This window comes from Nicotiana sylvestris, chromosome 8 (genome assembly GCF_000393655.2).
Source record: "Nicotiana sylvestris chromosome 8, ASM39365v2, whole genome shotgun sequence".
In the NCBI taxonomy this organism is placed as follows: Eukaryota; Viridiplantae; Streptophyta; class Magnoliopsida; order Solanales; family Solanaceae; genus Nicotiana; species Nicotiana sylvestris.
In genome coordinates, this window is record NC_091064.1 from 6,119,249 (window position 1) to 6,181,197 (window position 61,949).

The 61,949-nt window shown below is 36.7% G+C and overlaps 4 protein-coding genes across 9 annotated transcripts; 1 reads left to right on the top strand and 3 right to left on the bottom strand.

Annotated features, from left to right (window-relative positions):
* Positions 1–1,569: 1,569 nt before the first annotated feature.
* LOC104245935 (FHA domain-containing protein DDL) lies at positions 1,570–9,573 on the top strand. Of its 3 annotated transcripts, none has more exons than XR_011401401.1 (11): positions 1,570–1,715; positions 2,393–3,457; positions 4,308–4,336; positions 5,569–5,635; positions 5,885–5,942; positions 6,831–6,923; positions 8,178–8,292; positions 8,377–8,438; positions 8,517–8,562; positions 8,660–8,730; positions 9,192–9,210. XR_011401401.1 is itself a non-coding variant. In XM_009801646.2 (11 exons), the coding sequence occupies exons 2-11, from the start codon at positions 2,435–2,437 to the stop codon at positions 9,226–9,228; spliced, it is 1,587 nt and encodes a 528-aa protein (XP_009799948.1). In that variant the 5' UTR covers positions 1,570–1,715; positions 2,393–2,434; the 3' UTR covers positions 9,229–9,573. The 3 variants fall into 3 exon arrangements, 2 of the variants coding, with proteins under 2 accessions (XP_009799948.1, XP_009799949.1); XM_009801646.2 differs by having other exon boundaries at positions 8,377–8,424; positions 9,192–9,573; XM_009801647.2 differs by lacking the exon at positions 1,570–1,715 and adding an exon at positions 1,798–1,950 and having other exon boundaries at positions 8,377–8,424; positions 9,192–9,573.
* LOC104245934 (septum-promoting GTP-binding protein 1-like) lies at positions 4,861–17,904 on the bottom strand. Of its 4 annotated transcripts, none has more exons than XM_009801645.2 (7): positions 17,214–17,902; positions 16,376–16,496; positions 16,162–16,258; positions 15,985–16,024; positions 14,334–14,417; positions 10,935–11,076; positions 4,861–5,061 (listed from the first exon to the last, which is right to left on the bottom strand). In XM_009801645.2, exons 1-7 carry the CDS (start codon positions 17,508–17,510, stop codon positions 5,054–5,056), a joined length of 789 nt encoding a protein of 262 aa, XP_009799947.1. In that variant the 5' UTR covers positions 17,511–17,902; the 3' UTR covers positions 4,861–5,053. The 4 variants fall into 4 exon arrangements, with proteins under 4 accessions (XP_009799947.1, XP_009799945.1, XP_009799946.1 ...); XM_009801643.2 differs by lacking the exon at positions 4,861–5,061 and adding an exon at positions 10,309–10,446 and having other exon boundaries at positions 17,214–17,904; XM_009801644.2 differs by lacking the exon at positions 4,861–5,061 and having other exon boundaries at positions 10,602–11,076; positions 17,214–17,901.
* A 4,597-nt stretch (positions 17,905–22,501) lies between these two features.
* Positions 22,502–25,717, bottom strand: LOC104245936 (protein LHCP TRANSLOCATION DEFECT). The gene is made up of 2 exons (XM_009801649.2): positions 25,377–25,717; positions 22,502–23,000 (listed from the first exon to the last, which is right to left on the bottom strand). The coding sequence occupies exons 1-2, from the start codon at positions 25,653–25,655 to the stop codon at positions 22,743–22,745; spliced, it is 537 nt and encodes a 178-aa protein (XP_009799951.1). The 5' UTR covers positions 25,656–25,717; the 3' UTR covers positions 22,502–22,742.
* Positions 25,718–28,276: 2,559 nt separating this feature from the next.
* LOC104245937 (uncharacterized) lies at positions 28,277–31,633 on the bottom strand. Its single transcript, XM_009801650.2, has 2 exons — positions 31,482–31,633; positions 28,277–29,351 (listed from the first exon to the last, which is right to left on the bottom strand). Exon 2 carries the CDS (start codon positions 29,307–29,309, stop codon positions 28,809–28,811), a length of 501 nt encoding a protein of 166 aa, XP_009799952.1. The 5' UTR covers positions 29,310–29,351; positions 31,482–31,633; the 3' UTR covers positions 28,277–28,808.
* Positions 31,634–61,949: the final 30,316 nt, after the last annotated feature.

A 61,949-nucleotide genomic window follows, 5' to 3' on the forward strand; every position in this document is an offset into this window, starting at 1 on the left:
AATATACTGACGTATTTTTCGAATTTTGAACAGTGTTTCCGCTCAGATTTATTTTTACATGAAAAGTGGCTAAATTTTGATTACTTTTGAAATTGGACTATTTTTGAATGACCAGTTGTAAATGAGCTACTTTCATTAATATCACACTATTAAAAATATAATACAAAAGATTAGCATTAATTAATGATTAACAAATATGGCAGTAAAATATTTATACATATAGCAGATTTAATTCAATTCAAATCAGCAAGAATCAAGCTGTTTAAAAAGGCAGTCCTAGTATTTAATATATTTCCCTATTTTTTCTCTCCATTCTATACCATGTTTTATATTTTTTTTAGAAACCAATCCATAACAGATTTTTCCTTTCCATACATGGACTTTTTTATATAATGTAATGTAGCAAATTATACATCTTTATATTCTAACAAAATAAAATACATATATTTACAAAAAAATTATAGTGTATATTTGTGGTGTATATACATTATAAATCATATATTTTTTTAGGAAAATTCATATATATATATATATGCATATGTTGTTTATATATATATATTTATATTTAATTATATATCATCGATCCATTCCATAGTAATTTTTTTCCTTTTTATGCATGGACCTTTTTATTCAACTTAATCCTAGCAAAATTATATATTTGTATATTCCAATGGAATAAAATACATATATTTCGTGAAAAAAAATATAATGTATGTTTATGGTATATTATAAATTATGTGTTTTTTAGGAAAAATTATGTATATATGCATATGTTATTTATACACTTATTTATATTTAAAGAGATATTATAAATATGCATTTATATTTTGCACTAATATAACAAGCATATTTGTACAAATTATCCGTATATAAATAGTATATGTGACATATTTTTTTTCTTCTATATACATATTAGTGGCATACTAATATTTAAGATTAAATTTTATATAAGGTATATGCTAGTAATATACTTTGAATAATATCAATATAATAATGTAGTATGATATATATATATAAGTTATATATGTGGTATATATATATATATATATATATATATATATATATATATATATATATATATATATATATATATATATATGACATATTGATGGAATATTTACATTATAAATTATCACAATATAATATACTTTTAATATATTAAATGTATATTTTTAGTTAAAATAAAATTGTACAGAAAAAAGTTTAAAACTCAAAAAATAAAGAAATACTAAAATTCTCATTGTGTAGAGAGAATTATTTTTGAGATATTCTTCTTTTAGAATCTTTGATATATTTGGGTAAGTGTTATTTATGGAAGAGAAAAAAGAAGTTATAGAAGAGAGAGAGAAAAAAAAATGTAGTAAAAAGTGTATTAATGTAGAGTGATCCCCTAGTTAATGGAGTTATCAAAATAAAAGTGCTAAAAAAATAAAAAAAAGTGTTGTTTTTAAAATAAACAAAGTCTACTATCATTTATGATAATAATTTTTAAAAAAGGACCAAGCATGTAAAAATCTCGTTGTAGAGCTGGCTATTTTTGGATTTCTCCCGTGCACTTCTCCCTAACCAACTGTAAAAAGCCCAATATTTTTCTGAATAAACTAGCCCAGAAGCCCAAAAACCCGAAGATCCGACTCTCATCACTATCGTTTGCTCCTCTGTTTTCTCCGGTTTCCAACTTCCAATGGGCGGCAAACCCTAATCCTCAGCTTTGGGTAAAACTCCATTTCTAAGTTTCTTTTTTGCTGACTTCGAATTGCTGTAATGTTTCTTATATTCGATGCAAATTGCGTATTTCTTGAACTATATACTTATGGTTCGTTCTGTCGAAGCTCAAATTGGAACTTTTTTTTCGTTCGGATCAGTAAATGCTGCGCTGTAACAGCGTATGTTTGCCATTTGATCATTTTTCAGGCCCTGAAGTTGCAATTTTTCAACTAGCAGAACAAGGTTAATGTGTGAAATTACCTCTAAATTACTGTTTAACTGGATATGAAGCTTAAAATGTTAATTTGGCTTGTCTGTTTTATCAGTGATAGAACATTTTTTTAAGAAAATGTAGCTTCTAATGGAAATATCGAAACAAAGTATAAAGTTTGAAGCTTGAAACTAGTGAAAGTTACCTTCAATAATATAACTAGTGGAGTTGGAAACGAAGAGTATTGACACAGAAGGATGTGAAAGCATATTGTGCAGAATATATTTGTGTATGTGTTAGTTCTTTCAAAATCTTTAATATTGTTAAAGAAGTGGTGATTTTGTCATTTATTTGCTTGAAATGGACAAGATGTCTAAAAGAGTGATGAATTTCATACCTTTTGTCGAATAATTTTGATTTGGTTTTGCTTATGGTGTTTCTGGGGGGATTAATCCTATATTTTTTTTCTTGTAGTTTTTTGCCTTAGAAGATTTATCCGTCAACTTGACCTCCATAATGGGGCGCAGTGACTCTAGATCACCTGCTAGGGGTCGTGGATCTCCTCGTAAGAGGAGCCCTTCACGCAGGGATAGCTCACCTGCTCGGAAAAGGAGTTCGCATGCTGCAAAATCAGCTGGAGCAGAGAAGCCTTCTAGCCGTAATAGGTCCCCGAGATGTCCAAGGTCAAGATCTCCTGTTCCTCTTTCACCTGAAAGGGAGAGGCCTTCTAGTCGCAATAGATCCCCAAAACGCAGAAAATCAATCTCCCCTGCATCTCACTCCCCAATCAGAGAGAAACCCTCAAGTCGCACAAAGTCTCCCAAACGAGCTAAGTCAAGGTCTCCTGATTCGAGGTTATTACAGGTTGAGAAGTCTTCAGGCCGAGCCAGGTCTCCTAGACGTGCCAAGTTGCAGTCTCCTGAATCTCGCTCACGCTCACCCTCACCGCGAACAAAAAGGCTAAGGAGAGCAGAACGAGGGACTGAAGAAAAATCGAGGGAGCGGGAGCCTGAGAAAAATCATGGTAGAGCTAGCGATAAAGCTGCACATAATGAAAAGGGTTCCGACAGAATGGTGCCTGAATCTCGCGCGCCCTCACCACGAACAAAAAGACTAAGGAGAGTAGAACGAGAGACTGAAGAAAAGTCGAGGGAGCGGGATGAGAAAAATCATGGTAGACCTAGTGATAGGGCTACACATAGGGAGAAGGATTCTGAAAGAATAGTCCCTGAATCCCGCTCACCCTCACCACGAACAAAAAGGCTAAGGAGAGCAGAACGAGAAACTGAAGAAAAGTCAAGGGAGCGGGAGCCTGAGAAAAATCATGGTAGAGCTAGTGATAGGGCTACACACAGGGAAAGGGACTCTGACAGAATGGTGCAAAATGAAAGGAGAGAGAAAAGATCAGGAAAGGATGCACTGGAGAATGGATCTTCTAAGTCAAGAAATGATCGGTCAGCTTCACCTTCAGAACGTCAGCATAGGAGTCGACACAGATCGAGATCACCTGCAGCAGCAGATAGTAGAGCACACGATGAGGTGTCTGGTGATATTCGATCACATTAAGTGACCTTTAGCATTATTTGAAACAAATGATGTCTGCATTTCACCTGCCTATGACAAACCTTAAAACTTATAATGCTCCTTGACAAATTCACCACCGAGTTTTCCTTTCCTTTTATTTATTTTCCGTTGTATACTGGGGAAGCAGGGTAATAATGAAAGATGTTTCTTTAAGAATGGTAACATTAATAATGAAAGATGTAAATCAAGAAAATATGGTTGATATCCATTAATCTTCTTTCCGTACTTAATCTTTTCAAGGTTCTAGCAGAATGTTTACTCCAGAACAACGATTTTTAGCGCCCCCCCCCTCCACCCCCCCTCTTCCTTTTTTTCCCCCTCGAGTACGTAAAAAACAGTCATTTTCCCTATTTTTGTGGTTGATTCTTAGGGAAATCCTTGCATAAGATGCTCTTCTTACAATTTGCAGAACAACGATAGTAGTAGAGTTTTGACCTATTAATTTTATGGTCAGGCAAGTTCATTCAACTCGGATGAGATCTGTTAAAACCTGTAATTGCATCCCTGAACAAAATAGCAAAGAAAGTTTGTAGATTTAAATTGCAATAACGCATCTCTAATTTCTTACAACTTTATCGAGGCCTACACAGTAAAGATCTCCTATACAACTTCAGGAGAGATTTATCATATAATTGCTGCATCGATAGTTGAATAATTTACACTTTGCTTTAGTTTTAAAGTTGTAGTTTTTTGTTTACTTCTGTCGGGACTTTTGCATTTCCATGCAGTTTTCTATGCTAATATCAATTGCTTGTTAACTGAATGCTATAATACAAAGCTCTTATTGGGTGCGGATGTTTTACAGGTGACAAACTCAAGGAGAGGTGAACACAGGTGAGTTGCTGAATTTGCCGGAGTAAATTGCCATCATTCTCATGCTTATTTGAGCAATATGATTTAGACTTGCTCCCTCCTGTCTCTTTTGTGAGTAGATTAAATTGTGCTTGAACATCAAGGAGTTAGCTTGGCTACAATTACATCTGTTCTAATAGAAAAAAGGTTAATTTAATTGTTTGTGTGTCTGCAAGGTCAGTCTGGAGGAGAAAGCATCACAATTACATCTTAGATAAATTTGCATTCTCTAATGAATTTAACTTTTGAGTCCTGGTGAATCGTGCATATATTAGCATCATCATTACAGATATTCCAAACATACTGGAATATTACATTTTTTTGATAAGGTAAATATTTTATTAACAATTGGGAGAAACCCCGTATACAAGCCATATACCAAAAGAAGAGAACCTACACCAAATATGGTTCTCAACAAAAGAGATTCAATCCTCTATACAAATAGGGAACTCATGAGTACACCAAAAAGAAACAAACAGTAGGCTATTTTGTAATTTTACAAAATCTTGTTCCACCCCTTCAAATGCCCTCCTATTTCTCTCATTCTAAATAACCCACATGATTGCTAATGGGGCAACACACCATGCCCTTGGACTTCTCTTCTGCCTCCTGTGAACCCAGCTATGCAACACGTCCTTCACTGTGCCCGGCATCACCCATTGCATCCCAAGCAAATTAAGGACCACCCTCGACAGCCGGTTAACCACCTGACAATGCAATGAGGAATGTTACATTGTAGAAAGCTTAACATGAGTCCTAATGAAAAGGAGTTTAAATATATGTACTAGGCTGTTAAACAATGGAAATTTGGGCAGTAAATCTCAGGGTCCTGTGTTTTCCTGTTGTACTGCTGATACACAGTGGTATCTGGTTATTATGTAAACATATATTAGGCACTAAGCTCTAAGCTCAGTACTCATAACTTTTTCTTTGAAACTGATTCTCATTACTTTTTGATTTATTAATTTACTCCATGGGCGTATATGGATATTGATACTAACATTTGCTTAAAATACTGTGTTTAGCGGAACAACATGTGTTGTATGGATGCTGCTGCTTATTGCTAAATTTTGAATCTCTCTTTTAGTTGGTGCAAAGCTTGCTAATGCGTAAATATCTGATTTTTCTCTCCTGATGTGCTTGCATATAGACTTGAATTTTTATGAAAAGTATATAGGCTTGAATTGCTGATAAGTATTCCTTTGCTTGGGCAGGAATGGTGATGATGACTCCTTATCTAAAATGCAGGCGGCCGAGGAGGCTTTGGAGTCTAAAAATAAAGTATTATTTATTTTCCACATTACCTTGAGTTGCATTTCATTTATTTAGACCCGAGGTTTCCTTTGTTTTTGTTTTAAATTACAAAAGAAAAAGGCTTTGTCCTACTTGGTGTTGGTGTGAGGATGATCTGTGTTTATTCCCACTGTATCTGATTGTTATTATGCAGATGTGTGGATCTTCAGTACCTTCTAATTTGTAGCTTTATTATTTGATAGTACTAACATAATTGTTTGGTGCTATGATATCCAGGACAAGCCTTCGTTTGAGCTCTCTGGAAAGCTTGCAGCAGAAACTAATCGAGTAAGAGGTCAGTGACTCAAGTTGCGTAAAGATTACACTTGATGAAAAAGTTTACATTCTTAATTGCAGTCGCTTCTTTGTAAGTTATATTGTCTGTCTCTCCCGAGAGTTAGTACACTTCAAACTTTCAGTGGATTTTGGGTAATCAGCCCGTCAAGCTTATTCTGTAATTTTATAAAAAACTTCCAGTTCATCATTCTATTATTACTACTGCTAAAACCACTCCACCTTAATTGGCTTCGTTGCTTTGGCAGAACATGTTCTGGACTGAACGGTAATTATTTTGATCTGCTCATTTTTCATAAGCAAAGTTCTTTTATGTTCCACAAAGTCATTATTTGCTGCCTGGCGAGGCGGGTTGTGTTCAGAACATGATTTTTTGGGCATACTCAACCATACAAATTGTTTTTGAGAGAAAATCCGTCCAGAATCTCAAGTATCTTATCTTAAGTTTGAGCAATGATGGAATTTGGAACTAAACTGTATAACCTTGATGTATACCTTGCTGCCAACAAATTGCTGAAACCCAAAGTTAGATTTTGAGGCGTAGATGAAACTGGATCAAGTGAGTCCGTGAGGCTCTCGAGCTTGTGTTGCTCTAGGCCTTCTCAGCTTCTAACATTCCGAGCTTGATCGCCTCACAAACTAATACAGTTTAATGATTGTCCATATTTCTGGTAACAAGATGTGAACTGTTAATGTATGCTGTGGATATCTTTAAAAAGAAATGGTTGAGAAGAAAATGAAGAACTTGTCGACGATAGGAGACTTTGCCCTATGTTCTAGCATGAGGGGACAGAGAGAGCATATCTTGGTCTTGTGTTTGTCATATAACAAAGAGAATAAGCCTCTGTATTATATCCGCCTTACCTCATTGTGTGCTGTTTCATGCCAGGTATAACGCTTCTCTTTAATGAGCCACCAGATGCTAGAAAACCGGACATAAGATGGCGCTTGTATGTTTTTAAGGGTGGTGAAGTCCTCAATGGTACATTTGCTGGATCCTTCTATTTATTCATTCTTTCATCCTAGTGTATGTTTCTTTTGAATTGCTCCATATGTGGCTTCATTTATTTTCTCGTTATTTTATTCTAGTATGACTTGTAGTTCTCAAAATTTAATGAACGTATTCTATGTGCCTTCTTAAATTGTAGTGTCGATCTGCCAGTAATTAGCACATTGTATTCCTTTTTATTTATTTAATCATAGTGTTGGGACAACCTGCTTCTTGAGATGCATTATATGTATCATTTGCACCTACCAAGTACGCGTGCATCCTTTTATTTTGGGGGACGCTGTACGTATCAGTCACATCTGCCTACTGATATGTCTTTGTTTGTTGTAATGTGGTTAGTAGAAATCATAATCCGCGGATGGCATCCATTACACCTGATACTGCCTGTAATTCAAGTGGTAAACTTAGTTCAAGTTTAATGTCCTATCTGTTGCTTGCCTTTAAAAATGAAATATGGCAGAACTCCCTAAGATTCCCAGCAGTTTAAAAAAACAAAATGGTCCTCCTCTTAGCTTGTAAAATTCCAGAAACCTGTATTTGCTACGAGTCGCATAGGATGGTATTCATTTTGAGAATAATTTGACTCAATTACTCTGATGTCTTATTTTGTAGGGTTTTTTGCATTTTTCAGCTGATTCATGCATTTTATCTAATTCTGTAATATGTCTAAGGTCGTGACTTCCTGCGATCCTACAATTTTCCATTCCTTTAGAAACAAGGGTAGAGAAAAAAACTCAGAAAATGCCAATGCCTTAGTCATTATGACTCCATAAAAAGCTTTGCTAAACTCGAGCCACATGTTAAAGTAGAGGGGTAGTTTCTCATTTCTTAAACTAGATGAGAGTGTGACGAAGTCACTTGGTAACTGCAGGAGAGGTATGTCTAATTGACCCTATAAATGTTGGCTGTACATGTTTCATTGAGCCGGAAAAACACACGGCTTTTGCTATATGGATGTTAGAGGGAGGGTGGGTGTCTTTGAACTTTTAATTTAAATTGTTAAAGTGGATTTTGGCACGATCAAGATGGAATCCATGACATTTCAAATGGAGGGAGTATCTCTTATATTATTTTTTGGGTGCAATTCTCGGTTATTCGTGATATCTTATGTTCCTTTAATCTGTCTGAATATCCCTCCATTGGGTTACCGTCCTTCACTCCCATCTCATTTTCATCTTTAATGGTAATGGAAAATGATCTATCTAATGTGTTTTCCATATGTTATAGAGCCTCTGTATGTTCATCGCCAAAGTTGTTATCTTTTTGGGAGAGAACGGAGGGTTGCAGACATTCCTACGGATCACCCATCTTGCAGCAAGCAACATGCTGTCCTCCAGTACAGGTACAATATAATCTCAAGTACTAGTTCAGCTTCAAGATTTGACAGTTTATTTGATTTTAATTTTTTTGGTTATTTGCTTTATAGGCAAGTTGAGAAGGACAATCCTGATGGTACTTCATCGAAGCAAGTAAGGTGCGACTATAGCGGTCAGTTGTTTGGTACAAGTTTGTGACATGTATCTTTATATATACCTTACTTACAATCGCTGTTTAATTGGTCTGTAGGCCGTACGTAATGGATCTTGGAAGCACTAATGGCACTTTCATTAATGTGAGTCATGATCTGCATTTCTGGTCTCTTCGTGTCTAGGTTGTGTAGAGGCTATGATTGGTTTCCCTATGTTTTGATGACATTAACTTGTGTGCAGGAAAATCGGATTGAGCCCCAGAGATACTATGAGCTATTAGAAAAGGATACACTTAAGTTTGGTAATAGTAGGTAAGTTGCTTTCATTAACTGTACCAATTCGCTTGAATTTACAGTATCTTTTTTATCTTATGAAAATTATGATAGTTTGAAAAGACTATTCCATGAGCTATACTTTTAGTTTTTTTTTCCCCTTCTTTTTCCCCCCCTTATTTTTGTGGTTTTAATGTAGAATCCCTGTTTTTGCTTGCTTCATTTCATATCTACAATTCCTATCAAGATCATCTACTCCAATTGCTAATTTTATCGTACATGCAATTTCTCGCACAACATAACATGATCTTTGAGTTGATTATAGTAGTTTGAATTAGCTTTTGTTTTCTGTTATTATTTCATTTACATTCGCTTTGCCTTTAGGAGCTTGCACTTGTTTGTTCTGAATTATGCTGCATCTAAAAGGTGATTTTAAGTGGATTTTTTTAGATACTCCCTTGGGACATTTTGCATTAATACTTTGACTGGAAAATTTGCAGCCGAGAATATGTGCTGCTTCACGAGAATTCAGCATGATGAGAGTCTAAAATGGTCGACAGAGGTGTCATTTGCATTGATTGGCTTTGACGTCGGAAGCTTTATCAGAAGATCAAATATTTGCTGTACCAAGTTACTAGCAGGATAGCCGTTGTAAGTGCTTAGCCGAAATCGTGTAATGTGGTCTAGAGATTTGGGCATTGCTTGCAAAGTTTTTCACTGCTAATGAAAATTTTGGTTTATGCATCAGTGATTTATCCTCCAGTTTGTTTATAAGCTCTTTGTCCCCTATATATGGGATATGTATTGTTCATTAGGTCTTAACTTGTGAATGTGCACACACATTTGTTCTAATTATTGAATGTTTCTCTTTGTCTTCTTCCATTTCTTTGTTATAGCAATTGAATCTAATGAATTTGGGTAGTCGATTAACTTTGATCTATCGTGAAAATAGCATATTTTAGTCTTTTTTTCTGATATCTTACTAAAAACAGCTAAAGCAACCAGTATTGCCAAATTTGAGAAGGAAAAGGAAAATTGGGAGGACACTAGTCGAGAAATGGTTAAGAAAATGCTAAATGGTGTGTGTGAGAGAGAGAGAGTGAGAGAAAGAGAGGGAGGAAGAGGCAGAAATACGTGAAAATAGTACGGGCAAGCTAGTTTTCGGATTGGTAATTGAAAAATAGCAAGCGTTTGTAAAGTAACTGAAAAATAGCTATTATTTTGCTGCAATACGGAAAGTTTCAGCATAATATACTAGAGATTGGTGCACCTGTGTATGAACTTCTAACATATTATGCTGGAACTCCAACACATGGAAAGTTATGAACTTCCAGCATATTATGCAAGAACTCCAGAATATTATGCTGGAAGTTCACATGTAAAAAATTTAAACTCCATTATATTATGCTGGAATATTTTCCGAATTTTAAACAGTATTTTCATTAAAATTTATCTTTACATGAAAAGTAACTAAATTTTTATTACTTTTGAAACTGTAATTATTTTTCAATCACCACTTGTAAATCTGGCTATTTTTGAATTTTGCCCCAGAAATACTATCTTTTGGACTAAACGACTTGTATTCGATGTTTTCTGTTCTCATTGGTATTTGCTTTGGGGTTTGACTAATTCTGATTTATGGTGAGAAGTCCCACGTTGGAGGTAAAACGCTTTCTACCAAAGAGGCGGTCCCATTGCTCGGGCTCGAATAAGAATGTAGGTGCAGGTTCTTGATGGGTAGAAACCTCAATGTTGCTGAAAGTGATCCAGAACAATTTAGTTGACTGGTTTAAAATAATCATTTTGCCTTGTTACTGTTTAAATTTGAATTTCATTAAACTTTTCTTTGTGTTTTTCTAAGATATTACCTTCTACCTTTCAACCCAACAAATATGTATCCACAACTAGTATGAAAAAAAGGGAAGAATTTCCCTAAGTAAAAATTAGAAATGACATATAAAAGGCTAAAAAGTATTCACTATTTCTTTCCATTTTTCCCTCTTGTTTTTTCTCCCTTGATTTTTTCTAGGCAAAGAAAGGGATTTTGGTTGAGGATGACATCACTATTTACATATAACCTAATGGTATTTGGAAAGGTAGAGGTGAAAGATAAGTCCTATAAAATAACTATAAAACCGGCAATGTTATATGATACCGAAAGATATTAAGGACGATCGAGGTGAAAGGTAAATTCTATAGAACTAGTGTCTGTCTGAATTTCTAGAAGTCAATAATGGGCTCACCAATGGTAAGATTTCTTTGGACAGTCCAAGGCAAGTTAAAGAGCTTGGCCATAATGAATTTGAAGATCTTATTCACATTGATATTATGAGTTGCACTTGAGAAGAAGAGACTTGCTTTCATTGCTTTTGCATATGCCCTTGCCTGCAAATTAACACCATTTAAGTTTCTTAATAAACATTCCAAAATTTAGATTACCATAAACTTTATTCATAAGTAGTTATTACATGCTAAACTACACCTTGTAATCAAGGGCGAAGCCAAAAATAATTTTAGGTTATAGGTTAAATTGTTAGAAGGGGAACCTTGGAGCAACGGTAAAATTGTAAATTTGTCTCTGTATGATTTATAGGTCACGAGTTCGATCTATAAAAGCAGCCACTGTTAAGTCACTTATTATGAACCTAAAGAAGTACTAATAATTTTTTTTGGGTTTTCCATCCGTTGTCCGATATTCTTATTGAGGCACGATTAAATCCAGATTCGCGCCGGAAAATCTCACATTGGGGGTTTTGGGGGGGGGATAAAACACTCTCTAACAAAAGCAACTCTATAAGGATTCGAATTCGAGACCTTTAGTTAAAAATGAAAGAGTACTTATCACTCTGCTACAACCCTAGTTGGTAAAGTACTAATAAGTGAATGTAACTTAAATCCTATACAGATTGAGAGGTTTTTAATTCTCATCTTGGTGTTGAATAGTAAAGTGATATAATAATTGCTTTGTTAATAAATGCAAGTGTTATCCTAATCTTTTTCAGTTTGTGCTTATCTATCACGCCAACGTGGAAAGGAAGGAAAGAAAAATATTTGACGTTTGTCTTTTCATTTCTAGACTTTACTCACTTGTTTTGGTTTGGTCATTCTTTACTTTTCTACGTTGACGTTTAAAGAGAAAGAGACAGAAAGATAGAGAGGGACAGAAAGAGTAAAGAAGATATTATTACACCCTCCGTCTCGTATTAACATTCGTAGTTACTAAAAATAATTGTCTCGAAGTAACTGATAAAGTTATTGACATATGATCAGAAGATCACGGGTTCAAGCCGTAAAAACAGCCTCTTGCAAAAATGTAGGATAAGGCTGCATACAATAGACCCTTGTGGTCCGATCCTTCCCCGGAGCATAACAGAAGCTTAGTGAACCAGGCTGCCTTTTTTTAAGAAGTTCAAGATAAAGCGGATATTTTTTACCCTTAGTAATAATTGTTCTTGAAGATAGAGATAACACATAAATAGAATAAATTTCAATAAAGAGAGATTATATCTTATGACATAAATAAGTAAAAATAAAACGGTATAACCAGTTTTCGGACTGGTCATTCAAAAATAGCCAACGTTTACCAAGTCAATAAAAAATAGCCACTATTTTGCTGCAACAGAGACCGGTCCAGCATAATATACTGGAGTTCGGTGCACCTGTGTATGAACTCCAGCATATTATGCTGGACCAATATACTTTGCTGGTTCCAGTATAATATACTGGAGACTGGAGCACCAGTGCTCCAAACTCTAGTATATTATGCTGGACCGATATACTTGCTGGAACTCCAGTAGATTATAATGGAGTTCTAGTGTACTTATGCTGGAACTCCATCATATTATGCTGGAGTTCCAACATACTTATCCTGGAACTCCAGTATAATATGCTGGAGTTCAAATATACTTATGCTGGAACTCCAGCATAATATACTGGCGTATTTTCGGGGTTTTGAACAGTGATTTCGCTCAGATTTATCTTTACATGAAAAGTGGCTAAATTTCGATTACTTTTGAAACTGGGCTATTTTTGAACGACCAGTTGTAAATCTGGCTATTTTTGAATTTCTCCCCATAAATAAGGGTAGAATAGTTCAATCCCTTTCCTAATTAATATTCCTTAAGGGATGTGTAAAAGAGAAACACGACACATAATATGAGACAAAAGGAGTATCTTTTTAATTTTTCATTCGGTATTTGGTAGCTGTATTAGGACATCGATTTATTCAAATTCGCATCACGTAAAGCTTATTAAAGAAGAAAATACTCTCTTCCAAAAAAAAAAAATTACGGACTCATAACTCAAACCCGAGAGCTTTAATTAGAGTAAAGAGATCACATCTTTCCCACCACAATTCTTAATAAAAAGGTAGCCCGATACACAAAGTATCCGGCGTTCACGAAGGATCTGGGAACATAGGTGATTTCTAGTATTGAACCCATCATATTTCTAAAATTATAGGTTCAAATCTACTCGTTATAGCAATTTTAGTAAATTTTTACACATAAATTTATATTCTACGTCAAAAGGTATGGTTCAATTGAATATATCGGTGTTATGCTACATCCACCTTTCGGAAGGGCTGCACCCCAAATGAGAGTAATGCAGACAGCCTACCTTGATACAAACATTAGTGGCTGATTTCATGACTCGAACCCCTGACTTATAGGTCATACGGAGACAACTTAACTGTTTGTTCTAAGGTTCCTTTCCCCACCACAATTCTTAATAATTTCCTTTTTTTTTTTAATTTGGTATAGTGAAGAAAAGAACATTAAATGAACTTGTTCTTTGATAGTTTCACACGTCAAAAGAACTTTTTCTTTCTGCCTTTATCTTTTTTTCTTTGTTTTGATTGATCACAAGATGAGTACGACACTTTCACCCCCAAATAATGCATGATTTTCTGGAAATAAAGTTTAAAGTGGTAAAAGAGTTGCCCATTTAAAACTATTTTCTTAATTTAGAGAAAGGTTTTTATCGCAACGAACCAATAAATATATGACACATATCTTCATATATATTTTTATCACTAAATTATAATTATTTACGATTTAATCATAATAAATTATTATAATCTGGTGTAAACATCGAATGCAAATAAATTTTTACCAAAAGCTATAGCTACTACCTGCACCTTTTATCTTACTTTGGTAAAAAAAAAGAAAAAGAAAAGGAAGTCCAATATATTAGTCATTTTAAAGAACCAAAAATCATTAATTCTTTTTCTTTCAATTCCACTCTTACAAATCATTTATGGATCATTTGATTTAGAATAAGTTATACTGAAATTATAAACTAGAATTTAATTATAAGATTAGAATTATTACAAGTGAATATCTCATAATGTCATTAAATGATGATCTTAATGAGTGCGTCAAAAACTTAAAACGGCATAAAAAGGACTGAGGTTCAATATATTAGTCATTTTAAAGAACAAAAAATCATTAATTTTTTTTTGTATGAACTCTCAAAAGTTTTTGCAACAGCCGTGTCAGATCCTCCAAGAATAAATTATTTTTGAAGGATCCGACACACCCCATGACATTTTTAGAGAATTCAAACAACATACCGTCAGCCCAAAAATTAAAAAGTAATATGAGGAATGACTTTGTCAAGTGCAACATTTATGGAAGTGGTACCTGCGTGACAACAGACCATTGAATATCTAGTGGAAGCTGGACAAAATCATCAAACTTGGTCCCAATTAGTATTGGAATAGCAGTCTGCATTTTCCCCATCACAAACAAAACAAATAAAAAAGGATTAGATATTTAACAAATTAAACCTCAACTATTTAAAAATCCTGAGGGGAGCTTTGGCGTTACGGTAAAGTTATCTTCGGATTCGAGCCATAAAAGTAGCCACTAATACTTGTATTAAGCTAGGCTGTCTATGAAGGGGAGCCTTGGTGCATCTGGTAAAGTTGCTGCCATGTGACCAGAAGGTCACGAGTTCAAATCGTGGAAACAATCTCTTACAGAAATGCAAGGTAAGACTGCATACAATAAACTCTTATGGTCCGGCCCTTCCCCAGACCCCACACATAGCAAGAGCTTAGTGTACCGAGCTGACTTTTTAATTTTATTTTTAAAGATAAGTTGTTTACATCAAACCCTTGGGGTATAGCCCTTTCACGAATCCTGCATAAACACCGAATATTTTATGCACCGGACTGTCCCTTTTTTATTTAAAAATTTCAAGTCTACTACATATCAATTTTTGATAATATAAATGAGGCTTTGAAGTAGTTCTATAATTATTGCCATTAAATTTTCTACTTTTTTCCTCTAAAAGAATGAAAGTAGTTACAACCACTGCCCTTATTCTTTCAGGCCATTCTAGCCTTTTTTAATCTGTCATTGAAGTCTCAACTACTGTATTTATATTCTTGTTATTATTTCATTGTTTTGTGGACATCCTCCCATTTTTCCTCTTTTTTTTTTGTACGATGGTGATGTTCGGACTAATTTGTGCATATCTCGACTATTTTATTCGAGGACCTATTATCTTCCATCAATACAGTTAACATATCATATTTATCCGGGTTTTTCTTTTATGACAATGGGTTTCGGCTAGCTTGCACATACTTCGACTATTCCACAGATACATACTACCTCTTACTAGCATAATTACCGGTTCCTAATTTTTCTAGTTTTTTTTAATGACGGTAGTATTCGGATTAATTTGTGCGTATCTCGACTATTTTAATCGGGTACCTGCTATCTCCCACCATTACACTGAATCCCATTTTCCTATTTTTTTTCTTCTTATGATAGTGGTGTCCGGTCAGCTTGCGCACATCTCGACTATTTCAACGAATACCTGCTATCTTCCACCAGCACCATTACTAGATCTTAATTCTCCTAGCCTTTTTTTTACGACGGTGGTGTCCGTACTAATTTGCGCGCATCTCAACTATTTTATCTGGGTACCTACTATCTCCCACCAACATAATTATCAGATCCTATTTTCCTAGTTTTTTTTCTTATGACAGGAGTATTCTGCCAGTTTGCGCACACCTCAACTATTCTACTAAATGTCTGCTACCTCCCACCTGTACAATTATCAGGTCATCTTAATTTTTCTAGTTTTTTAACTCCTGACCAGTTTACGTACACCTCGACTATTTCACTAGGTACCTGCTACCTCCGACAACATTCGTACCAGGTCCCATTTTTCCTAGCTTTATTCATCACACTAAGAAAAGAGAATAAATTCATGAGCCCAAAGTCTTTCTCCTATTAATTAAAGAAAACAACAGTAATGTAAAATAAAAGCAAAGTTTCGCACCTGATTCCACTTTCTTGCTTCACTGTACCAATCTATGACACTGCAATTACAAAAAAGGAAAAAAGTTTTTATTATTATATATATTTAATTAAGGAAAAAGAGTGAAAACCGTGTTATTCCCTGCTTTTTAAAAGACTATTATGGGAAATAATTGAGAAATTAAGATGAAAAGCATACTTGTTTAAAGTACTTCTACTAGTGAGATCAAACATGAAGAGAATTGCAACTGAATTTTTACAAGCAATTGGAATTTGATCATATGAATTATGGTTACCTATATCCAAAAAAAAAATATTAATCAAATAAATCAATTAGGAATAATAATTACCAACTTAAATTTGGCCTAAAGGAAAATAAAATGAAAAATGAATTAAAATTAATGGACATATACCTCCTACATCCCATATTCTAAAAGAAATTCTTGCACCACGTACAATTAATGTTTTATCCATTAAATTCAATCCCTTCATCTCCAAACACCTCTTTTCTTGTTCATCTCCCACATACTTTATCTAAAATAATTTTTTCCAAAATAAAAAAAAAAAGAAAATCATTAGTTTCCATATATATCAAGAATAAAACAAGTTATAAAAGAACTATATAAGGATATGGTGGAAGGTAAGAGATCCCTCCATTCTTAACCAGCGGTTTCAGGTTCGAGCCCCCTTAAACATCGGAAAAAGGGGTCGCAGCGACCAAGTCAGCGCGAATGTTTACAAAAAACACATGTCTCTATAAAGTAGTAAGACCTTATTGGCAATAGAGGCGGACCTAGGATTTCAAGTTTATGAGTTCAAAATTTAACGCTTGAAGATACTGATTCTAAATTAATAATTTATACATATTCAACTACATAGTTAAGCTACTGAATTCGGTGGAACCTACTTCCAGCACTCTAGCTCCGCCCCTGATAGGCAGGAGTGAAGCTTGTCTTGAGATTGCGATCAAGACCAACCAATAGCTTTGGTTCAAATCCTATATTTATCTTAAAAATTTTATTAAAATGATTGGAATTCAGAATTCATAAACTTAAATACCAAACGATTAACGAAAACAAGTTATAGAAGAAGAGATTAAAAGGGGACGAAGCACCCCGTGTTTAAGCACGGTACGGGAAAAAGGCACTCCAAAGGGTTGTGATAAAGCAACCTACGTTGATGTAAGTATCGGTGGCTGATTTTACGACTCGAAAGTCGAACCCAGACAAGTAAATTAATCATAAAACTTACCACAAAACTTGTTTTCCCAATCTGGCAATCACCCAAAATACTAATCTTCAATGCAACTAAATCTGAATCACTATCATATCCACTAATTAATGTTTCATTTGATGACTCCACAGCTAATAATTCCTCAGAAAATTTTGAAGACAATCTTCTGTACCTTACTGAATTTCCAGTTGAACAAACCATAATTCTTTCCCAAATGAACCTTAAAAACTTTCTAAAAATAGAAACTTTTTCAACTATTTTCCACTTTATAGTGTTAACTTGAACAACTTTCCGGCAAAGCTGATGATGACACATCTTTAACCAGACGTTTCGAGTCGAGCCTGAAAAGGAAAGAAAATTCTGATACGGAGCGCTCCTCTTAAATGGATGGGGGAGTAGGGGACGGTTCTACGTGCAACACAGGCAACAACAGCACCGGTTCTACGAAGTCAGAATCGAATCTTTTTGTTGGTATTTCCAATCATGATCATGACTTACAACACGAATCTGAATTAGTCGGGTCAGTCATTTTTCTGGTGAATTTCTCATGAATATTTTGAGGAGGAAGAAGTGTATATGGGAGCTTTGGTTTTCAAGATTCTCGTGCTTATTTTTGGCCTTTTTTTGGGGGGGTGGGTGGGTGGTGGGGGTGGGGGGTGGGGGTGTCTTTTGAAGAACGTTTACGACAAAACCAAAGTATGGGAAGGTGCATTCGTTGTTTCGAAGTTCGTGTGTTGGACAGTTGACCGGTGGTATATATATTTATTAAAATGACGAAAAAGTCCTACTTGCCGGCTTTTTGGTTTAAACGTTACTTGGGTATTTTGGTTTATTTCGTATAATTCTCACTAAAATTTGTACTCTTTTCTTTCTCTCATTTAATTAATGCGTATTACTTAGGAAGCAAAATAAGAAAAACTATAATATTTCTTGTGTTTCATTTTTTTTTTATAATCGTAAAATTCGAGTCAGTTTGTATGTAACTCAATAAATTTTAAAGGTATTTGTTATTTCCTATCAGTACAGATATCGAGTAACTCTGTCAATCAAAAATAACATAATTTATATGACAAAAAATATCCGGTAGTAGAGTCGAAATGATCCATTTTAATATATTCTTGTGTAGTTTTGGTCTTCTAGTTTTACCAAAAATAAGCATTTTTTGTTTCTTTTAAATATTTAAGAAACTCTAATTGTTAAATTTAGGAAAACTATGCGAGAAAAAAGATTTAACCAGATACAGTAGAAAAGTCCCGTCAAATTCTCGAAATCGAAACATCAAAAACTGCAACAGACACCAGAAATAGAAAAAAAATATGTACTAGAAATTGTACCTAAAAAAGTTGCACCAAGCACTAGATGTAGCAAAATTGCACCTCAAAATGCTATTTTATATTAATCTTTTATAATTTTTGTAAATCTAATAATCAAAATTCATTAAATATTCAACTGAAATGAAAATACTCATTTTTGATAAATTTAAAGGATAACTCACAAATATATTTAAAGGATCATTTTGAATGTACCTCCAAAAGACATTTTCTTCAACTAAGGGTACTATGGTAAATTCAATGAGTAATTGGATAAGATGCACAGTAAAGGCATAAGCATCTCGTGCGGAAGGTGTCTCCTAGACTGGAACACAATTGCAGTTTTGGTTCATATCGATAAGGTTTGTGGTGAGATGGATAGTATCTCTGGCTCTTAGTTAGTGATTTCGGGTTTAGGTCTTAGAAATTGAGTGGGCGTTTGGACATAAGAATAGTAAATTTTTTTAAAAAAAATTAATTCAAATGAAAATGATATTTAAAAATTAGAGTTGTGTTTGGACATAAATATAATTTCGGGTTGTTTTTGAATTTGTGTTTGATCTGAATGAAAATTTTGAAAAATAGTTTTTTGGATTTTGAAAAATTCTAAAATTTATCTTCAAGTAAAAATTGCAAAATTTTATGGCCATACTGATTTCGAAAAAAAATGCAAATTTTTCGAAAAAAAAGGAAAAAAATTCTTATATCCGCTCTTCGGGTTTAGGTCTTAGAAATTGAAATTTTCTAAATGGGAGTGTTTCTTCCTTTGAGAGAGCTTACACGCGAATTCAAATTACTCGGGCTCTAGAACGGATATTGAACACAGAATTTAAAGGACAGTTCGATGCACAAAGTATTCTGAATTCACGCAGGGCTCGGAAAAGACCCGCACCCTAAAGAGTATAATATAAACAGTCTACTATAATACAAATATTAGTGACCGCTTCCACGAAAGTATGGAGGAGCATCTTAAAATTTAATTGGCAGATCTAGATCAGGTAATTTTGTATTTAGAAGGATTTTGGAAATAAAGTTGAAGCTCCTTTTATATATTTAACTAGAAATTAATAAAGTTCGTTTAGATCAAAGTAAATCATTGCCCATTCTTTTTCTTTAGTCACTAGTGTAATTCTTATTATGTTTTGTGTTTTTTTATGCTTGTTAATAATGTCATTAATTAACTTGGAAAAGAACATGGCGCATATATAATTTAGCCCCCCCCCCCCCAAATTATAAATCATTTTAATACAAAAGTGATCTAGTTCAGGATTTGGACAAATGGCACTTAATATTAAACAAAGAAAAATATTCCCATGCATAAACTACTTGGATATTTTACCTATATTATATTAAAAGCACGAAGGTTCTTAGCGAAATTTCGTTCGTCTTTTTTATCCTTTTAAAATAGAGTTCACACTTGACAAAATAGTCATTTACTATTTTCTTAATGTTTAAGAATACTCATTTAAATAATTCCCTATTATTTAAGAATAGTCATTTAAATAATTCCCTATTATTTAGAAATAGTCATTTAATTAATTCCCTACTATATATGAATTGTCATTTTATTACTCCTTTAATATATATTTTTTGGTTATAGAATTTCAAGTACACGTTGTAGGAAAGATTATCATTCACTGCATAATAGGAAAGTTTCCGTCCAACTCCATTAATATTTATGAGTATTATTAAATTTTTTACTTTTAAATTTAGGAGGGCCTTTTTTTAGTTAATAAAATTTTGTTTAATTCGCACACAATAGGAAGGTTTCGGTTTTTTTAGTTAATAAAATTTTCACTAATTCGCATACACTATGAAAATTTTGATACTTTCAACTATATTCAAATTTAGAAGTATTAATTTTTTTCACACTTGGAAAATTCTTTTAGTAAACAAAATTTAACTAATTCACATACACATACTAGGAAAGTTTTAGTATAAATGTTTGACACTAACTTTTATAAAATATATCAGATGAAAACGAGCTCTTTGTGAACTTTTTTTTATTAGAGTTTTTTGAATAAATTTATAAACCATTATATACATATAGGTACTTCTATAAAAGAAGTTATAATTGCACCTTTTCATCATTATAAAACTTTGTTTTGTTGAACCAGCAACTATAAAATTAAAGGTTCCAGGTTCTCTTTTTTTTTTTTGAGTAAATTTTATTTATATTAGTAGTTAAATTTTGCATTCATGTATTTGTATTAGTAGTTGAATTTTACTTTCACATATTAGTAGTTGAATTTTGCATGCACATATTCAACCCATGCATCTTTATTTTGATGTTCTTGATTGTGAACTTGACTGCATAATCGCCTTTTTGCATTAGAGGGTATGATTCAATCTTTTGTCAAGTTATCTCTTCTACTATTTTTTTGTGCTCTCATTGGATCTTTTCCTCTGTTTTTAATAACTTTTAATAGATCTTATATTGGAAAAAATTGTATTAAATTATTTTTTAGAACATATTTTTTTTAAAATTATTTTATAACTTAAACACAGGTTTTAACATTGAGACAGGCACACGCGCAAAAAGCGTATCTAGGACTAGTTTAGAGAAAAGCATTTAGGTAGAAGATGCGATCAGGAAGAAAACGCCACAAGTATGATTGCGAGTGAATACAACTGAATTTTGTAATAATTAATTTAACAATCATGATTTTTTAGACCTTCATAGGCCCCTTAGGACTTAGGAGTGTATTTTTCTTTTTTATACTCCAACATTTTAATGATTTTAAAACTCTGTAAAACGTCTGAATTAATCAAAACTATTCAAAAGAAAAAACAAGTGGATCTAAAATTAAAAATATACAAAGCTGTGGGCTTTTTGTGGGGCCGATAAGAAAGGGGTGTTATTACTTTTAGCTCGCGCCAGAAATTATTTATATTCGGTAGCCAAAAAAGTGATAAAATTTGTACATAATATATATATATATATGAAAAAAAATTCGGTTATTATTTTGAGAACGACTATACAGTATAATTTTTCTGATAAGAAATGAGGAGAACATACTCCAAATTAGTTAAGCGCAGTGACCTCGTGCTGCATTCATATCAAAAAGTATCTATAGAATTAAGTCAATGTAACTCTAAATAATTACACTATTAATTTAACCCCCCAAAAATTGTAATATGTTATAACCGGTTAGATTACAATTGTAGAGTAAAAGTTCTTTACATTTAAATCTTTTCCTGGTTATCTCTTGTTTGAGCTTTCCATACTTTAACTAGTTTGGAAAATCAATAAATAATCCCAAAAGAACAAGAAAAATCCAAGACTCAGCATAGGAGATACTCAATTTTCCAGTACAAGGTAAATATTGTGTTTCTGCATTAGTCTTTTTAACGAAGGGAAGCATTAGCGTAACTGGTAAAGTTGCTTCATTATGGAACAGCCTCTTGCAGAAATGCAAGGTAAGACTGCGTGCAATAGACCCTTATGATCCCGTCCTTTTCCGGACCCCGCACATAGTGGGAACTTAGTGCACGTGCATTAGTCTTTTAACATTCATTAACTTGATAGTATATAAATGAAATGTGCTTATGATCAAATAATCGAACCCAACTTGTTCGTTATTGAGGCGTAGTTGTTATTGTTGTTGCTTATGATCACATTATTGTTTCTCCAACTATGAACAAGAACCATGGCAACAACAACAACAAGAAGCCCAGTGTAATCTCACAAGTGAGGTCTGAGGAGGGTAGGATGTACGCAGACCTTACTTGTACCTTGATAAGGTAGAAAATGTTAGAAAAAATAACAGAATCTGGGACGAAATAATTAGGCCTGATTTGTAGTCACTGTCCTTAAGGAATTTAAGCCTCTCAATTTCGGTGCTGCAGGGATTATGACAGAATTCCTCTAGGATTCTACAAAGCCTATAAATTCGAGTACCAACAATTAATTCGAATTTCCACTCGAACAAACCTTGCGAATGCGAATAGCAGTAAGAGAAAAGATGGAAAACTGTTGTTTTTCTGATGAAAACGTAGGAAACAAGAAACTAATAATTCACCAGCAAATTAAGCAAACATAAATACTTGGACAAACGTTTCGCTAAGTACAATTCTGAAGCATGAATTACAGCTCATAACAGCAAATAGCAGAGCTTACATAAGAAATAAGAGATGGTAAAAGGGTGTTAATCTAAATAATGGCATTAAACAAGAAGATGAACAAAACTAATGGCTCACAACAAAACTTGATACGCCTCAACAGGCCGGCCCTCCTTCACGCCTTCTGGACCTTAAAGTTAAGGATAAAGTCCTTGATTTCATCGCTAGCAGCCCTATCAAGGGCAGTACGTCCGTCTGCATCCTTGACTGTGTAATCTGCTCCGGCTCTCAGTAGCTCTTCAATTTTTGGCAAGTCGCCTTCAGTGGCAGCCATGAGCAGTAAAATATCGACCGGGTGTATGTTTTGGCTCAAAAGAGCCTCCATCTTATCATAAGTACCCTCAACTGCAAGCATGCCCATATAGTTGAAGTACTGCAGAAAGTAATAAGTAATTCAGCGAGTTGTTTCCATGATAAATAGCTTACTATTATGAAACTAGCGCTCCTCGCACAAAATAATGCACAAGTAGGCAGCTCAACTTGTATAAAGTTGAACACGTAAACACAAATGCTGACGTAATACATAAATTTTGGAGATGTCTAGATGATCATTTTGTAAGTTGGAGCGTTCAACTGGCAAAGTGGAGATAAGTTGAGTTGCCTACTTGGGCACACCCAAAGTTGGAGGGCATACTTGCCAGTTGAGGGCCTGTTTGTATATTATGCACAAAATAAAGCTGCAACTTTGGCATTCATAAGTACATGAGCAGCACATACTACTTTCAGAGAAATACCTCCAACCAAAGAAATTTCTCACTATGTCATATGTTAAAGTACTTTCGTTTAGTTAGCATAAAAAATGAGGATTGACAGAACTATATGTCATATCTGAACATTCTCGTGTGAATCAGCAGATCTCTGCAAACCAAAATACAGAACTATATGTCATATCTGAACATTCTCGCGTGAATCAGCAGATCTCTGCAAACCAAACTACTTCTATATATAGACTATACACATTGATCAAAGGGTTGAAGGACTCATCTACTAAAGTTCCCATGCTATTAAAATTAAAATGTTGGATTATGCCGATCAATGTTTCTTTTTACTCCAATTTAAGTTTTACTAATTAGATTCAGTAACATACTAATATGCACATAATATTTTGGATCATTGTTAAAAGGGGAAAGTTTTTGTCACACAATGCTTTTGTCAATTGGATTCTGTTGAGTGATCATTCACCGTAACTAATGTAGCTTTCTTACTGATAAAGCTCACGACTTTACCGAAACAAGTATCCTTTCTTCATCATTCCTTTTAGATGGTTGCTCATCGATACTGATGGACTATAAGATGTGTCCAAAAGTATTACTTTAGCACTGACAAGTGCCCTAGAAAACAAATAGAACATTAGCTAAATCCAGGAAAGTGGTGTTCGATCGATTATGTATTAATCACTATTCGATCTTTTGGTCTGAGGTTCTCGACAAAAAAGATTTGTTTAAGCCGCTTCATTTCTTCTAGTTCCAAGTCACTTCTGCTTTTCTTTTGGTCTCGCTCACTTTCTTTTTTCTGTGTGAGTTTGGGAAATATTCCCATTCGTAGGCCCGAGATTTACATCTATGAATTGAAAGGTTCAAGGAAACAGTCTAACAGATCCATAGTCAGCCTCCTCATTAGGATTATACAATCAAACTTTTTAGTCATGATAAGATGTCAGCTAGTTATGCAAGAATATATATAAGTCCTATAATGGAATCATAAACTAAGATAATGAGCATATTATAACATATCTGTTTTTTTATTTCCTCTGCAATTGCCTCAAAACATAGTGGAATCTACGTTATTGCCAGACTGCCAGTGGGTGCAATTTCACATACTGCATTCGGTTCATAGTACATTTTGATTAAAAAAATTCAGAACTTTATATAATAGAACAACATAGTCTAACGCTTGAATTCACTAACTCTAGATCTTGAATTCGAACATGCTCCTATATAGTGGCAGATGCATCCTTAGTGCTACGTGCTGAATGGAACCTAATATCTTTAGCATATGTGAAAAACAACAAAATTTTAACAAATATTAGATCTTGAACGCATAATTATAAAAGTATAATCAGTTCAATACTAAGAACTTTAAATAGTATTAAACACATAAAGTTAAAATTCCGGATCCTCCTCTGTTCCTACGTATATGACTCAATGTGAACTTATTGGCTCTCTTTGTTCCAATTTAGGTGTCACTATATCCTTATAATCCATTCCAGAAAGAAGGACAATTTAGTATAGTTGAAACAATTTACCGTTAAAATTTTTCATCTTACCCTTAAAAGGGCCGGACCACAAGGGCCTATCGTACGCAGTTTTACCTTGTATTTCTACAAGAGTTTATTTCCACGGCTCGAACTTATGACCTCCTATTACCCTTAATGGCATGTTATTCATACAAATGTCATAGCTATTAAAAATTTCAAAAGTTTTTCCTTCTGTCTAAACTCCATCTAAGTCAAACTACAGCAACAACAACAACCCAGTTAAATCACACAAGTGGGGTTTGAGGAGGTTAGTGTGTACGCAGATTATACCCCTACCCTGAGAGCATAGAGAGGTTATTTGTGATAGACCTCGGCTCAAGAAGACGGAAAGAGACAATATATCAGTGCCAGTAACAGAAATCATAATAATAATAACAACATCATAAGAATTAGAAAATAGATGAAACGCAATAACAATAACCAGTAGAAAACCGGTACTATGAAAAAGAGCACAGTAACATTTAGAGCAGAAGAAAGAAATAGAAAACAAACCTGCTCAACATCGTCGCGGTCAAAGTCGTCACGAGATTGACTACCATAAACGCCAGCAGTTTCAGCATTTTGACGGAAGTTAAACCAGCAAGTAGTTCTTGAACCACAACTTGGTCCAAGTCCATTTGGTCTGCTACACCATCCTATTCTTTTCAGTTTTGAAACACCCACAAAGCAAGAATTCAATCTAATTGGTGGACATGAAGTAGAAGAAGAAGATGAAAAATTGGGAGTTGAGGAGGAGAATTTTAGTTGGAGAGTACAAGGAATTGAGGCCATTGTTAGAGAAGAATTTCTGAAAAAAGGTAGCTCAAATCAACTACCTTATCACTATGGCTATCGCTGTTGGGATAACATTTGAATAATAAAAATAGACTGCAATGGACTAGCATCAAAATCAGAGTGGCGCAGCGGAAGCGTGGTGGGCCCATAACCCACAGGTCCCAGGATCGAAACCTGGCTCTGATATTATGTGTAAGAGAGCAAGCTTCCCAGACCACCTTTTTTGTTTAACTTTATTTCCTTATTGGTTTTTAATCTTTTTTTTTTTCTTTTCAAATTCTCAATATTAATGTGAAAGAGAGCAAGCTTCCCAAAACCACCTCTTTTTTATTTTTTACTTCCATATAATTAGGCGTTAGAGTTTGGAATTATTAAAAAAAAAAAAAGGTGAAGTTTTTTTTCCCTTAGTTTTGAAGTAGTGTTTATTTGATGTTTTTGCTACGAAAAAAAACATTTTTTTTTCTTCTAAAAACACCTTGAAAAATGACTTCTAGAGGTTTTTCGCCTTGTTTCAAAATATTCTTTAAGAAAGTCCTTTAATAATTTAATCATAAGAGTATTTGTCTAAAGCCGAGGGTCAAAAACAACCTCTCTGCCGCATCGGGACAAGAGTAAGGTCTGCGTACAGACTATCCTCCTCAGATTCCATTTGTGGGATTTTATTGTGTCGTTGTTGTTGTTGTATTTGTCTAAACAATTCTTTGTTTTTCTCTTAAACTTTTCACTTAATTAACAAGCTACCAATTAAAGAAATATTAATGAATTTGGAAAAAATGACAAGTAAATACTTTTTGTTTTTCTAAAACGTCAAATACTTTTGGAACAAATTTAATTTGCTAGAAGTCTAAAATGATACATATTTTGGATCGAAGAAAATGCCAATGTAAGAGTAAACCTTTTGGATATAACCATAGCAAATGGAGTGACAAATTTGGACATCGCAATTCGCAATTAAATGGTAGACTCTGTTTTTCTTTTTAATCTTTTCTAGTTTCCTTAAAACCCCTTATACAACTTATAGTTATTAAGTTGTAAATATATTAAAATAAATAATGAAAGAGCAATAAATTGATTGGTACACGAGTTGGACCAACTTAGGCACTTCACTACCAGGCCCCCTCCCACCCAAAATGACATGCACTTAATCGTTTAAACTAAAAATAACCGATGAATACTGTTTATAATCTATATATAAGGACCAAAAAAATAAACAGTAATTTTGACCGACTATTTGTGTAAGAATCCCGGAACCCTAAAGACCATCATCTTCATTATTTTTCCATTCAATAAGAAAAATTGACATTAAGGACAAAAGAGGTGAGTTTCTGAATTGCTCGTGATTTCACATGACCACCGCAACACAAACGTAAGAAACTACCAATACTAATTTCAAGAACAAATCTCCTAGAAAAGTTTTAAGGACCAACCATCTATTTTTAAGAAAATAACGGTGGGCGTCGTGGCCGATTTATGTGCACCTCAACTATTTCATCAGATACCTATTACCTTCCACTAGCAGAAGTATCTAATTATTTCCCCCCCCCCCCCCCGGGTTTAGACAAATGAGAAAATATAAGTTCATTTCATTATTGTCTCTGCTAAAATTTGAATTTTGATCGTCAACGATTTTCACTCAATTCATTCGTTGACGCTAGGCCACACGCTTAGGTGCAAAAACCAACCATCTATTTTCCATCTCCATTGCCACTTGGGAGAAATTAACCACAGAATTAAAAGCCTGTGGCCCTACAAACATCGCTCATTTACCATAATTAATTCTTATATCAACTTGTAGTATTAAGAGGGCTAAAGCTATAGGATGTTTAGGTTCAACAGCAAAAACACAAGTTTTCAAACAAAAGGTTATAGTTTGTTTGGATGGTTCTTATATGTTGTATTGTATCATATTATTACTTTAAATACATTGTTTATCTTGATTGTTACTTGAATTTTTATTGTATCGTATAGTTAAATCTATTGTTACGTAACAACGAAAAGAGTTACCTTATGAAACAACCAATTTGGTGTAGTCGTGTTGTTCCTTTATTTTATTTTTTTCTCATTTAGCCCTTCCATATTATTAAATAATCATATTTTATCCTAATACCACATCTTTTCATATAATAGTTCTACCTTGTACCTTACTTTTTCTTTATAATATTGCAAATTTATTATTCATATTATTGGTGCATGACATCATGAAACGATGAAAAATAATATAATCTATACAAATATTAAGGTGACATCAAAATGATATAGTACAATATAATACTATACGATACATTATGAAACGATACATAACAACCATCCAAACAAGTTGTTAAAGACAAATAAATTTATCACCCCCCCCCCCCATTCTAGGTTTTAAAAAAAAGGCAATACGGTGCACAAAGCATCCCGCATTCACGTAGGATCCGAGGAAGGACCGCATCCCAAAGGGTATAATGCGATAGCCTACCCTAATACAAGCATTAGTGACTGCTTCCACGGCTCGAACCAGGTAGAATGAAAATACAATGAATGGACAAGTAGTTAGAAGTTGGTACACAACTTGAGCAAATTTAAAGTCTTTTTAACTGTAAACACATGAATAAGGTGGTCAGAGAGCCTTTCCCATCTTCATTTAAGCCATAGGTTTCACTTTATGAGATAAAGGATATAAGGTAAACAAGTCGTGAAAACCCTCAAAATGACCAATTCTCATATCAAGAAAAAACACCAACACATTTCTCTTCAACCTCATACCATAACTTTCTCTCATATCATGCAAAAATCTGAGTATAAAGCTAATGGCTTAGGATTTACAGTTGCTGAGAAGATGGCTGCGAATAATCCTCTTGTTGAGATAGGTAGCAGAGGAACCGTTGGATCCCTCGTGTTACAAGAAATTGAGTACTTCAGTAGGCTACAACTAAACCATCACAACAGCATGAACAAGCCATGTCGTCAAGTTTCAGACGTGGCTTCGACTAACAGTCACTCTAGACCAAATCTTGGATCGTTAGTCACGAATCCTAAAAAGAAGAGACGGAGCTGTAAGCTGATGCCGAGCATGTGTTCAATGGTAGAAGTTGCAGAATGTAATCCACCAGCTGCTATTTCAAGATTCACTTACAAGAATCTAAAGGCTGATATTTGAAGTTCGCGTACTTAGACCGCGTTCTCAGATAGTTTTGTGAAACCAAGCTTCTTCAGGCTATTTTTTATAGGATTTGTCCAAGTTCTGTCCATACTTCTGCATTTTATGTCCACAATTTCTACCATGTAAGGTCCCTTTCTGTCGGTTTTCTGGCTAATAGGAGTTCCATCAACTGAAGTATTTTCGGATACTAGTATTGGAACTTGATGTGTTTTTCTACTGTAGTGTTTCGTCTTCCTGACAAATTCAGGGCTTTTACTACTATTATGCTTTGATGTCCCGCTGCTGCTTGCTTCGTCGCTTGATGTTCTTGGCTTCATTCTCTTTGGACTGGTCGCGCTACCAGGAATGAAACCACAAACACTAGGAGACTTATTCTTGGATGACGTTGGCGTCTGAGAATCAGGTTTCTTGGAATCTAATTCTCTTGACATCAAGGCGCTAACTTTACCAGTAGTTCCCACTTTAACAGAACCTCCGCCGATCTTGATGGCTTCTAATGTTTGAGCCATGCTTTTTGAATTTTCTGGGATTGATAGATATTTAGTTATACCCTGCAAGACAATAGAAATTAGAGCACGCGTAAATAAGTTCGTATCATGGGATGAGCTACATAGCCTAGATTAACTTGAAATCCAGGTCGGCATAAATTTCGTTGCTTCTTCAAATTTTATGATTTTTCCATCTATACACTATTATGAACAGCAACCAAAAGAGCTAAGGGGAGATTGAGAAATACAGCTCCTCCAGACAGAAGCGGAGCGTGGCAGTGAATGAAGCTTATGAGGTTTGGGATTCTAATACTAAGTTACTAGTATCTAAATTAATAGTTTATACACATTAAATAGATTTTTAAGACAAATACAGGTTTTGGACAAAAGCTACTGAGTTTCGCCAAACCCATTGCCAAAGAGCTAGCTCCGCCCCTGCCTCCAGATAAATGTCAACTGTATTATTTGCGATGTAAAGGCAAGCAGCAATATCATATAGTAATTGGAGGGCGTAGAAAAGATACAACTTCAGGATAATAGTGATTCGGAAACCACTATTATACTCACCAGAACATAATCTTCACGCCAATGAAAATTCTACTAAAATGTGAGCCAAGTTCATCAAAATTTTGAAAAATCACAACACAAGGGGAGACAAACTGAATTCTTTAGTAGGAAAGTACGCGACTGGGAGAAACTTTTTTCTCATCCAGTTCTGATCTGCTTAGACAAAAAGGAGAGTTATTTACTTATATTACCAGCTTAGATATATGAATATGCTATCCAAACAAAAAAAATCCAACACGAGTACCCAATTACACCTATCATCATAAATGGAAAGGAGACAGAGTATTGCACAAAATTGAATTCTAACTGTAGATGAAGTACAGAACATTGAAATCTAACTCTCAGAGCTACACAGTTGACCATCTTGGTATCGGTAATATTTGGACTAACAATAAGAGGCTTAAAAAGGGTGGAATCATGTCACTTGGGAGGATAAAGGGCAGATATAAACTGAAAAGTTCTGTTCAGATTTCTCAGATTTACCAACAAAAGTATGTCTACGCCCAAAGGTTTGTCCAGATTCGATCATTTTCAGCTAAAATCTTCTCGTGATAGAAAATAAAGTTTAACCAGCTGATCCATGGAAATTAACTAGCAGGGTTAGGCTGGAGAGAGCAGCAAAAACAAACAACAAGTACGCCTCAATTCCAAACAAGTCGGGGCCAACAATATGAATCATCACGGACCACGTTACTTCATATAAACTTATATCATCCTTATATTATGCAAATACGAATTAAAAGTATTAGAAGTTATGCATATTTTATGAACAAATAAATCTCTGAAAGGCTAAATCACTCCTTGAAGCAACTGGACCTATAGTAAAAGTGTTAAAGTCTAAAACATGATTCACCAGTGCAAGATAACAGTGAAACATATACCCGATTAGTGCTTTCGTTTCTACTCAATCGCCATCTTCATCTGTACAACTTAAAATCTGTCATTTCTGGACAGCATCACAACTATATCCCCCCACCCAATCCTATCATCAAAAGCAAACAAAAACGAACAGCGGAAACAGACTACATAACCTATGACTCATGCAGAAAAAACAACGGTTGATGCGAGGCTATATATTATACAGTCAGTCAAAAACCAAAAAAGATCAAATTTTGCAGCGACCCAAAAACCATTAAAGCTCAAAACTTTAAGTTATCAGCTGAGGCGCATTATGCAACAATTACTTTTTTTGGGAGTATAAGTGCAAAGTTTAGAAGGGGAGCCTGTGTGACCAGGAGTTCACGGGTTCAAGCTGTGGAAACAGCTTCTCATAGAAATGCAGGTTAAGGTCGTGTACAATGGACCCTTGACATTGCGGGAGCTTAGTACACCGGGCTACCTTGAAGTGCAAAGTTTAGTAAAAAAATTATATGTTTTTAAAAGCTTCTATAGATAACACCAAAGCTTTACTGTAAAGACCCATATCCCAAATAGTATTCAAGATCATAAAGAGGAAGCCAAAATTGCAAAACACACAGAAAAACTGAAACTTTATAAAGTCAAATGAACAGACAGATCTAACTAAGTGACCAGAATGTATTAAACATAATCAAAGAATAACTCAAGAACCTCAACAAGAAACTATGAAAAAAATTGGTGCTAATAAAATTATGATTCGAAAATTACCAGCAAGAAGTAGCAAATGGAGCTCAGAAAAATGATTGTCGAACAAACCCCACAAGAAGAGAGAGTTGAAGATGAAAGCAAGAGTAATGCAACACAGACCAGTTCATCAGCAAAAGCAGTACTATAATTTGTTACTACTATATAAGTTTTCACGGGAGCTTAATTGACTTGAATTTTCAATGATTTTATGTCAATTTCAAGGTATCTTGTGCTAAATGACGCATCAATCTCTATGTTTTTTAACTACTACTGGGGCCTCTATTTACATTTCTTGATAGCAACGTATCTCACTGGTCAACCACATGTGACAGCAGGTTAAGCTACCCTTTGATTTTGTGTGCTTTATTTATTCATTTTCCTGGTTCTTGAACGTGACTTTTTTTATATTTTTGAATTTTTGTGAGCGGTGAAAATTTTGAAAATAGCTACTACCTCCGTCTCATAATATGTGTCATGGTTATTAAAAATAATTATCTTAAATTATTTGTTATTTTAGAAGTTCAAGACAAAATTGATTATGTTTTTCCCTTTTTACCCTTAATAATCAATTACATTCATATTTAGTAAAAATATGGATAATGTCATTATAGAGATGACACATAAATTGAGAAAATATTTAATAAGGGTAAAATAGTCAAAAAATATTCTTTCTTAAGGAGCATGCACAAAAGAATTACGACACATATTATGAGACGGGGGAGTAATTTTTTTTTGGAGTTTTTAAAATTTTTAAAAAAATTCAAAATATATTTTAAGGTGAAAATCAAAAATTTTATAACCAACCACTGATTTAAAAAAAAAAGTAAAAAATTTATACGTATTTTAATTATTTTATCAGATATTTATTACCTTCTATCCTCATTGATTGTATGGCGGCAAAATATGTCTCATATAACTCGCAAAAAAGTGTGTGATCGTGATAGATGAAAATAACCATCAAAGTGGATCCATCTGACTGTGTGTAATGGATAAAAATGATCTTTTTTTAAGTTTTTATTTTCTCTTTGTTGCCTTTATTATGTTTTAGATTCTTCTTTATTTTTTTACTTATCTCACACTTTTCTCCATCTAGTTTCTCTCTGAAAATTTTTCTCCCTCTTTTGTTTCTCATGAAATTATTTATTATGTTTCTTGTTTTAATCTTCTTTTATTTCTTACCCATATATTGAACGAACACTTATTTAAATTTTCTTATTAAACCCAGCACATTGTAGGCAATGGAGTTGCTGTCCATCTTGTTTTCTTATTTGTTGAATCTTGTTTTGTAACATAGGATGACAACGACGACAACAACAAAAAAAAAACCAATGCAACCCCATACACCAATAGACCATCGGCTCAAGAACAGTGAAAATGACACAATAAACAAAACAGTAATAATGGCAAGAAAATAAGATAACAGAAACAAATAACACAACCTATAATAGGAAAGGAACTAGGAATACGAAGCTACAAGAGGAGTGCAAAAACTACCCCCAATAATTGCACATTGTCTAACAACAAGGAACTCTCGACTCCTTTGCCTATACTCATTCACACAGACACAACCCACTCTCACTACAGTACTAGTACTCTCACTACAGTACTAGTACTACTAGTAAAACTAGAAGAGTCTCTCGACTACTTGTCAACTCACAACCCTAATCCTCGATCTTCACACCTCTCTATCGAGGGCCATGTCCTCGGTAAGCTGAAGTAGTGTCATATCCTGCCTAATCACCTCTTCGCAGTACTCTCTAGCCTCCCTCTACCTCTTATCTGCCTCGCTATGGTCAACCTCTCGCATCTCCTCACTGGGACATTGGTGTCTCTCCTTTTTACATGCCCGAACCATCTCAGTCGCGATTCTCGCAACTTGTCTTCCATCGGGGCCATACCCACCTTGTCCCTAACAACCTCATTCCTAACCTGGTCTTTCCTGGTATGCCCATACATCCTTCTCAACATCCTCATTTCTGCTACTTTCATCTTCTGGACATGAAATTTCTTGACTGGCCAGCACTCGGCTCCATACAACATAGTCGGCCTCACTACCACTTAACTTGTCCTTAAGTTTTGGAGGCACATCACATAAAACACTAGACGCAAGCTTCCACTTCATCCACCCCCTGAATTATATTATGTAACATAAGATAATTTTCAAAAAATGCAACTCTATATGCTTTCATTTGATTTTTTGCTACAAAGTAAATGTAAATAAGTATTTCTTCAAATAATTAGTTTTTTTTAGTGTATTCACTCAATATAATTTAGGGGGTCTTGGGAATACTGAATTGTTTAGATAGGAAATTTGAAAAAAGTATAATAGTTTAGGTTTTTTTTAATATATTCACTTAATATAGTTCCGGGGAACTTGGGATATTGAATAGTTTAGATAGGAAACTCACAAAAATGTAATAGTTTAGGGGTCGTTTTGTTGGAAAACAAGTTATCCCATGATTAATTATTCTAAGATTAGCTATCTCGGGATTAGTTATTCCACCCTCACATAGGGATAAAAAAATATTAAGTATCTCGGAATTAACTATACCACAATTTTATCAAAATCAAACATGAGATAAACTCATTTCAAAAATAATATCATAATTAATTATATCTTATCCCTCGTGCCATATTTTTTATGCAAATAAATGCGAAACTAATTAATGTAAATTGATAGGATGAATCTCAATTGAATTTAATAATCACTAGATTAAATGAGGACTAAACTTCTGTACGATGAGTCGCGTTTATAGCATTAGATAAAGAAATCGTTATGTTATGAGTGACAAGATGTATAATATCATAAACATGTAATAAATGCAAAAAATAGTAGTGATTATGGTATAGAGGAATAGTCACCCAATGATCATATGATTGGATGTTTCCTTTTTCTGGCGATGTGGAACGGAAAGCATTCAATGTCTAAGTGGGATCTTGTGATCTATGGATAAAAATGATGAACAACAAGTATATGGATGCTATGAATAAGACAACTTTCTGGTATATTCTTTTCTCAATCTTACAATATCTCTCAATAGTAGATAAAGGCAGTTCCCCCTTGTTTACTATCTCCTCCTATTTATAAGGGACATTCCCCAAAAAACCCTAAGAAGTACAGCACAAAGAATATTCCAAAGGTATATTCGTTCTGTCTCTTTCGGAGGTGACACTACCGACCCTACCTCACTTCGGTTGCTCGTCTCTGGTCGTCGTCCTCTGCCACGACGATTGTCAATCGTCATATTGTAATGACTCTGTTCCCTAATCTCGCTTATCCGTCGTCGTTGTGGTAACCAAATTTGGACCAATACAGTTAGTCCCTCCGCTTGTTGAGGTCGTAGCCTTAAACGTCCTCGATGAGCGGATATCACTCGTTCCCATCGCTGAATTTGGCTGTCGTCATGCTGGTTCGGTCGGGGTCGAGAGGTTGATGTGATGACCCAAAATGTCATCTTTAATTTAAATAATTACCTCGGTATTTTAAGACCTTGAAAAGCACTATCAATAATTCCTTGACTTGTGTGCATAGTCCATATAATTTTTCGGAAGGCTCTTATGTAGAACAAAATGGATTAAATGGCGAACTAGGGCTTTAAAAAAAACTCAATTGAGTTAACTTCGGTCAACATTTTGAGCAAACAAACACGGATAAAAGTTTTGACCTTTTCGGTAGTTCCGTATCGTGAATTGGGACTTGGTCATATGCTCGAGAGCGAATTTGGAGGTCCCTAGATCAAATTATCGCTATTTAACGAAATCTAGAAATTTAAGGCTAAAGATTTCTTAAGTTTAACCGGAGATTTGACTTTTGAGGAAAAAACCCCGGAAGGGAATTTTGATGATTCCAATAGTTTCATATGGTGATTTTGGATTTATGAGGATGTTCGGATTTGGATTTGGAAGTCCGTAGGACAATTCAGCGCATTTTGGCGAAAGTTGGAAAATAGTAGATTTTTGGAAAAAATTGACCGAGAGTTGACTTTTTGATATCGGGGTCGGAATCTAGTTCTGAAAATTTTCGGAACTTCATTATGTCATTTATGACTTGTGTGCAAAATTTGAAGTCAATCGGACTTGATTTGATAGGTTTTTGCATCGAATATAGAAATTGAATGTTCTTAGTTTCATTAGGCTTGAATTGGGGTGTGATTTGAGGTTTCGACTAAGTTCGTATGATGTTTTAGGACTGGTTGATGTATTTTGTTGAGGTCCCGAGGGCCTCGGGGGGGGGGGGATTTCGGAAGGTTAACGGGCGGAAAAAGTTGCTGAAATTCTCTTTGGGCAGCTGCTGCATTTTTTTCAGCAATATGAACAGTACCTCGTGAATAGTGCCTCGTGAATAGTACCTATGAACAGTACCCCCGTGAATAGTAAAAACGCGTGAACAGTACCGACGATTTTCTGGACAGGACATTAAGTTCTGAAAATGGGCCATTTTTAACGAATTGGAGCTCGGGAAGAGGCGATTTTCGGGAGATTTTCAGAGAAGACAACGGGGTAAGTGTTCTTAACTTAATTTTGGTTAAATTACCCGAATCTATTACTAGTTTTGGTATTAATTCTCTGAATTTAGTTGGAAGAGTTTGAAAACTCTCTCAGATAGATTTGAGGATCTGAGGGTCGAAATATTATCGAAATTTAGTAATTTTGGTATGGTTAGACTCGTGGTTGGATGAGGTTTCATATTCCGTAATTTTTGTCGGGTTCCGAGACATGGGCCCCACGGGCGAATTTTAGTGCAATTTCGGATTTTTAATGGGAAAATGTAGAATTTTATATGGAATTAATTCCTATAATTTTTATTAACTGAATCGAATTGTTTATGACTAGATTTGAGAATTCGTGCACGAATTCGCAAGGCAAAGGCTTGTTGGAATTTCTAATTGGTTTCAAAGCGAGGTAAGTGTTTGGTCTAACCTTAGCTTGAAGGATTAGGAGTTGTGTCCTATTTTATGTGTGTTAATTGTTGAGTACGATGTATAGGCATGGTGACGAGTATCTATACATTGGTGTCAAACATGCCCATGAGTCTTATATTATGATTAATGTGATTCTGTTTCGTATTGTTTATGCTCTATATGATAATTTCTATTAAGCAATATAACTTGTGGAAGTATTATGGTTAATTGTTGAACATGGTAGAGCATTGGCTCAAGTTAAGAATTGAATTGTTGAACATGGTAGAGCATTTGCTCAAGTTAAGAATAGAATTGTTGAACACTATAGGGCATTGGCTCAAGTTGTGAATCGAGTTGTGAAGTAAATGTGAAAAAGAGAAGAGGTTGATGATATTATATCCCTTGCCGGGATATTGTTGCTTTGATATTCTCTCCTTTGCCGGGACGTTATTATTCATGATATTGTTTCCCTTGCCGGGGTTTTATTGTGATATTTTTTATTTTCCCTTGCCCAAATTGCTTTGTGATTGTTGCTTGGGTGAGGAAGAGTGATAAAGCACGAAGGGTGATGCCGTGCACATTTATATTATTCATATGGTGAGGAAAGAGTGATAAAGCACGAAGGGTGATATCGTGTCGCACGATGTACAATTCCCTGCCAATTACATTGATTTTATAGCGAGGATGAGAGTAAAAGCACGAAGGGTGATGCCGTGCCGCACGATGTACAATTTCGTGCCAAATTACATTGATTTTACAGTGAGGATGAGAGTAAAAGCACGAAGGGTGATGCCGTGCAGTTTATATTGATCCTTATTGTGAGGACGAGAGTAAAAGCACGAAGGGTGATGTCGTGCACTTGTCCTTGATTTTTCCTGATTCTAATTGAGTTATGTTGTCCTTTACGTTTATTTACTGATTTTCTGTTGTTACTTGATTTTATTTCGATGTTATAGATTCCCTTGCCCTATTTGTCTTGTGTTTGTTGCTTGGGTGAGGAAGAGTGTAAAGCACGAAGGGTGATGCCGTGTATTGTTTTGGTGAGAGAGTGTTAAAGCACGAAGGGTGATGTCGTGTATTATTTTGGTGAGAGAGTGTTAAAGCACGAAGGGTGATGTCGTGCTCTTTATATTTGCTGTGTTTACCTGTTATTAACAATTCAAGTGTATTAACTGTTTAGATCCCTTTACTGTTGTGATCCTATGTGTTGGAATCCATAATGTTTATAGTATTTCACCTTATTTTTTTATATGTTCAGTACTTCAAATTTTAACAATTGTACAGTTTTTTTTAACTCAATTAATTTCTCAACTAAAGTTTCCATAAACTGTTTGAGGTCGTACTTTACTTAAAAAGGAATTTCTACTATGTTTTGATTTATTGATTTCTCGTATTAAAGGTAATAACTCATTCGATATTGTAATTTAATTGAAAAGGGGTATTTTCTTTATCAAATGATTTCAAAGAAAACTTCATCTTTTCTTGTTGATTTCCTAATTGGGTTGGAAGTTGTACTCTACTTTATGTTAAGTGAATGAGGCGTCACAAGGTGACCTTTACTCAAAAGAATTATATTCGAAAGATGCTTATTGGAAAGATATTTATTGAAAGGAAATATATTCGCAATATATTTATTGAAAAGCATATTATCTTAGAGATTATTACTTGAAGGGTTTATAGGCGAAAAAGTTATATTTGAAAGACTTGATTAATTGATTGCACTTGTATTAATTATTTGTTGAGAAACATTTATGTTGTTCTTGTTGCCTGCTATTTATATCATTGGTTAATCATTGTTGCCACCATTGTTATTTGCTTCCTATTATTTTTGTACGCTATATTACACAGGTTTATTTGGTAGTTTGGTCCTAGCCTCGTCACTACTTCGCCGAGGTTAGGCTAGGCACTTACCAGCACATTGGGTCGATTGTGCTGATACTACACTTCTGTACATTTTTGTGTACAGATCCAGGTATTTGATCGATAGTAGCTGTTCGTTGTGGTGGAGACTCAAGGTAAACCTGCTGCATCGTTTGCAGTCATCGGAGTCACCTTCAATTGATCTTATTTCCATATGTTTCCTTGTTTCGGAACAGTGATGTATTTATGTTATATGACTATTCCTAGAAAAGGCTTATGACTTGTACTACCGGTTTTGGGAATTGTATTTTGTTCAGAGTAATTTAATTTAAAGTTAGTAAATACCTATATTATTACAGTAAATGTTAGGCTTACCTAGTTTAGAGACTAGGTGCCATCACGACTTCTTTGGAGAGATTTTTGGGTCGTGACAGTTGACATATCTTATGGAACCTTAATTGATATAATTATTAGGATGTGACGTCACTCCCACGTGCGTCATCATTACACACCTTCCTGAGACACTGTCTGATTGCTTGTCACTTTGGTTTTAGCGCCATTGGCGGTCTTCCTCTTCGATTCCTGCGCCATCCAGCCCTATAAATAAGTGAAGGTTTTGTTTCTTCAGAAACTTTTAGCCATTTCTCTGTGTATCTATTTCCAACACCGATCATTTTCCTCTATTCTTCAGATCAGTTTTCGTGGTCTCACTTCCCATTATTTTTTGTTTAACCACCGTTTCTCATTTTAAGTTCTACCAACACACCTTCTATTACCACGATGCCTAGAACACACCGAATACATGAAGAGGTTTCCGACGCCATTCTGTTATCCACGGCTCCCCCTTCCGGTGGCGATGATACAGCGGTTGAAGAGGGGGATAGTTTCCCCAAGAGATACTACCAAGAAACCTTATGTCCAGGAATGATTTCCACAAGAAACCTGCCCCTTCTCCTACTCCGGTGGTCTCTGAAACTGAGACAGCTCACATAAATGAATTCCGATCTACGTATAATATTTATCGTCATGTAGAAATGGTTCTGACTGGGAGGGACCTTGTGGAGGTCCATAGACCAGGATATTGTGCTTTCTACATGTACCTTTTTGTGATTGGTCACACTCTCCATCTTTTTCTGTTGGCGGAGGAATTTTATCAGTTCTATGAGATCTGCCCGGCACAACTATCTCCATATACGTATAAAATCTTTCTAGTGTTGACGAAGTATGCGGAGTTGGCTGGGTGTGAAGTTAGACTTCACCACCTTTTATATTTATTTTCCCCGAGTTTTCATAGGGGCACCATGGTACACATGCGGCATCGGGGTTGGTGGAATGGATGACCAGGCGAGCCGCAAATTTTGACACAAGTATCTTCATCAAAACTAAGTACTTGGTGTCGGATCCTGCTGGATTTCCAGAATGATGGAATCACAATCGTAGGAGTCGGCACTAATCATTTACTTTCGTTCTTTCTAATTTGTATTCACTTGTGACTTTTCTGTACAACTAGGAGACGTGCACCTCTTCCCATTATCGGTATCGAGGGTTGGGTAGCTCGCGTACTTCCTTATATTAATCAAAACATTGTATCTGTCAAACTCTAAGGGAAACTACTCCATAATCATGGAAATTCATCACAAATGAACATGGAGACTCGAGATTGGCCCGCCTTCCTCAAACGCTTTGGGCCGAAAGTTTCATCTGATAAGTGTTTCCTTTACTTTGGCCTTTGATTGTTTGCTATCGTTTGCTGACATGACCTCTTTGTGGTAACAAGTCATAGGGCTTCTAAGAAGAAGGCCCCAGTCCTGGCATTTCGCCAGGCTGTTGCATCGGCGGGGGTGCAATTTGTCTTGGCTGAGTCCGTCCGAGAAGGTTGTGCTCAGACTGTACCGGCCATAGACTCTTCTCAAGGCATCATTATACCAGATGAGATATCCTCTCGACCCATCTACCACCTCATGGACGAGCCCTTCAATGGAGATGAATCACCATCGAGGAAGAGGGGGAGGGTAGAGCTCACCAATATTGGAAAGAACAGAATTAGTGCTTCGGGAGCGGTGCCTTTTCCTGGGTCGGGCACAGGTCCCATTTTATGGTGGACGCCATTTTGGCGGGGAGGTCCCACAGAGCCGAAGGAATATATCAAGGCAGGGGATCTGTACGATCTACCGAGGGTGGTGCGTTTTCTGCTATCGGAGGAGTTGTGCATGCCGAGGATGACGATTCAAGTTCGGACATCAACCCCGAAGTTATACGAGCTTTCTCGGAGTGACATACTCGTGTGGAAGTGAGGATGGAGGGTCCTGATCGCCGCATAGTCATCCATGTAGATTACGGCTTGTTGGCAAATTGCGAGCAGGCAGCACCGGCGTTTGCGCCTTTGTGCGCTACTTCCGAGAACGTGGCGCTTACGGCGATGAGCGATGCAAAGTTATCGTGGAGTGTTTCTGGCATGGCTTTGCGGGTAAGTGCTTCTTCTCTTTTTTGTTTTGTTTTTGGATTCGTTTTGTATACTTAACCCACTCCTTGTTTCGAATTTGCTTTGCATGCTAGACCCTCATCATGGAGGTTGAGCGCGATCAGAATGATAGGTGGTAGGAGGCCATTTTTAGGAGAATGCCCTCCAAATACAAGGAGTACCGCACAACACATTATGCACTGGACGATCTCTTTACTTAGGACAGTGATTTTTGGTTGTTCCATGACGGGCTCAAGCAGAAGGAGAAGCAGTTGGCGCAAAAGGTCGAAGAGTTGAAAGAGTAGGACGAAGACCTGATGAAGGCCATTACCCGATGCAGTGAACTTGTGGAAGCTCTTAGGGCCAAGGAAGATGAACTTGAGATGAGCAAGGGGGTGATGGCCGAGAACGCCGACCTCCAGGCACGGATGGCCACCTTACTACTGAGCTTGACAGAAGGGCGATGGAGGCTATTGACCTGAGGGGCGAACTAAGTGCTAGGGCTGATGAATTGGCTCGTGCTGAACGGGATAGGGCGACTGCCATCTCTGAGGTAGCGACTTTGGAGGACGCCCTTCGCATTTTCAGATCCAAATGGGACAATAAGGTGGAGACGTTTGCACTTATGGTAGCGAGATTTGAGGAGCATATCCGAGATTTGGAGGTAGAGCTATCCGTGTTGAATGAGCAAGTCATTGCATTGAAGGCGGAGGATGCATGACGGCGGTCGCAACCCTCTACATCTCATGCTTCGGCTGATCCTGTTGTGTCGCGGAACTTATATAAGATGTGGGTTAATGTTGAAGTTCGACTTGACGTATACCAGTACCTTCATACTGATGGGAAGGCATCTAAGGCTGAACTTCGGGATGTGTGTGCTAAAGCACGTGCGGCTCGTGAGCCCTGTGAATACGACCTCAGTATGCCTGGCGAGGACGATATTGATTATGATGATGTGGACAAGCTCACATCCGATTCCTAGTATAATGAGAAGTATGCCACGGGGGATGATGTAGTGTAGACTTTATTGTATTCATTTTTACTTTGCTATTTTTGTGAGGGTGTTCTTGAGCCCTTTGTAATATATCAGTCGTAATGGAACAATTACTTTTCGTTGCATGTCTCTCAATTATTATTTTTGTTTGTTTGAAGAGGGGGCCTCGAGTTTTCCGGCCTCGTGTGATGTTTTGTCGTAGGTGATTGCTAAACTTAGTAATTCGAAGTTATAAAGTGATTCGGGCAACGTCGGATGTCAAATAATCCGTGCGACGTCGAGTATTAAATGATTTGAAAGAGGTCGAATTCTCCTTTTTTGGTGATGGCCCTTGGCCGTAGGGGTGTTATTTCGAGCTGGTCAAAATGTTAACCCATCATGGTTCGAACAAAGTCGAACTCTTCTTTTTGGCGATGGCCCTTGGCCGTAGAGGTATTATTTCTAGCTAGTCAAAATGTTAACCCGTCGTGGTTCGAACGAGGTCGAACTTTTCTTTTATGCGATGGCCCTTGGCTGTAGGGGTGTTATTTCGAGCTGGTCGAAATGTTAACTCGTCGTGGTTCAAACGAGGTCAAACTCTTCTTTTTGGCGATGGCCCTTGGCTATAGGGGTATTATTTCAAGTTGGTCGAAATATTAACCCGTCATGGTTCGAACAAGGTCGAACTCTTCTTTTTGGTGATGGCCCTTGGTCGTAGGGGTATTATTTCGAGCCGGTCGAAATGTTAACCCATCGTGGTTCGAATGAGGTCGAACTCTTCTTTTTGGCGATGGCCCTTGGCCGTAGGGGTGTTATTTTGAGCTTGTCAAAATGTTACCCTATCGTGGTTCGAACGAGGTCGAACTCTTCTTTTTGGCGATGACCCTTGGTCGTAGGGGTGTTATTTCGAGCTGCTCGAACTATTAACCCGTCGTGGTTCGAACGAGATCGAACTCTTCTTTTTGGCGATGGCCCTTGGCAGTAGGGGTGTTATTTCAAGGTAGTCAAAATGTTAACCCATCTGGTTCGAATGAGAGGTCGAACTCTTCTTTTTAGTGATGGCCCTTGGCCGTAGGGTTGTTATTTCGAGCTGGTCAAAATGCTAACTCGTCGTGGTTAGAACGAGGTCGAACTCTTCTTTTTGGCGATGGCCCTTGGCCGTAGGGGTGTTATTTCGAGCTGGTCGAAATGTTAACCCGTCGTGGTTCGAACGAGGTCGAACTCTTGATTGAGAATGGAGATCAATGGAGAGAAATTTTGAGTAAAATGTTGCATTATTTCATTTACTGAAGTATTGTACATGTCAGTTTCATACACATTAGAGAAGTTTCCTTGTATCTAGTCCCTTCATCGTTCGGCCTGGAAATATCATCGGCAGGTGGGGCGATGAATCATACTTTGAACTTCAAGACGTCCCCCTCGTCGCCTCGTTAAAAACCTCCCCGGGAAAACCCAATTGGGACAAAACCTGGGTGAGGGGAAAAGAGTACGACTCGGGTGGCATCATTTTTTAGAAGTGGAAGTATTTGAGGTGAGCGACATTCCAGTTGTTTTGTAGTAGTTTTTCCTCCATTGTTTCTAGCTGGAATGCCTCTTTGCTTGTCGCCGCTGAGATTTTATACGGCCCGTCCCAGTTGGTTCCCAGTTTTCCTTCTTTTGGGTCTTTGGTCGCTTGTGTTTTACCTTGAGGACGTAATCCCCGAATTTGAGTGGTTGTATTTTGGCCTTCTTGTTGTAGTACCTTTCCGTTTATTGTTTTTGGGCTACCATTCTTACATGAGCCAAATCTCTCTATTCTTCTACTTCGTCGAGGTCTTGTATTATGTTCTCGTCGTTGTTTGGTCCACTTTCATTGGAGTATCTCAGGCTGGGTTATCCGACTTCAACGGGTATATCGGCGTAAGTGTCGTAGACTAATGAATATAGCTTTTCGCATGTGCTGGTTTTTGGCGTGGTACGGTAGGCCCATAATACCTCCTATAGCAGTTCCGGCCATAACCCTTTGGCGTCCTCAAGTTTTTTCTTTAGTATGTTCAATATTGTTTTGTTAGAGGATTCTGCCTAACCGTTGCTAGTAGGATGATATGGCGTGGAGAGTATTCACTTGATGTGCCATTTGTCGAAGAACTCGATCATCTTTTTTCCGATGAACTAAGGTCCATTGTCGCATCTGATTTCTTTGGGGATGCCGAAGCGGCATATGATGTTTTTCCATATAAAGGTGATGACTTCCTGTTCGCGCATTTGGGCGAATGCACCTGCTTCCACTCATTTGGAAAAGTAGACAGTTAAAACTAGAAGGAAGCGTATCTTACCACGACCTATTGGAAGGGGTCCGACGATGTCCATTCCCCATTTGATGAACGGTCATGGTGAAGTGATGGAATGTAGGAGTTCGCCCGCCTGATGTATCATTGGTACTTTTGGCATTGATCACACTTTTTGACGTAATTCGCTGCTTCCCTTTTCATGGTGGGCCAGTAGTATCCTACCCGAATAAGGCATATGACGAGGGCCTGGTTGCCTATGTGGGCACCGTAGTGACCTTCGTGTACTTCTTCGAGCATACGCCTTGTTTGATTTGGTCCTAGGCATTTAGCCAAAGGGCCGCCGAACGTCCTTTTGTAAAGATCATTGTTTATGAGGCTGTACCTAGCCGGTTATATTCAAAGCTTTTTGGCTTCCTTTTTGTCTTGCGGGAGTGTTCCTTCCTACAAATATGTCATGATACGGTTCCGCCAAGTTAAATTTATAGAATGTACCTCTACTTGGTCTATTGACGAATGGAGTAGGGTAACCATATTCTCCTTGGTGATATTTTTGGTCGTTGCTGCTAGTTTGGCGAGGCCATCTGCTTCGATGTTTTGCGCCCGTGGTAACTGATCGAGTCGATATTCATCGAATTTTGGTAGTAGTTTATGGATTTCTGCACGTACTTCTGTAGCCTTTGTTCCTTGATTTGGAAGGTCCCAGTAACTTGGTTGACGACGACTTGTCGTGCACCATATTTGAGGGCCAATTTCAATCCTGCAATTACAGCCTCATACTCGGCCTCATTGTTAGTCATATCGGGGCATTGTATGGACCAACGAATGACTTTGCCTGTTGGGACTTCAAGTACGAGTCCAAGTCCAGATCTCGACGCATTAGATGCATTATCGGTGTAAAGGACCCAGAGGTCGCATTGTCTAAGGGAGGTGCGAAGCTCTTCTTGCTCGACCTCGGGCAATATTTCGGCACTAAAGTCGGCGACGAAGACTTTATCGCCGTTCGTGGCTGATAGGTGATATCATGCTCGCTTAATTCTATGGCCCATTTGGCCAAATCTTCCTGACAACTCGGGCTTATGTAAGATGCTTCTGAGGGGAAAAGTTGTCACCACCGATATGGGGTTACACTAACAATATGGTCTAAGCTTTCGTGAAGCTATGACCAACGCTAGAGCCAGTTCCTCGAGGTGGGGATACCTCGTTTCGATGTCAATCAAGGTTTTGCTGATATAATAAATCGGGGATTGTGTACCTTTGTTTTTGCAGACCAGAATCGCGCTCACCGCAACCTCTGAGACGGCCAGGTAGATCAGAAGGCATTCATCGGGGTCCGCTTTAACGAGCAGTAGTGGTGAGGACAAGTACGCTTTTAGTTTTCTCAGGGCCTCGATGCAATCAGAATTCCACTGGAGCTCGTTGTCTTTCCTCAGCACGTAAAAGAATTTATGGCATTTGTCGGACGACAGCGAGATAAACTTCAACAGGGCATAGGGGTGTTCAAAACCGATCTGAAACCGAAAACTGAAACGAACCGCAGCTTAATGGCTTACTAGTAACGGGTTAACGGCTTAACGGATGGGGAACAGATTGAAATTTTTTTATTAACGGCTTATCGGTTTGGTGGGCGGATTATTTAATTTTCTTAACGGATAATCCGTTAACCCGTTAAGAATATATATATATATATATATATATATATATATATATATATATATATAATTTATTTATATTAAATATGAAAAGGACAAAAACCTTTGACCCTTCTGTTCCAGTCAACCAGTACTCTGTCTGTCTCTAAGACTAACGCACATAAACCTAATTCCTAAATAATCAAAAAGATAGAATCATAGAAAACCCTAACGCCTAAACCACCAGCCACCAGTCCTCGTCGACTTGCACTAGCCACCGGTCTCCCTCTCGCCGTCTCGCCTCTCCCTCTCGTCATAGACAGAGCAGCAGTCAGTAGATGGTAAGTTTCTTTTCTTGTTGGGTGTGATTTTACTCCCAAAAGTTTCCACCATCAGTCAATGTATGCCACTGGTAGATAAGATAGTTTCTAGAATCAACTGTTGGACCTATAGATTCCATTCATATACAGGTAAGTCACAACTTATAAAGAGTATTCTGTTTGAGATGCAAACCTAGTGGAACGAAGGTAACTGGACTAGTAACTGGAATCTGCAGAAAGTTTCTTTGGCATAGAATGAACGAAAATAGCCAAAAAAAAACCCATTGCTTGGGGGATACTTTGCCAACCTAGATCAGAATTTAGAAAATGTCCTTCCTGTATTGGGGTCTGATCGAATTCAGTGTTTTAACTTGTTACCGAATTTAATTTGCCTTAGGTGCTTGGTATTCGTTACTAACTTGTTGCTAAACGACTTGTTGGTTTACTAATTTTTGGGTATCTGAGTATTGATTAGCTGATTTTACATTCAGTTTGACACATTTGTTCGATGATTTCATTGTTTGATCAATGGAAGTAAAGAAGGTATTCCCTGCTTATCTATGACATTTAACCAAAAATTTGAAGAAAAAAATGAAATGTGAAATGATACATTCCATCAATTGCATCAACGGAAAATAGGATACATATCATATAGAAAGAAAAGAAGAGACTATAAGTCATAGCTCAAACTCAGCGCAAGATACTGGTTTAGATAACTGTGTCTCATGCGCAAAGATAGGTAGCCTAAGAAGAGTCCAGGAGAATTAAAAACGGAGAGATGATATTCAAAATTGCATACCAAACTAGTCACAACATCCTTATTCATGAGAAGTGATTGTGAAAGTTGCATCTTAAGAATTCCAGTAGCTTTCCGGAGCTAGTACGTAGATCTTGATCAATCATGTCAACATAAGAAGGTATCAGGTCTTGGAGAAGTTGTGTTATAGCATCTCGACAGGTTTTACACTCCATCACCTATTAGAATTAGAACTAAAATTAGAACATAATAATAATTGTTTCTGTTCCAAAAGCTATTGAAATAAGAACGTGCCATTGATTGTTTCACGAAATGAAAGAAGAGGAGATCTTTTTGACAACATGGAATGCTTTGTGGTCCATTACAAATGAGACATGTAAAATTGAACTAGATGAGTTTTACTTTGTCTTGTGCCCAGTAAAAATGTGTCTTACAAATTCTATGTACTACTTTTTTTCTCTGTCAATATTTGTATATTCATCAAAAAGTATCAGCTGTGTGCACTTCTAAAGTAGTAAAGAAACTTTTTCTGGTTATTGAATCATGGCTATTGTGGTGGGACTACGGATTCTGAAGAATTGGAAGCATATAAAACAAGAGTCTCAAGTCTCAACTAAAAATAATTGAAAGCATTGGAATAATCATTAATTTGCAAAACCTAAATGAAAAATGAAGGCTTGTTGAACTGATGGTAATAGAATAGCATGTAATAGGGTCTTATAGATAGGGCCTAGGGGAAAATGTATGAGGTAGGGGGAATTATTATTATTAGATGTAGAGGAGGAAAAGGAAGATTACTCTTTTTCTTCCACTTTGCATTTTACATTTTCTTCTAAGTGGTTGTGATGATGGAGTAGTGACTAATTTTAGACATTGTTTTGTTTTTTCAACTTGGACAAGAAAACAACTAGGACTATTATATTTATAGGTCTCTCTTGATTGAACAAGACGTGCACCTAACGTCTTCACTCAATTTTTTGTTAGTTTTCTAGTTTTAGTGCAGAATGTTTTTATTTCTATTTAAATTACAGTAAGGTGTTTATACCAATTTCTTTAGAGCAATATTTGTACAAAATTCATTTTTTCTTCTATTGTATCCTCCATTGCCTCTTCCATTTTAATGTGTTTGTTTCTTTTTGCTTATTGAAGGGTCGTTTGACATTGTTGGAGCCAAGTTCAGCAACACCTTTTTCATTCTACAAGTTGCAGTAACTTTAGGAGAGCAGAGAGACATGTAATCTTGTGTGTTGTTTTTACTTCTTGTGTAAACTGTAAAGTAAACTTCTCTTGTGCCCTGAGGCAATTCTAAATGCCCCTAATACGTCACTGGAATATATGGGATAATCATACAGTTGTACAACTAAACATTGAATGGCAGATTGTTGTTGGATCATTACTTCAGGGTATTGCTAGTTTTACTCTCAAATGATTTGTTCTGATTTTTTAACAGACATGTATGTCTGGTGTAATTTCGATTTCTAAATATGTATGTTAGGCCGATAAACCGCCCGATAAAAGCTAAACCGATATTAATCCGTTCGATATCTTATTGGGTGGCTAGCGGATTAATATATTTATAAGACGACAACCGATAAGCCAAACCGTTAAGAGTAAATAACCGCCTAATCCGCCCGATAAGCAGCCCTAACAGGGCGGTTATCCGACCCATCAGTTTTTGTACCTGTTTTTTGCTGGTCAGTATCTCGGGTATCCCTTCGATGGCTTTGATTTGGTCTGGATTGACCTTGATGCCTCTTTGTGATAAAAGGAAATCAAGGAATTTACCCGAGGTTACGCTGAAGGTGCACTTTTCGGGGTTCAGCTTCATTCCATATCGCCTTAATATGCTGAATGCTTCTATAAGATGGTCAATGTGGTCCTCTTTCCTTTTGGATTTGACTAACATGTCATCGATGTAAACCTACATTATTTTGCCGAGTTGGTCTTTAAACATTTTGGTTACTAACCTTTGGTATGTTGCCCCCGCGTTTTTAACCTGAACGGCATAACTCTGTAGCATTACATTCCTTGATGGGTAATGAAAGTGGTCTTCTCCTGGTCTTCCTCCTCTATGAGGATTTGGTTGTAACCCAAGCAGGTATCTAAAAAGCTCAACAGTTCGTGCCCTATCATCGCATTAATGAGTTGGTCGATATGGGGCAGTGGAAAAGCATCCTTCGGGCATGCCTTGTTTAGGTCTGTGAAATCGACGCACATCCGCCATTTCCCATTTTTCTTTTTTACCATGACCACATTTGCGACCCATTGAGGGTATATTGAGTCTTGGATAGAACCATTGGCGAGGAGCTTATCAACTTCAATGTTGATAGCCTCATTGATTGCGGCATTGAACTTTCTCTTTATCTGTCGCACCGGCGGATATAGTGGGTTGACGTTTAGCTTATGCATAACAATGTCTTTCGGAATACCCGACATATCTAAATGGGAGAAGGCAAACAGGTCAGCATTGTTAGTTAAGAATTTATGAAATATACTTGGTTCTGAGAGATTGTGTCTGATATAGTCCTTTTTGTGTTGTCGTTGTTGTCTAGTTGGACGGGATCAAGATCTTCTATGGTTGACCCAGTAACCTCTACGACGTCGGGCTCCTTAATGACGTCTGTTTGTGCATCGAGTTTGGTTCCGACATTGCTAATTGCTATGCTTCCACGTTTGCTTCCTTTAGTTGCTGGGTGTGTGTGTAATCTTGGGTGATGCAATAGCATTCTTGTGTGGTGCGTTGTTCGCCCTAGATACTAAATATCCCCCATAGAGTGGGGAACTTGATTACTTGATATAGACTTGATGGGATGGCCCTCGTGGCGTGTATCCATGGTCGCCCTATGATGGCGTTGTAGGTTGTGTCTTGGTCCATAATGTGAAACGTTGTTTCCAGGGTGACCCCTCCGGCTAGAACGGGCAGCACGATTTCCCCAGAAGTTCGCTCGACTGCATTATTAAAACCTGTTAGTGTTATGCAATGCGGTATTATTTTATCTTCGAGCCTCATCTGTACGAGGACTCAAGGATAGATAATACACGTGCCGCTTACGTCGTCTACCATTATTCTTTTCATATCAGTATCTGTTATGTGTAAAGTAATAACAAGAGCATCATAATGAGGGAAAAACAAACCGTTGGTATCTGACTTATCGAAGACGATACTATCTTCGAGGTCATCATACCATTCATGAGTGATTGACCGTTTGAGTTTGTGTGTAGTGATGAATTTCACATGGTTGATTGTTGTCCTGTCACCTCCACTGATGATCATTTGTATGGAACGAGCGGGAGAGGGCGGTTTTGGTGGTCTTTGGGGTTGCTCGCGTCCACGGGCAAAGTTAGCTCGCCCTCGGTCGCTTATCAGTTCTCTCAGGTGTCCCTGATTTAGCATTATCACTACCTCCTGTCGTAGACCTATGCATTCCTCGGTCTTATGACCCCGTTCCTAGTGAAATTCGCAGAGGGCATTTGATTTTTGACTACTTGGATCGGACTTCATCTTTTGCGGCCATTGTACCTTTGTGCCGAGCTTCTCTAGCGCGTACACTATTTCTGAAAGAAAAACAAAAAAATTGTGAGCAGATAAGAGTGGAGGCATACCTCTTTCGTTTCGCAGTGTCATGGTATGTAGAGGAGGTCCATCCATGTGCCGCGGGGTATGTGGGATGGTTGTTCTGATATATAGGGCCGATGTCTCTCTCGACCGAGACTGGGGCCTAACTTCGACCGTCATTACGTCGATCCTTCCTTGCTTCTGCTTGAACTGATGTCAGTCGTTGGATCGGGCTATTGAGATCATCTTCGTCGGCTCTTACCTCAGTACAATAGGCGTTATGAATTTCTTCCCAAGTCGTGGGAGGGTATTTCACGAGCCTACTTACTAGCTTTCTGGTTACTCTCGACCCGTTTCTGCTGTCACACCTCCTTTTTACCTACACCCCGGAAGGGTATAAGGGAGTTTTTTTTCAATTTAAGTGACATTATTCGAAATGGAATTATTTATTTATTTTCAGAGTCGCCACTTGGAATATTTTAATTGGTGTCCCAAGTCACCGATTTATTTTAAATCTCAATTCAAGGAAATTTCGACTTTCCTTTTTAAGTCTGCGAACCAGAAATTCTAGATAAGGAATTCTGTTAACCTGGGAGAAGGTTTTAGGCATTCCCAAGTTCCGTGGTTCTAGCACGGTCGCTTAGCAATTTATACTTGGCTTAGTAAAATTGTTTAATTACTGGTTTTAGAACCTATGTGCATTTAACTTTCACCGCTTTTTAATTAAGAGAATTATCTTGAAACGGGTCACGCGCACGTGTACCCAATGACCATAGTTCATTTATTAATACATGCCTAAAGCATACAACCGATTTGTGAGTTATTCGTTTCATGTGTTTGATTTAAGGTTAGGATAGATATGGAATTATTAAGCCCAAAAAACAAACTTCTTAGTGAACTTAATAATTCCAAATACCTTATCCAACGTTATTTTTTGTTCTTTTCCTTTTTTAAGAAAAAAAAATATTCCTACTAAATTAACACTTGAAAATTTTCAACTTTTATGGCTAAGTGGTAAAGAATTGTAAACGCATTTCTTTAAAAGAAACTTACTATAATCTTATAAAGAAAATTTATTAGTTTATGGTCTATTCACAAGAATGATTAAAAAAATTTAACTGATTTATGACTTAGGGATACTATATAATTATTTCGTCCACGATTAACGATGCTCTATTATTATTTAAAAATTTGGCCGAAGTTGCGCGAACGGATACTCCGATTTATTTTGAAAATCATAATTATGTCACGCGAACATGTACACAATCACAATAATACAGTGAACATGCCTAAAGCAAACTACGATCATTTGTTATTTTATATCTAAGTCATAAGAAATTAATACGAAGGCCATAAATTATTTATGCTCAATTAAACAACCTATGAATTGCAGCAAGATTCTTTTAGCATTAACCTCACTAATAGCCAAATTCAAATACTCAAGCATCACAAATTAGCACAAGTAAAGATTATACGATAAAAAACAATTCGATGCATTGTTATTGTTCCAAAATAAATAAACTTCTCTTAGCATGAAGGAACAATTCTAACTTTTTAGAACAAACACACTGAAAATGAAGATATGACACCCCTTCAACACAAAATTATTTATATTAACACCGTCAATTGTAAATATAGGATGCGGATGGTAAATTAGGCTTTGTGTCAAGTAAGAGCTAAGTCATGACTTAAAATTACTAGCCTAAGTCATGTGAGCTTGAGTAATTATAGCCGACTCCAAATTAACACAGGTAATGGGATACAAATGAACATGCAAGACTTACGTCCATTTGAGCGCAACAAACGATTTAAGCCAAATTCGAGAGAATGCCTAATAAAAATGCATAATATCAGAATGATTTATAGTATTGATGTGAGTCCTATTTTCATCTCAAATCTAGGCTCAAAAGGGAGCCCAAGTCACGTTGTAAATGCTACTGGCCTAATGATTTCTAAGTGGCCTGAATTAGGCCCAAAAGAAGCCCAATTCAGCAACTATTATGCATTGACAAAAAAACAGGGATTCAAGGTCGAATTCCTTCAGCAGCACAAACAGTATCCAAACTCAAGATTGAAGGACCCCAAATTGACTTACAACACACGAAATGGTCCAGACTCAACTCAAAAACAATCATGAATGCTCATTTAATAATTAACCCAAAGCTGACCCTATGTGAATCAGTTAAAATCTATAAGACATACGCATATTCGTCCACTTAGCCTCCAAAGTTAATTGCTTCAAAAAGAACGAACAACTAAACAGCCAGGAGAGATTCAGAACTAAACACAATAGCAATTCTATAAACTAATCTGATAAACATTAAAAAGAATCGAATTTACCTCACACTAAATGCATTCACAAACCTATCATAAATGTATCAGTATGAGTTTACTAGTAGTTTTAGCATGGATATCATAGCTAATCATGATTCGAATAAAAAATTTAGACAAGAAAACAGACAACTGATGCCTCAGATAGTTTATAACTTAACAGAATCACTTGGATTCAGCTGATCCATATTTGACTTGAATATTTTTAAGATCAAATACCTATTATTTCTAGCAGAATTTAAACACAAACATGCCTTTCATGGCTCAAATAAACCTTTACTACAGCAAATGATAAATGGTCCTTAAATCACACGGAAACTAACTAAGAAATGAAATGAACTACAACGCAATATCAAATAAACGAAGTACAGCACTAGTTGGAGCCATATTCTGAATCTCACTCTTTCATTTCATACATCAAACCTGACTACACATATTTAATAGAGCTCAAAATATAGTACCTGGATATGAAATGAACCAAGGAAGTGAGGTCAGTGATCAGCAACAAAAGCAGCAACAAAACAACCCAGATTTAGTAAATGAAACCAGAAAATCAATTCAAAATCCAATGGAACAATGGTCTTCAGCACAACTTGATAAAAAAAAATCTTCCAAAACTAATATCAAACCAATTCAAATCCCTTTACTGAACATTATTGTTTGCAGAACTTAAATGAATCAAAACCTACTGAAGCAATGGAACAGTAGAGAATTCCTAACTATTTTTGTATTTTTCTGGACTCTATCTTTTCAAAATCTCTGTATTTTGCAGTATTTTTCAGAACATATTCTCCTCTTCCTATTTTTTCTTGTTTTTTCAGAATCTCTTTTCTCTTCTCAGTATTTCAGAGTATCAGAATCTATGTATTTCAGAGTATCAGACTGTTCTGTCTATGAACATCAGTGCCTATCCTTCTGTCTCTCGGAATGTTCTTTTTTCTTCCTCCCTGTATTCTTCAGCCTTTTATAGGCATTCAATTAATGACATCCCCATTACGAGTGCCCCTTCCCTTATTTTAATTATCCCCACTAACTTATTTTCCCTAAATTAATCAATTAATGTCATTTCCATTATCAATTTCAGTTTTTTTAAAAAAAATTATCTATACTAGCTTAGTGCTTTTTAGTTAATTCAGTAATGCAATTTCTGCCCTACCGCTATTGAGAAGCTTCCTAATTCAATTATTGACAGGTTTCCTCAGGCTAGACTACCCAAATTGCCCTCAAAGCTTCTGTTATTTATCACTCCTAAGTTTTGAATTATCACAGTTATAGTAAACAAAAGACTAAAACCTTCAACTGGATTGAAAAATCAAATCAGCTATTAAATTGATTAACGACATACATGAATATGAACTAAAGACAACGAATGGACAGTTCACAATTTTAAACCTAATGCAAAACTTAATTAAATTGCTCAAAGAAGAGAAGAAAACGAGGCAAAAGTGAAATAATGACAAGAAAAAAGAAGTAATACTGGAGACTCACCAATTCAACGGGTTCATTTGGCACTCGAATTTTTTCCGATTTCATCGCCAAATGATGTTAGTCATTTGTTCTTTGTTATAACAAGTGATTAACACCATTTTGCGATGAAACCGGCCCTGAAATTATCAACAATTCTTGGGTTTAAATCTGTCTTTTAGCATGCGAACTCAAGATTTGAAATTCGACCTATTTCAACCAAATTCGAGGGAAACCAGATATGTATTGGGTATGAGGAGGTCAAGGAGGTTATGGGGTGTTATTTTGGGGTCGATTGGGTAAACTAGGGTTTGGGGTTCAAACTTCGATCGAAGATTCGACGAGTTCGGCTACGATTCGAAGGAAACAGTTTGGGGATTTGGGATGAGGAGGTGAAGGAGAATCCATAGTGTTAATTTGGGGTTGTTTGAGCTACCTGAACCGCCGTGAGGCGATTTCCGGTGGGCGGAGGGCGGTGGTGAGACAGGGTCATCTCAGAAGAGAGGTGAAAGATGAATGAGGAGGGGTTCTAATTTTTAGGTAGGGGATCGTTTGGAGTTTTGTATTATTAAAATGGGGGAATTAATGTGAACCGTTGGATGATAGAAATCCAACAGTTGTGATCCAATGGGCACAAAACGGGGTCGTTTGGAGTAGCAACTAGGCAGACCGGGTATGGGAGTGATGGGTCAGGTCAGGTTGGGTCATGGCTTTGGGACCGTTTGATCAAGTTAATTTCAACGGCTCTGATTAATTGAACCCAAACGACGTCGCTTAGCTGAGGCTGGAGACGGACCAGGTTGGGGGCTGGTTTTGGGCTGGACTGGGGTGGGTTTCAGGTGTATTTGATTTGGGTCTCTTGAATTAAATTGAATTTGGCCCAAATTTGATCTCCTTCTCTTTTATTTAATTCTCTTATTTTTCTATTTATTTCCAAACTATTTTGAAAATTAAAACTAAAATCCTAAATTAAATTATAAGAACCCAAATTAACTTAAAAATACTGATTAACTTTAAATAATACTTATCACAAATGATTAAATACCAAACTAAAAGAAAATCACAAAATTTGACATTAAACACAAAAAATGCAAAAATACGTTATTTTTTGTGAATTTTTATTTTATTTTTGTAAAACAAAATTTTAATAAATTAACCCAAAAAATGTAAAATCAAATCCTAAGTGCAGATGCTATATTTTTTGTATTTTTTTAATGCATTAATAAAATTAAATATGCACACAAAAATGTGCAAACAATCAGGAAAATTGCACAGTAATTCCTAGAATAACACCTAATTAAGGGGGGGGGGAACCTAATTTTTGGAATTCTTTTGGAGTAATTCATGTGAGGCAAAAATCACGTGCTCACAGCTGCCCCTCTTTGCCCAAAAACATGAAGAGTTTTCGTGCAAAGATAAAGTGAGCGGATACGAGCGATTTTTGCCCGTTTGAATACTCCGTGGAAGCATTTTTTGAAAGATTTAACCGAACCTCTGTCTCAAAGGCTTTCTACATATCATTAGCTATAAAGGAATCAGATCAATGTAGTTCGGGAAGTTTCGGTAGCTGGGACTACCATGAAGCTGTGATTTTACTGTTGTTGTTGCTGATGCTACAGCTTACTGACCTCCTTATTACACCATGACAAAAATAAAGAAGCTAGACTATAATATGATCTATGCATTACAAAAATCTACTCTATACTTCTCAAGCTTGATCTTGTGATTCTTGTTGCCTCATTGACTTGTGTTTTCCAACGAAAGTTCCTTTGCTGCTAATTTGAATTGTATCTTTGAGATGCTTTCTCTTTCCTCCAGGCAGGAACCTCATTGCTGAACCTTTAAACGTCTTCTTTTGACCATTGTTGCCTATCCTCTATTCTACAGGCGGGCTCCTGATTACTCGAACTTGAATTGCTTCTTCCCCTCATTCTCCAGGCGGGCTCCTGACTACTTGAAATTTGAATTGTATTCCCTTGTTCTCCAGGTGGGCTCCTGATTGCTGAAACTCGAAATGTATTCCCTTGTTCTCCATGTGGGCTCCTGATTGCTGAATTTGAAATGTATTCCCTTGTTCTCCATATGGGCTCCTGGTTTCAACAAAATAGACAAAACAAAGAAAATTCTCTGCCCCGATTTGGTAGCTGGACACATATGTGAGTTTTAACCTGAATCATATTACCAAATATCAATAAGAACTTGAAAGCTAAAACTTGAATTGTACTCCTTTGCTCTCCAGGTGGGCGCCTGATTGCTGATACTTGAACTGTTGTTCCTTGTTCTCCAGGTGGATGCCTGATTGCTGATACTTCAACTGTTGTTCCTTGTTCTCCAGGTGGATGCCTGATTGTTGATACTTCAACTTCTTTTCCTTGTTCTCCAGGTGGACGCCTGATTGCTAGTACATGGTCACACTTTTATCTTTAACATCCGTGTTGTTCTCCCTGTTCTTCAGATGGGCACCTGACTTCAACAAAATAGACAACAAAAGAAAATTTTCAGCCCTAGTTTGGTAATCGGGCACATCTGTGAGTGTTAATTGAATCCTTTTACCAAATATCTCTAACAATCTGCAAGATATATCCCATTATCTAGGAGGGTCCTGAAAATCTCTAGTAAGTTTCCAAAGCTACATTATATATTTTTTAGAGGCATGATATCTGTCGAATCTTGTTATCTAAGACAGTCTTAAAGCTACATCCCATTATCCAGGAGGGTCCTGAAATTTCGAATTAAAGCTTATCTTACGAATGACAATTTCAAAGCTAAACTGTACTCTCTTATAACAACACTTACTTATCTAATGGAATGCTTAAAGTTACGTCCCATTATTTAGGTGGGTCTTGAAAACTCTTATGCGAACTTTGAAGTCAATTTATATTCCTTTTGGTGCACATTTGTCCTATATTTACTACTTATTATTGTTTTGGATTTTAACCTAGGTCCCATTTTCCAGGAGGGTCCTGAGAATTTTGTGATCAAACCTGCTTGGTACTTGCTTTCCTTACGGAGGGCTTCCTGAAACAAATGCCATCTTTGCCCCTGTTTCAAATCAAAGAAAATCTTGTCAGTTTAAAACGTGGTGGTTAGTTGTGGCATTCTTGCTGGGGATGGTTTTCTCTTTGCCATGCTTTGCTTCGACTGACTGCCTTGAACTGGTCGAGAATTGTTTTGACCTCCCAACTGATCCTCAACCACATGATCCCCAACTGTTGTTTTTCACTTCTGACCCCTTTATTCGAAACCATACATCTCTCATGACATTACTGAACCATTCTACCGATTTAACCTTTGCTCACACTCTATGTCCCACTTTTCATCATAGTATCTCTAGCATGTCCTAGCCGCATTTTGCTTTGTGCAATTTTGAATCTGGTAGTACACTTTGACATTCCTTCTTATTTGTTGAAACAAGGCTAACTTTGGAAGAGCTTTAGAGGAGTAAAATTAACAGCAATAAAATGCAACGATTTTGAGAATTAAGAATAAAGAAGAAAATCCAAATTTGGATGACTGTTAGAGATAGGAAAAGAAACTTATCTGAGTGGAGTCACTGGCACCAATGAACATGGTATGCATTTTGGATTAATCAGCCTAGTTTATTTAACCAATCTCTTTCCAATCATTTTACGTTGTGCTCCAAGATCTCTACAACTCAATTTACTTTCCGCCAACTTACGGACCTTGTTCGACTTGCAGTGCCTGGGTTTTCACCGACAAATCTCTCTCATTTGTTCATTCCTCGATTCCTTGTCGCCTCATGGTGCCTATGAAGGTTTTCACCAATAAAACTCTCTCATTTTTATTTTCTCTTGGCTTTCGTCGCCTCATGGTGCCCATGAGGGTTTTCACCAATAAGACTCTCTCATTTTTTCTGATTTCTCTTGCTTAAACTGGAGTGTTGCCCCTGATATGAATTCTCTTTACATTGCTTGACTTGGCATCTCTCGAATACTAATCGGGAGGTCTTTCTTTGGACAGCAATATTGGTTTTTGGATATGTTTGGAAAGAAAAGGGTATAAAATGGGCTCAAAACAACTTCAAATGGTTCAGAATTACAACTTTTGGAATCACATTTCTTATTACAATCACAACTTCTGCCCCAGTTTCTTTCTTGGGAATCTTTTGATATTTTATTTTACTATGACCGAGCCGTGAGGCTGCCTACATATTCTTAACAGTAATCAGGTCAAACGTAGTTCACACCTGAATTTCCTTGTTGTCATACTTTCTTTTTTCACTTCTTTTCTTTTCTCTTTTTTTCTTTTTCTTTCTTTTCCTTTTCTTTTTGTTATTGATTCCAAAAGAGGGGTATGAAAGAAACAAATACGGCTCAAAAGGGGGAACAAAGGGTAGAGTGTTTAGATAGATGAACAAATTGTCTTCGTCATTTCATTCTTCGAAACAATGCCCGGTACAAACAATCAACAATTTAAAACAAAGAAATCATACATAATATCTCTTGACTGCATCAGAATTGATAGCCATGTCTATGCATTTTCCTTCGATATCTGTTAAACATAAAGCACCATTGGACAATACTTTGGTCACAATGAATGGCCCTTGCCAATTTGGGGCGAACTTGCCTTTTGCTTCAACCTGGTGTGGAAGAATACGCTTCAGCACTTGCTGACCTACTTCAAACTTCCGGGGATGCACCTTTTTATTGTATGCTCTTGCCATTCTCTTTTGATATAACTGGCCATGACACACTGCTGCCAATCTTTTTTCATCAATCAAGTTCAACTGCTCCAAACGGGTTTTGACCCACTCATCATCATCAATCTCAGCCTCAGTGATAATCCGAAGGGACGTGATTTCAACTTCCGCAGGTATTACTGCTTCAGTGCCATATACCAATAAATAAGGAGTTGCACCTACTGAAGTACAGACAGTAGTACGATAACCCAACAACGCAAATGGTAATTTTTCGTGCCATTGCCTCGAACATTCTACCATTTTCTGAAGTATCTTCTTTATGTTTTTGTTGTCTGCCTCGACTGCTCCATTCGCCTTGGGACGATATGGGGTAGAATTGCGGTGTGTAATCTTAAATTGTTGACATACTTCTTTCATCAAATTACTATTAAAATTAGCACCATTATCCGTGATGATCACCTTCAGGATTCCAAACCGACAGATGATATTTGAGTGAACAAAATCAACCACTCCTTTCTTGGTTACAAACTTGAAAGTTTTAGCCTCAACCCACTTGGTGAAATAATCGATGGCTACCAGAATGAACCTGTGCCCGTTGGATGCTGCTGGCTCAATTGGTCCAATGACATCCATACCCCAAGCAACGAAGGGCCATGGCGCCGACATTGTGTGCAATTCAATGGTGGAGAATGAATCAAATCTCCGTGTATCTGGCACTGATGACATTTGCACACAAAACTGATACAACCTCGCTCCATTGTGAGCCAATAATAACCTACTCATAGAATTTTCTTTGCCAGCACATATCTGCTCATATGTGGTCTGCAGTCTCCCGAGTATACTTCGAACATGACATCCGTAGCTTGTCTAGCATCTATGCATCTTAACAATCCAAGGTTTGGAGTTCTTTTATACAAAGCTCCTCCACTTAAGAAAAACCCACTTGCCAACCATCGAATTGTTCTCTTTTGATCCCCCGTGGCTTGCACTGGATATTTCCCCATTCTGATGTACTCATTGATATCGTGGAACCATGGTTCACCATCAAGTTCTTCCTCTATCATGTTACAGTAAGCATACTAGTCTCGAACTTGAATATGCAAAGGATCGACATAAGCTTTGTCCGGATGGTGTAACATTGATGCCAGGGTAGCCAAAGCATCGACAACCTCATTATGGACCCTTGGAATATGCCTGAACTCCACTGATCGAAACTGTTGACAAAGATCATGCAAACATTGTCGGTACAGTATGAGCTTCAAATCTCGTGTTTCCCATTCTCCTTGAATTTGATGTACCAGAAGATCCGAGTCTCCCAAGACCAAGACTTCCTGTACATCCATGTCTGTAGCTAGCCTTAAACCCAAAATGCATGCCTCGTACTCAGCCATATTGTTGGTACAATAGAACCGAAGCTAAGCCGTAACAGGATAGTGATGCCCTGTTTCAGAAATAAGCACAGCCCCTATTCCAACTCCTTTCATATTGGCATCCCCATCAAAGAAAAGTTTCCAACCTGGTTTTTCAATCTGCTCTAGTTCGTCGATATGCATCACCTCTTCATCGGGAAAATAAGTTTTCAATGGCTCGTACTCATCATCGACCGGGTTCTCGGCCAAATGATCGGCCAATGCTTAGGCTTTCATCGCAGTCCGAGTCACATAGATGATGTCAAACTCTATGAGCAAAATCTGCCACTTTGCAAGTCTTCCTGTCGGCATAGGCTTTTGAAAGATATACTTCAATGGATCCAAGCGCGAAATGAGGTAAGTAGTGTAAGATGACAAATAATGTTTCAATTTCTATGCTACCCAAGTTAGGGTGCAACATGTCCTTACCAGGTGAGTGTACTTAACCTCATAAGTTGTGAACTTCTTTCTAAGATAGTAGATGGCATGTTCCTTTCTGCCGGTGATGTCATGCTGCCCCAGTACACAGTCAAATGAATTTTCCAGGACTGTCAAGTAAAGAATCAAAGGTCTCCCTAGTTCTGGCGGAACCAGCACATGTGGGTTTGACAAGTATCCTTTATCTTATCAAATGCTTCTTGACACTCATCAGTCCACTTGACCGCAACATCCTTCTTCAACAACTTGAAAATAGGCTCACAAGTTGTCGTGAGCTGAGCAATAAACCTGCTGATGTAGTTCAACCTCCCTAACAGACTCATCACCTCAGTCTTATTCCTCGGAGGCGGCAATTCTTGGATAACTTTGATCTTTGATGGGTCCAACTCGATGCCTCGCCGGCTGACTAGGAATCCCAACAGTTTTCCAGATGGAACACCAAATGCGCATTTGGCAGGGTTAATCTTGAGGTTGTACCTACGAATCCTCTGGAAGAATTTCCTCAAATCCCCAACGTGGTCGGCCTGATGCTTTGATTTCATGATCACATCATCCAGACTTGCTTTGTTAAGATTGCGGTAATCGACGCATACTCTGATCTTGTCGTCCTTCTTTAGCACATGCACGACATTAGCCAACCAAAGGATATCGAGTGACCCGAATAACCTTTACATCTAACTGCTTGGTAATTTCTTCTTTAATCTTCACACTCATATCAGTTTTGAATTTCCTTAATTTTTGCTTGACGGGCAGGAATACTGGGTCGGTGGGTAATTTGTGGACAACCAAATCAGTGCTCAAATCTGGCATGTCGTCATATGACCATGCAAAAATATCTTTGTATTTAATCAGTGCTTTGATTATCTCTTCTTTGATCTTTGGTTTAAGATGGACATTTATTTTAGTCTCTCTGATATTATCTATGTCCCCTAAATTGATGGCTTCTGTTTCATTCAGGTTGGGTTTGGGTTTTTCTTCGAAGTGAATTAACTCCTTACTAATCTCTTCGAAGGCTTCATCCTTATCGTATTCTGATTCGTAGTCATAATCTACTTCTTGAACTATTATTTCGGAATCAGATTGATTTTTAAGACTGGGCTGAGGATTCCTTATGCATGCCATGTCATTAGAGCCAGCATAAAAAGAACTGTACAGAAAAGAAAAGAAAAATAAAAAGGAAATTATCAGGAATGACAAAGAAAGGGGAAATTGCATTTCATTGAGTCTTAAAGATAACAAGGTTTAACACATCCAAATGGACGAAACATAGAATCTGTATTACAACCCTGGAATAATCCAGATAAACTGAAAGAGAAAGCAAAGCCCACTACCAAAGCTCCTTCCGAGTAGGAAGAGGAGTAGCTTCCCAATTACTGATCTTTACACTTGGCCCAATGAATTACACATCCGCTTGACTTGATCCTTCTCCAGTTTCCACCATGTTAACATCTCTGAATAACC

Excerpts from the sequence above, each read along its gene's own strand:
- LOC104245935 (XM_009801646.2), top strand. The coding sequence starts at position 2,435 with ATGGGGCGCAGTGACTCTAGATCACCTGCTAGGGGTCGTGGATCTCCT. Across the intron at positions 8,425-8,516 it reads ACTTCATCGAAGCAAGTAAG|GCCGTACGTAATGGATCTTG; the intron begins GTGCGACTATAG and ends ATTGGTCTGTAG. Across the intron at positions 8,563-8,659 it reads CTAATGGCACTTTCATTAAT|GAAAATCGGATTGAGCCCCA; the intron begins GTGAGTCATGAT and ends ACTTGTGTGCAG.
- LOC104245934 (XM_009801643.2), bottom strand. The coding sequence starts at position 17,510 with ATGTGTCATCATCAGCTTTGCCGGAAAGTTGTTCAAGTTAACACTATA. Across the intron at positions 14,418-15,984 it reads AAGCAAGAAAGTGGAATCAG|ACTGCTATTCCAATACTAAT; the intron begins GTGCGAAACTTT and ends GGGAAAATGCAG. Across the intron at positions 10,447-10,934 it reads CCAAAGAAATCTTACCATTG|CAACATTGAGGTTTCTACCC; the intron begins GTGAGCCCATTA and ends GATCACTTTCAG.
- LOC104245936 (XM_009801649.2), bottom strand. The coding sequence starts at position 25,655 with ATGGCCTCAATTCCTTGTACTCTCCAACTAAAATTCTCCTCCTCAACT. Across the intron at positions 23,001-25,376 it reads ACCGCGACGATGTTGAGCAG|TACTTCAACTATATGGGCAT; the intron begins GTTTGTTTTCTA and ends TACTTTCTGCAG.
- LOC104245937 (XM_009801650.2), bottom strand. The coding sequence starts at position 29,309 with ATGGCTCAAACATTAGAAGCCATCAAGATCGGCGGAGGTTCTGTTAAA.